Source organism: Elephas maximus, chromosome 7 (genome assembly GCF_024166365.1).
Source record: "Elephas maximus indicus isolate mEleMax1 chromosome 7, mEleMax1 primary haplotype, whole genome shotgun sequence".
NCBI classification, from domain to species: Eukaryota; Metazoa; Chordata; class Mammalia; order Proboscidea; family Elephantidae; genus Elephas; species Elephas maximus.
In genome coordinates, this window is record NC_064825.1 from 25200589 (window position 1) to 25272677 (window position 72089).

Consider the following 72089-nt stretch of genomic DNA (forward strand, 5'->3'; position numbering starts at 1 on the left):
TTTAGCTGAACAACACATTGCAATAGTAAGAAAGCAGAATTCTTACTAAATCAGTCCAGAGTTCGAAGCTTCCTTTGCTCATTGAAGAACTTGAAAAATTACTTCTCTGGGCTTCAGTTTCCCCAAACTTGCAGGGTTGTTGTGAGGATTAAACAAGATATAATGCTCACAGAGCACTTAATACCATGTCTGGCCTATAGTAAAAAAAAAAACAAAAACTCACTGCTGTTGAGTGCATTCTGACTCGTAGAGATCCTATAGGGCACAGTAGAGCTGCCCCATGGGGTTTCCAGGGAGCGCCTGGTGGATTAGAACTGCTGACCTTTTGGTTAGCAGTCGTAGCACTTAACCACTACGCCACCGGGGTTTCTAGCATATAGGTATTATTATTATTGTTGTTAACATTATCAATGTATACATTTCAAACATTCAAGAACATGATACTCATACAAATACATATTGAGTTCTTTTCAAAGATTTATTTAACTCATCAGTGAGGGAAGCAGCAGGATGGTAAAGCTGGTTCATAGGAGACTCTGAGACAAAGAAGTATACGTAATTGGTGAAAGACAGAATGATGAAACAAGGTTATTAAGTTACATAGAAAACTGTTAATGTTCTTAAAAAATAAAGTTACCTTCAAGTCAGTTCCAGCTCATGCCAACCCAGTGTGTGTCAGAGTAAAACTGAACCCCGTAGGGTTTTCAGTGACTAATTTTTCAAAGTGAATCACCAGACTTTTCTTCCGAGGCACTTCTGTGTGGACCCAAGTCTTTCAGTCAGCAGCTGAGCATTCATCTCTTGCATTATCCAGGAGGTCCATTTAATGTCCTAGGAAGCCAATAAAACAGATTATCTTTTCTACTGGGCATTTATTTATTTTTTTTTATCTCCACTGGACAAAGATAGCTCATAACTTTTCTATCTTCTACAAGTTAACATTTGACTGAGTCTGAGCCCTAATTAATGTTAAATATTAAGTCAGACTAACTGCAGCCTTAGAGAATCAGAGGACCTGAAGCAGGCTTGTTAGAAAATAATATGATAATGAGAGAGCTGGCAGTAATCTACTTGCCTTATTTCCAGGTTTTGGATGATTGTTTTTACGTTGGGTTTGGTCAAGGAGTTATTGGTCGGCCTGAGTCCTTGGCCTTCTGGGACCTGGGCTTTGGTGGTCAAACTCGAATTTCTTACTCTTTGAGCCTTTGTAACCAAATCGAATCACCGTAAATATCACTGGATTTTGAAACATGTGAGGGCGTTGGGAAATGAGAAAAGGAAAAGAAATAGAAGCCTAGAAATGGAATGGATTTAAATTTCATTTTCACATGGGGTGTGACCTCTTTTTCTTGGGCACTTAGAAATGGGGAATGGTTGACATTTGCAGAAAACGGCTTCATGTAGGCATAAAACAATTATATTTATATCTGACCAACACACACCTTAATCCTCAGCTATTGTTATCCTTTCCTCCCTGTCCTCTTGAGATGAAATTTCCTGGGCTTTTTGTTTGTTTTTGTTTTTTTAATGGTTTCTTTTCACTTTAGTCTTTATCTCTCTAGCTCAATCTTTCCCTCCTCCTTTCTTACTCTTCCTGGGTCTTTATACTTACCTCGAATAGTTTTTCTTACCTCTTTTTATGATCCTCCCCTCTTGGGGAGGATAGTACTGTTTGTTTTCTCTCCACTCTCTTTCTGATTCTTTAATTTGCTTTTATAACATCCATCTCCCATTTGTCTCTTTGATTGTCACTACCCAGACCCTTTGCTTCCCAATTCTTTGTTTTGGCCATTTCACACATTCTTAAGCCTTACTGAGAGGCAAAGGAGCCCTGGTGGCACAAAAGATTCAGCGCTTGGCTGCTGATCCAGGGAGAAAGATCTGGTGATCTGCTTCTGTAAGAATTACAGCTAAGAAAACCCTATGGAGCGTTTCTACCCTGTCACATGTGGTCACCATGAGTTGGAATTGACTCGACTGCATCCAACAAGTAACAGGGAAAAGGACAGAGGGAGAATTGAAACTTTTAAGATAAATCACTATACATTTTGGAGGAGAACCTTTAATTAATTTTTAATCTGGGCTGCTATTTTGATCACGTTTAGTAGATTAAATAATTTAAAATTATTTAATTACTTAAAAAAATGTAAATACAATGATACTAAAGCAGTTTTTAAAAGAAATATTTTTCCGTAAGATTTCCTCATGAATATATAATTATTTTCATTTCTATACTTTCCTCCTGTCTGTGTCTCCAGGTATACATGCTTTTTTGAGTGATTGTACTCTTCAGGAACACAAATTTTAAAATCTCTTTATTTAAGCTTGTGGCATGGGTATGTGAGCATATCTTGTAGGTGTAATAAGGAGTGGAAACCCTGGTGGCGTACAGGTTAAGTGCTATGGCTGTTAACCAAAGGGCCAGCAGTTCAAATCCACCTAGGCGCTCCTAGAAAACACTATGGGGGAGTTCTACTTTGTCCTATAGGGTCGCTATGAGTCGGAATCTACTCGATGGCACTGGGTTTGGTTTTTTTTTAATAAGGAGTAGAAAAAGTAAGCAATCTAAAGCCTGTGGAGGCGTTGCATCTTTTTGATATAAGAAACAAAGATCAACTATAGAGTTATGGATTGACTTGTGTCCCCCCAAAATTTGTGACAACATGATTTCCACTATTGAATGATTGTCCCCCATTTTGTGTAATTTTCATATATGTTATAAATCCTAACCTCTATGATGTTAATGAGGCAGGATTAGAGGCAGTTATGTTAATGGACTGGACACAATCTATAGGATTAAGGTGAATCTTGAGTCAATCTCTTTTGAGATATAAAAGAGAGAAAGAAGCAGAGAGGAGAGGGACCTCATATCACCAAGAAAGAAGAGCCAGGAGCAGAGCATGTCCTTTGGACCTGGGGTCCCTGCACTGAGAAACTCCTACAACCGAGGGGAGATTGATGACAAGGACCTCATTTCAGAGCCGACAGAGGGAGGAAGGCTTCTCCTGAAGCTAGCACCCTGAATTTGGACTTCTAGCCTCTTACTGTGAGAGAAAAAATTTCTGTTTGTTAAAGCCCTGTACTCATGGTACTTCTGTTATAGCAGTACCGGATGACTAAGATATATAAGAAGCTGAGTCCATCCCCGTTAATGGTGTCAGAGTGCTTGAATTACCTTGCACTGCACACATGGTCTGGCAGACATCGTTTTACCTTCTACAAGTGGATAATCAGCAACACATTTGTTTTCTAATTCATTTGGAGATGAAGCACAAGCTAGGTAACAAAGGGCATTCTAATAATTAAACAAAGAGCCTCTACTATGTGTCCACACCGTGTAACAGTGAGATCCGGCCTGAGAAGATCTGACTTCAAGTCCTGCCTCTTACTGGCTGGATAACCTTGAGTAAGGCACTAAGTTCTCCAAGCTTTAATTTCTCCTTCTGTAAAGCGGAGATATTAATCACCATTTTGGAAGACCAACTAAGATAATTCTATGTTATATATACTTTGTGACAATACAGAGTTTATTTATCATAAGTGATGAGGAAATGTTATAAATCTTATGTAACCACTGTTTTTCGGCTTAATAAGCAGGTTTGCATGGAGGAAGTGGAATTTCAAGGTTTTTTAGAGGTCTGTATTATTACAGACCTAGCGGTCTATATTATTGTTCTAGAGGTCTGTATTATTTTTCTCACACAGTAATTAAACACAATGTGCTACTGTCAGAGGAGAGATTCATAGATCAATGAGGCATCAGGAAGTTCAGAAATAAACCTACATTTACAGAGAAATTTATTATATGGTGAAGCTGACATTTCAGATCAGTGGGCATTTGGATGAAATTGTATCTTACATGAAATATGAAATCTCATACTTCTTCTGCCAACATTATTTAAAGATGAGACTTCAATTTTTTTTTAATTAGTAAATTATACAGGAAGGTGAACTGAATCTTCTTCCCAAATTCTCAAGGAAATAACAGAAAAAATGCTTTAAAAACAAAACATTCATAACAATGCTGAAAAATGAGAAAGGGCGCCATTGGGACTAGCAATGGAAAAGAATTTCTGGAGGATGGAGAGAAAATGGAATCAGACTAGTGGAGCCAACCAGTGATAACCAGATATTTAAGCAAAACAACCTAGAAGTGAGGGAAAACCAAAACCACTAACCCAGAAAACAAAGGAGAAATTTAAGACCATTCTAATCTATTATCCTTAGGATGGGTGAACATTGTAGCCTCAAAATAAGAACAAGCTGTTTATGAAGGAGGAAGAATAAAAAAACAGTTCTTATAAATAAAAATCATGATTGTAAATTTTTTTTTCAACAGAAGGCTTGAAGATCAAATTATAGATCTGGGAGATGGTGAAATCTTCAAAAACAGAGAGAAAAGGCAAAAGAAAAAATATAACAATGTTATGAAAGAAAAATTAGAAGGCAAGGGGGTAAAATCCAGTAGCTCATATTTGTTGACAGTATTTAAAATGGTTTGATACTCCTGGGAATAGACTGATAGGTCAAGTGGCAGCATGGAATTCAGCAATTCACATGGAAATTTATTATGATAAAGTTGGTATTTCAAATTGGTGGGCATTTGGGAGGCAAAAGTTCATTGGTCTATGGGGACAGGGTTGGGACCCCTACGCTAACCCAAATTATTTGATTAGATGCAGAACTGATGCAGCTATGTCAGAAGCTCTGGCAACCAATGTTTCAAATCAGTAAAATTTCAATGTTTATTTTTCTTTCATCCTAAAAGTACACTTCACATCCCCAGGGAAGGGAAAAATGGAGTAGAAGGCAAAGGCAGGTGTAAATTCTGCTCTAGCAGGGGTTAGCAGGGAAATATAAAGTTAGGGGAGTCTGGTCCACTGTTCTGCTCCTTTAAAGATAGGCTATTGGTCTTTGAAGGAGCCCTGGTGGTGCAGTGGTTAAGTAACTGAAAGATTGGAAATTCAAACTTCCCCAGTGGCTCTGCAGGAGAAAGAGCAATCTGCTCCCATAAAGATTACAGTGTGGAAAACCCTAGGGGGCAGCTCTGCTCTGTCACATGGGGACACTATGAGTTAAAAATGGACTCAATGGTGCCTAAAAAGAACACTACTCTTTGACAAAACTAAAAATGATTGGGCACCAAGACTCCAACCACATTCTTTTCCAGTTCAGTGATTAAGAGCTCGGCCACTAACCAAAATGTGGGCAGTTCGAATCCCAGCTGCTCATTGGAAACCCTGCGGGACAGTTGTACTCTATCCTATAGGGTTGCTATGAGTCAGAATCAACTTGACAGCAATGGGTTTTTGAGGAGAAGGTAAGTCTCGCTGTGTGAATATTCCCCCAGTTTACATACCCTTGCTTAAGGAGAAGTGCAAAGTTGTAGAGAGCAAAAGTGAAGAAAATGGCATAAAGTTGCCTCAACAGTTTTGTGAGCTGACAGCAGAAAGGAGCCATAATAGATTTCATGTCTTACATTTTCACACAGACAGAGGAAAAGATAACACGGTGGTCACAGGACTAGACTCCACTAGCTTCTCAGCCTAGAGTGTAGAAGCCCTTCACAGTAATTTTTTAAAATGTTGTGTTTAATTTTTTTTTCTTTTTATTGTGCTTTAAGTGAAAGTTTACAGCTCGAGTTAGTTTTTCATGCAAAAATTTATACACGCATGGTCATGTGACCTTAGTTGCTCTCCCTATAATGTGACAGCACACTTCTCCATTCCACCTCGGATTTCGCGTGTTCATTCAACCAGCTCTTGTCCCTTTCTGCCGAAAAATGTTGTGTTTAATTTGAAGATAATCCAGACACATCAATATAAACACATTCTGGGTCATCCAATGACTACCTGAGCATAGTCAGGCAATTTTGGGTTGGCATTGGCATCGACTTTCGGGTTATAGTTTTATTGGCCTCAAGTGCAAAGGAAAAGAACAGAGGAAAATGTAATACATAAGTGAAAGCCAATGACATCAAGATGCACGCTGTGAACAAAAATTTCATAGTAGCTGAAATGAAGAACTGTGTTGGGAACATTGAGTTCTCGCAAGCGCATAGTAGCACAGGCTGCCAAACCAAAAAGATCCGTGCTCTGGCATTCAACGGTGTAGTCAGAGAGGAAAGGGTGATTTTATTTCAGCAAAGTAACATCATGTCTCACATTAAATGAATAATTGGAATTATATTGGTTCTGCAGGTTTATGGTTGTGTGAGCATAAGGAGTTTATACACAGGTTTATGTTTGTACATATTTAAATAACATTATAATACAAATCATTTAATCGAAAGTAAAAGCGAGAGTTATGGGTACTAGTGGTTTTATTAGCCAGGACACACACATCAAATTTGATATGAGCAGATCCTAGTGGCTCCCTCGGGCCAGAGAGGTTGTTGCACGTGGCTGAGTTGGAAGACAGACAAGGGCTCATGTGACTTGGCCTGTCTGTTTTTTTAACTAGACAAACCCCTCCAGGCTGTCCTCTTCAACTCCTGGTCAGTTCTTTTTCGTGTTTTAATTTTCTATTCATGAAAAAGTCTCTCTTTCCTTGTTTATTTAGTCGTGCATGTTTCTCAGCAGACAGGAGAATGAGATGTTCTGGAAGGGCAGGGTTTGGGGTTTCCTCTGAGTAAAGGTCTTTAGTGGCAGCTAGCTTGTAGCGCAAAACCAGGTAGCCCTGGTGGAGCACGGACGCTATCCCAGACAGTTCAAGAAGCCACTGAAATAATCCCAACCACCCTGTAGCAAGAAGATTGTTCCAGTGGGAATTTTGACAACTCCCACCCAACAGACATTGAGCAGAATCCTTCCCTTTCAGACAAAGAGCCCACGGCTCCTTGCACTTTTCTGGGGTAGGTGTTAATCAGGTGGGAAGATGACGCATGCTTCAAATTAAAGCAAAACAAAAACAAAAAAGAATTCATGATTTAAACATCACCATTTTAAGCAGATAAAGTGCTCCTGGTTATTGATCAGTGTGTTATCTACCTAGAGTCACATTGTGATCAAAAGATGAGTTGGTGAACTTACACTCAGAACCAGGAGAGTTAGCTGGATAGTCTAGTGTGATAAAAACCATGATGGATCGATGCAGACATCTCTGTTCCTGGCACACGCTTAATACTCTTGTTCATGAGCCGAGGGGCCCACTCTCCTGGACATCGGGTATGTGGGCACGGCCAGTATTTCCTTCTCTGTCTGCCTTTCTTTCTTTCTTTTTTTTTTAACATGCTTTCCTTCCTGAATAGTCCCCTCTGATTAATGCATTATCTCCTTAAAAATGCTAATATCCTGAATCTGGTTTTAACCAAGGCTTGCTTTCTGTGTCTTTGTGTTTAAAGCAACCTTAGATAAGTTAGCTTTGAGTCCAGTGTGTGTTGATTTTATTTTTACTCTCAAAAGGTAATCTTCATAGGTTTATTTCAAAGTTCTGGGGATCTCACTGTTGCTTCAGTATACCACTTGTTTATTTTACTTTGTGTAAAAAATAAAGAAAGAAAATAAAACTATCTCCAGAATTTCCATATAGGAAGAACTTGGGGGCTGTGATTTAGTGGAAATGGGGGGTAGAGGACTTCTGACGCTGCTTTTACATAGAAAGTGCGTATATTTAGCAGTGGTCTAAAGCTGTTACATAGTAACCTTGTTTTTACTTGGGTTAGATGTATAAGATTAAAACAAACCCGATGCCTTAGAGTTGGTTCTGACTCATGGTGACCCCATGTGCTGCAGAGTAGAACTGCTCCATATGATTTTCTTTGTGTAAACTTTAGAGAAACAGATTGCCAGGGCTTTCTTCTGCAGCAACACCAGGTGGGTTCGAACTGCCTACCTTTAGGTTAGTAGTCAAGTGTAAACCATCTGTGCCACCTAGGGACCTAGATGTGTAAGATTATAGCCCTTGAAGACCCTATGGAGCACAATTCTACTCTGAAACTCATGAGTCAGAGTTGTCTCCATGGCAACAGGCTTGGTTGTCTTGTTTCTTTTTTATTTTTGTAATGTTTATTTAGAGTGATTTGAGTGATGGGGCTGATAGGATTATGGTTGATTTTGCCTCCCTAACTCTACCGTTGGTTGCCGCTCAGTGCATGGTTTAGCTCTGCAGTTTGGATCATAGACTGGCTTTGAAATATTCTTGGAAAAAAAGAGTTAATTAATTACCTATCTCCCAAAACCAAAACAAACAAACAAACCTGTTGCTGTCGAGTAGATTCCAACTCATAGCTATCTCCCAGCAACCTCAAATTACTTGTTTTACTTTTTTTTATTTGCAGATATCTATTTGCACCTGTGTGTATTTTATGACCTAGTTTTGCCAATCTGAAAATCACCAACTTTATCAGCAAAAGGAGCACTTTATTCTGCAGATACACTCTGTCAGAGAGTAAACAAGCTTTTCTCTCCCCTTTCGCACAATTCGATTTTAATCCCAGGCCATGCAGACAATGCCTATGCAGGCATTCAGTTATCTCTCAATTAACTCGTAGTAACTGCAACCAGTCCCTTGCTGCCCAGGTCTCTCCTTGAATTCTTAATATTGAGATCAAATTAGAAGGTGAATGTCATGGGCAGAAATGTAAATTGCTAAAAATGCAAGTAGGTGTGTGTGTGTGTGTGTGTGAGTGGTTGCTTGGATATATGTGTGCTCCCTTTGACTATATTCCAACCTATTGCCATCAAGTCGATTCCTACTCATAGTGACCCTATAGGACAGAGTAGAATTAACTGCCCCATAGGGTTTCAAGGCTGTACTCTTCACAGAAGCATACTGCCACATCTTTCTCCAGTGGAGTGGCTGATGAGTTGAACCACCCACCTTTCAGTTAGCAGCCAAGTGCTTAGCCACTTCACCACCAGGGCTCCATATATTCCAAAACCAAATATAATTAGTTTATATTATCAGTTTTTGGGTGGTCTGTGGCTTTTCCTCAACCAGTTTACATCGTGTATTATTAATACACATAATAATCTAATTATTATGTATATTGCTGTTGTAACAAATTGCACATTATTTTAGTGGTTTAAAACAACATAAATTTATCATCTTACAGTTCTGAAGGCCAGAAGTCCAAAATGGGTCTCACTGGGCTAAAATCAAGAAGTCAGCAGGGCTACATTCCTTCTGGAGGCTCCAGGATAGAACCCTGGTAGTGTGGTGGTTAAAAGGTAAGCTGCTAACCAAAAGGTCAGCAGTTTGAATCCACCAGGTGCTCCTTGGAAGCTCTATGGAACAGTTCTACTCTGGCCTGTAGGGTCGCTGTGAGTTGGAATCGACTGGATGGCAATGGGTTTTTTTTTTTTTTTTTTGGCAGAGGCTGCCCACATTCCTTGGCTCAGGGCCTTCTGCCCCCATCTTCAAAGCCAGCAAATTTGGGCTGAGTCCTTCTCATGGTGCCATGTCTCTGGTTCTCTTCTGCCTCCTTCTTCCCCTTTCAAAGACCTTCGTGTCTACACTGGACCTACCTGGGTAACCCCGGACTCACTACCACCAGCAGTTGCTGAGTTGATTTTGGACTCATGGCAACCCCATGTGTGTCCGAGTAGAACCACAGGGTTTTCAATGGCTGATTTTTCAGAAGTAGATCACCAGGGCGTTCCTCTGAGGTACCTTTGGGTACACTTGAATTTCCAACCTTTTGGTTAGCAGCCAAGCGAGTTAACTCTTTGCACTACCCAGGAATCAAATTCAGGATAATCTCCCTATTTTAAGGTCAACTGATTAGTAGCCTTAATTCCATCCACAGCATTAATTCTTCTTTGTCACATAACATATTCACAGGCTCCAGGAATTAGGATATGGACACCTTCGATGGGGGTCCATTGTTCTTCCTAGCACATATGGAAAGCTTACACAGTCTCTAAAAATATCAGTATGAGCACTCCTGCTATTACACTCTCTACCCTATTTATGAAGACTTCATAAATGTGATAAACACACATGAATCTTCTTACCGAGGTTCCTTCCAACCATAATAAGCAACAGCCCTTTTCAGTGTTTGATCGGAGAGTCACTGAAAAGTCTTCTTGCCCTTCTTTATTTTTGTCTCTCACAGGCCTGTCCTAAGTGTGTGGAATTCCTAGCCTTAGCCACTGCTTTGGGCTAGGGAACTGTCTTCAACCCTTTTAAGATGAAAATATGAAAGTAGGTAGCATACCAATCCTCTGGCATAATTAAAACCTTGGCATGTATTAGTGTATCATAGAAATCAGCAGGTTACCTGGTAGAAGTGCAGGGCAGGTAAACCAGGTAAGTTTTGAGCTGAGAAAAAAGGAAGGGAAAATTAATTTGGAGCCGGAGACATTGGGGAGACAAAGGTGGGCAGAGTAAGAGGTGTTATTGCATTAGGGGATGATACGTATGGTTAGGAGGAGAGACATCAGGGAGACCTATTTATTCAATCAACAAATAGTGGTTATTATATGTAATAACTGTAACGCACTGGAGTTGCAAAAGTTAACAAACTACCCCTGGTAGCTTTCACCTCACACGTTAGTTTAGGGGGAGCTTAAAGGGAAACCATGGAGAATGTTAAAGATGAATGCATTAATTTTTCCACATTTCCTGCGTTAGGCCCTCGTTCCTTCACTCAGCATGTGGCTTCTCCACACTTGTGCAGAACTTTGAACCTTGGCTATAGGCCTGCCACACATTGACACGGACTGGCTTACACAGCTCAAGTGGACACAGTGTAAAAGCATCTTAGCTCACGTCAAGGAACACATTATGCTGGTGATGTGTAAACCATTCAAATTAGCATTATTATTATTATATTGTTGGTATTTTATTTTGAACACTTGGTTTTATTGATGTGTAGATAGTTCTCTGCTGTAGGAGGCTGTCCTGTGCTTCGTAGGATGTTTAGTTTCATCCCTGGTCTCTACCCTCTAGATGTCAATCCACTTTCTCAGTTGTGACAAAGAAAAATGTCTCCAGAAATTGTCAAATGCCCCCTGGGAGACAAAATCATTCCTAGTTGAGAACCACTATGTGCAGCATAAAAGCAGAAAAACGCACAAATCGCCAGGGTACAGCCTGACTAATTCAGTAATTCCCTAAAGTAAATACACCCGTGTGACCACCACTCAGGTCAAGAAATAGAACATCACTAGCAACCAAGAACCCCTCACTTTTAATGCCTCCCTGTCGTTACCCAACCAAAACATAACACTATTCAGGTTTCTAGTATCAGAAATTAGTTTTTCCTGATTTCAGACTTTAAATAAATATAATCATATAGAATATACTCTTTTGGATTTGTGAGGTTCATCCATTCTGCTGCATATTATAATAGTTTATTTTCAGTGCTTTATGTCATTCCATTGTAGTCATACCACAGTGTATTTATCACTTGTGGGTATATTGCTGATATTTTAATTGTTTCTAATTAAATAATGCTGCGATGAATATTCACGAACATGTATTTTGGTACAATGTGTATGCATTTCTATTGCATAAATATCCTCAGTGTGAAGTTTCTGGGATTTGAGTGCATATACTTAAAGTTTTCCAAAGTGGTGCTACCAATTTGTATTCCTACCAGCAGTGTGTGAGTGATCCACAATCCATATCAATGATAACACTGGTATTTCCAGTGTTTTTTTCATTCCAATATATTAGCCATTCTGATGGGTATGCAATCATTACATTGTTTTAATTTGCATTTCTCAGATGACTAACGAGGTTAAGCATGTTTTCATACTATTATTGGACATTTTAATATCACCTTTTGTGAAGAGTCTGTTCTTTTGCCCTTTTCTGTAATTGACTTGCCTGTCTTTTCTATTTTAATAATTAGGAATTCTTTCTATACTCCGAATACGAGTCCTTTGTTGGATGTACGTATAACAAATATCTTCTCTCACATGTGACTTCCCTTTCTGCTCTCTTAATGTGTCTTTTGATAAACAGAAGCTCTTAATATTAATCAACTCTTATTTATTATTTATTTTTCTTTATGACTAGTGCCATGGTATATTATTTCAGAAATCTATGCAATGTCATAAAGATGTTCTATGTTAACTTTTAGAAGCATTCATTTTTTCCTTTTGACATTTAAGTCTTCCATATACCTGGAACTGAATTTTTTGTGTGTATGATGTGAGATAGACTCAGAATTCATTTTTTTTCCCATATGGACAACCAGCTGAACCAGCACTATGCATTGAAAAGGTTGTGATAAATCAAGTGACACTATATGAGTAAACTTGATTTTGAACTTTTATTGTGTTTCATTGATCTATTTATCTACCCTTTTGCCAATATCACACAGTCTTAATTACTGTAACTTTATAGTAAGATTTAATGCCTAGTCGTATGAGTTTTTCAACTTTTTACTTCTTTGAGATTATACTGGCAATTTTGGGCTTTTCATATTTCCCTATACATTTTAGAATCAGCTTGTCAATTTCAAAAGATCTGCTGGGATTTTGATTGGGATATCTTGAAACTTTAGGTCAATTTGAAGGAAATGAAATCTTTACACTATTGAGTCACTTAATCCATAAACATGTTTCAGTCCTCTGTGTTTAAATCTTCCTTATTATTCTCTGTGCAGAGGTCATGTACACATTTCATTAGATTTATTCCTAGATGTTTGATATCTTTTAAAAACTATTGCAAATGGTATTTTTTTAAATGACACTTTCTATTGTTACTGTACACTGAAATACAATCGATATTTATATTGACCTTGTATTAGCATTCTTGGAAATCATGTAATAGTTTGTAGGTTCTTTTGGATATTCTACAGCTATTATCTGCAACCAGTGAACTTTTTATTTCTACTTTTCCCATCCTTATATTTTTATTTATTTTTCCTCCCACATATCACTTGCTATGAACTCCATTTCATGTTGACCAGAGGTTGTATTATTCCTGATAGCAGGAGAAATTTTTATTTCATCACTAAGCATAGGTTTACTGTTTCCCCCCCCTCCCACCCCCTTTCTGGCACGCAGTTAAACTAGGAACAGATCTAAACAGAGACTGAGATCATTCAAGTCTGTGTTTCATTCTTTGTGAGGCCTGGTTTATTTCTTCTTTGCTATTACTTCGGTTAAACAGATAGCATTGGTGTTTCAGTGGTAGAATTCTTGCCTTTATGCAGGAGTCCTGGGTTCAATTTCTGACCAATGCTTTTCATCCCAGCCAACGTACCTCATGCGCAGTCACCACGCATCAGTTAGTGGATGCTTGCAGGTTGCTATGCTACTGAACAGGTTTCAAGGGAGCTTCTAGAATAGAAGGGCTAGGAAGAAAGTCCTGTTGATTTACTTCAGAAAAATCAGTCAGTAAAAACCCTTTGGAGCACCCCGGTCCAATCTATAACCGATTATAGAGATGGCACAGGATCTGAAAAAAAAAAAAAAAAGGCAGGATCTAGCAGCATTTTATTCTGTTGTACATGGGGTCACCATTAGTCAGGGCCGACTCAATGGCAGCTAACAACAAGAACAGGTTTAGTAGCACCCCTCTGTCTTGGAAGGACCCGAACTCTAATTTTTATCTCCTAGGCTTTTTTTTTTTTTTTTTTTTTGGTCCCTTAGTTGTGATTTTCTGTTTGGCTTCTTGGGCTCTTGCTCCCGGTAACTTACCATTTGACAAATGCCTTAAGGAAGAGAATCAGCACAAAATATTGGCCTCACATCTATGTGGGTCTCTTCACTCGCAAGCCCTGGCTCCCTTGATTGCCCTGAACTACATTTTTTTCTCCTCAGCCACTGTCACTTATAATTGGCAAATGCTTAGATGGGAAAAGCATGGGATTCCCTTTCCTTTGGGATCTTGGTCCCCAATGTCCTGACTGCCTTGATTAACAACCAATGCTTTCAAACTCAGCTATTGTTTTATTTTTTAAATTATTCTCCACCTTTGATAATTATTCTTGGCAGGAAGATGGTCTGATACAAGCTATTCCATCATAGCCGGAAGTCTAATGGCTGTTAAATTGTATCTCAAAATACCTCTAACTTAAATCGGTGCAAACAATCTATACTTATAAATGCTCCGTATTCTAAAAATTTGTCCCAATATAAGTTGAGCCTGCAGCTGGTGAACAAACAGAACTGTAGCAGGACTAGGGGTTGTATGTGTGAGATACAGGCATATTGTTAGAACAAACTTCAGCCTCACCTCTCTAAAGCTTTGTCCTTTCAACCTATTGCTTGTTATTAAAATGCCACTTTCTTTTAATTTTTGCTATATGACTGAATTAGTTCCACAGAAAACTGGGTTTGAAGGTGGAAGAATATGAGCCCGCTGATATATACATGCGGGGATAAGTCAAAAGTATTGTTACTAGACTCCAGTTCATACACGTCTGGGTTTATTTCAAACAAAACGTGTTTAAACATGTCTCTGCTGTCAGTGGATGGCTGCAGGCAAGTTCTCTCAGTAATGCACTTGTCTTAGTCTCATTAGGGTGCCTTAAAAAAAAAAAAGAATACTTTTTGTACCATGAAAAAAACGATTTTGAGGTCAGGGCTAATATCAATTTTTAACAAAACTCAAGCGGACATCTTCCTAAATCATTGAAGCTTTGCAACAAGTTTATGGAAATGCTACACAAAACAACAGTTTTTAGATGGATCAAGCATTTTAAGGAAGGTCAGGAAGACATCAAAGGTGAGCCAAGTGAGGGGAGACCGCTCAGAAGGTTATGGAGACTGTTTTTTTGGATTCTAAAGGGATAATCTTGGTAGATTTTCTTGAAGAACACAGGACAATCACGGGGGCAGATTATGAAGAAGTTTTCAGAAAACTTAAAACTGCATTTGTCTTAGTCTTCTAGTGCTGATATAACAGAAATACCACAAGTGCATGGCTTTAACAAAGAGAAATTTATTCTTCCGCTTTCTAGTAGGCTATGAGTCCAAATTCAGGTCGTCAGCTCCGGTGGAAGACCTTCTCTCTCTGTTGGCTCTGGATGAAGGTCCTTGTCATCATTCATCCCTTGGTCTGGGAACATCTCAGCGCAGGAATCTCAGATCCAAAGGACACTCTGCTCCTGGCACTGCTTTCTTGGTGGTGTGAGGTTCCCATGTCTCTCTTCTTCCTTCTTTCTTTTATACCTCCAAAGAGATTAACTTAAGACACTACCTAATCTTGCAGACCTCATCAATATAATTGCCGCTAATCCATCTTATTACATCATAGTGATAGCATTTACAACATATAGGAAAATCACATAAAATGGTGGACAACCACACAGTACTGAGAATCATGGCCCAGCTAAGTTCACAGATATTTGGGGGGGAACATAGTTCAATCCATGACGGTATTGGTGAGAAAAAGGCCAGGAAATTTGCGTTGAGGAATTTTTTTCCATTACGACAACATACCTGCTCATTCTTCAAGGGTAGTAAGGGCTGTCCTAAGAGAGTTGTGTTGAGAAGTCTTACCATATCCACCCTACAGCCGTGATCTTGACCCTTCAGATTTCTTTTTTGTTCCCAAAACTCAAAGAACATTGAAAAGGAAAACAATTTCATTCTCTCAGGGTTGCCAAAACTGCCTTTTTGACGTGGTGTAAATTGAAGAGTTCAGAATTCTTCTGGGAAGGGTTAGAGAGATGGAAACACCGTCCTCAGAAGCGTATAGACCTAGATGGAAGGTGAGTAGAAAAGCAATAGATTCACATTTTGATATTTTTGTTTAATAAAGGTTTCTATGATTTTGTAGCAATACTTTTTGACCTACCTTTGTATATATAATATACATATAGTATCAATCATGTATATCATGTATATATTATATGTATGGTACATATTTAATTTGCATATCTATACCAAATTAAATTTTATTGCAGTATGCTTAAGGATGCATTTCAGCAAAGGATGCTAGAAGAAAGAGAGCTAAGGAATGTTCAAGAAAAGGACATGCTTGGGGTAATGACAGTCATTTACTTGTCCAGGATAAGATACATCCAGGTCATGGGCTCACCAGCCTTTTATTCCACCAAATATGTCACCTTGAATCTTCAGCACACTTTATGTGGCTGCCAGTACTGCCTTCAACAAGTCTCATAAACTAGATCTGGTTCCAGGTATAATTTCTTATAATGTCACCAGCGCCATCTTGCTGTATTGTTCTCTAGTTATGTCAGAATGACTAGAGATCACAGATGTGTGATCTTATTCACCTTTGTAATGACTGCTAGCCTCTGTGCATGTGCAAACATGCACTTCCTGAATCCTAAGGCCTAGCTGTGAAAAACTTTCTGAGGGCCTATCTGTATACCCACATTTTTGGAATCCCCATCCTCTACCTCAGGAGCTATTCCTCTCTCCCAGGGGTATATTGTTCCAAGTCTGAGTTGGTCAGTTCAGAACAATGTCCAGGGAGGGACTCCAGGACTAGCTGTAGAAAGACATTGTCTCTTCAAGTCCAACCAAGCAATCTGATTGGGAGTGTGCAATTTAAATTCAATCCTTCTAGGACTTCCCCACCAATAAGAATTACAGGTTCTTTATTCTTCCAAATGTTCAACAGAATCAACTGTGTGCACACTAAAGTATACACACACACACTCATCTTCTGAGATAAAATATTAATTCTCAAAACTAGTATGTTTTAAACCAATAAGAAGGAAGAGCAATATTTTCTTCCATGTACCATAATTTGTAAGACTACCTCTCCTACACTGGAGTTTTTTTTACTCTTTTATTCAGAGGAATGTTAGTTCCTTTCCTTCATCCTCTCCACTCCCTTTCTAATCAAGCAAAAACAACCTAAGACTCCTAGTAAAGGACCATCTTTGTTCCCAGTCATTGTGGGGGTGAAAGAGGAGGAGTAATTTCATTCTTTTAGTTACTTAACTTTTCCCGTCAGGAGTTCTTTCTCCTCCAGGAATTAAATGTCCCTGCCTTCTCTTTTTTCTGAACTTTTGGAAAACAACTTTCCTAATGTTTTGGAAATGTTGTCAATATTCTAGGATCCAACTGTGTCCAATATTCCTTTCCTTGGATACTTTGAACCATAAGATGTTTCAACTGGTCAAAATTATGCTCAGAAGTACAAATCTCCTTTCTTCCTCAATCTTTGGGAAGATAAAATTCTTTTTAGTTAAGCTAGTCATATATCAGATTCCCTAGTTTTAGGAGAAAGAGATTCCCTTCTCATCAAATGTTCAAATAGTTTGATACTATCTCAGCTGGGTTTTTATCTAATTTTAAGCATGGTCCCTGGTTCTCTGGCCAGTCTCTCATTGTGCTGGATGGTTCTTTGGTCACCTTGGTTAAGCTGGGAACCATGGTTCTTAAAATTCCCTTCCCTGTGTGATTCCAGGTTAGAACTGACCAAACAAGGAATATGCACAAGATTTAAGATGTGGAAGTGGGACAGAGGCCATGAAGGTTTTCGTGGAAACCTCAGAGGTGCATGGTGAGTTCTAAATTGTCCTTACTCTCTTCTTCTCCACATCCAGCTCTTCTTTTTTCCCAGTAATGTCTCTACTCACTAACAGTGTTCCAGGCTCACTAACGTGTTTGGGGCAGACCCAGACAGACCTTTCCATCCAAAGGCAACAGCTTCCTATAGCCCTCTTCACAAGCACCCCCTTTGACATACTACTTTGCGGGCTGATAGCTTGATTTCTCAGATGCCCCTGCAAGCTCCAACTTGTCTGCTGTGCTAATGTTTAGGAGGACTGGTTAGTGACTTTCCCTCTAATCCTCTAACTCCCTAGTCCAGACCTTCACTTTCTCTCTACTCCCATATTGTTAAGGCCTAATTCCTATAATAAATTCCTTGTCTTATAACACTTGTAGTGGCTCTACTTTCCTGACAGAACCCTCGATGATGCACTCAAAATATGCCAGAAATATTGTTTCTCTTTTTTTGTTTATTTTATCCTCACTAAATGTCCCCCTAAAGTTATCTTTCAGAAGATTGAGAAAGATTTGCATTCCTGAGCATAATTTTGACCAAGAAATAAAAACAGAAGTTGAAACATCTTATAGTTCAAAATATTTAAAAAAGGCAATAATGAACATGGCTGTTGTTATTGGCAAATAACATTTTTCTTCAGGTTTATGGAATTCTGTTACCCTCATGTACTTATTTCTTGCTTCATCAGTTAGATATTCTTCTTTTGAACATTTTATATTTAGTATGCTTAGTGAGCATTCTAATGCTTGTAAATAATTGTCGTTCCTTGGATTTCAGTGATACCCATATGTTCATATTAAGTTAAATCTCAAGTTGACCTCATTCTCTTTGCATTAGTATATAGATATCAGATATGAAAGTTTCTTATACTTCATTTTAAAGCTGCCAACCTAGTATATAATCAGTGAGAAGTTATATGTAAACCTACATGTTACAATAAGTTTGAAAATTAGATTAAAATGAAGAAGGAAGATGTAATGGTAATGGCACGTAGAACAGAGTAGAGTAGAACTTAGAACCAGAATTACAAATTGGTGCAGTAGTTTTGCCTGTAGCACTAGTTTAGAAAGAGGTTTAAGGACTCTCTGGTCTTATTAAGGGAGTCCCTGGGTGATGTAAATGGTTAAGCGCTCAACTACTAACCAAAAAGTTAGCTGTTCAAATCCATCCAGAAGCACCTCGGAAGAAAGCCTTTCTACTTCCAAAATATCACATCCATTGAAAACCCAGTGGAGCACAGTTCTACTCTGCAGTTCATGGGGTTGCCAAGAGTTGGAATTGACTTCACGGGTAACTGGTTTGTTTTGGCTTGGGCTCATCAAGACAGTACTGTGGTTAGAGTTGTGTGCCATATGCATTGGAGGGGAGTTGTGACATATTAACTTGTATTTGTTGAGCCTGATAAACAAAAAGATGAGCCTGTGTAAGGATATTCCAAGGAGTTCCTAGTCCTATTGCAGAAAAAGGGATCTCTGACAGACTGATAGGAAGATTCATATTAATGTATATATTAAGAATGGAGAAAAGTAATCCCTCTAACAGAGCCTGATTTAAAAAAAAAAAAAAGGAAAATGTTTCTTGAAGCCACTCAACTCTCTTTCCTTTAACTTACCAGTGTTTTTATCTTAATCTTTTCAAATAGAGTCCCCTTTAGGGTAAAAAATGATGCTATAAGCTTATATGATTATCAGTTTGTTTGGAGTTTCTATCAGTTTAAACTAACACAGAAATAGTCTGGTTTTAATCATCTGCCTTTTGCGAACTTCATTGGCACGAGTCTATTCCCCAATCAGAGTTCTCCTGGTTAAACTGATCAATTGCAAGCAAGAAACTAGCCAATCTGAGGATGAGTCTGTGGTCCAGAAAGCCCTGCCAAGGTAAGCCTTTACTGAGATGACATTTGCAATCTTCCCTTCTCCTTCTTTTTCTCCTTTTCCTTCTCCTCCTCCTTCTCCACTTCCTCCTTTTTCTTTTAACTACAAAATCAACAGAGCAGAGAACCACAGCTAGAATTGTCTCCTTCGATACCATATTCTAATACATGTTGAGTGTTACCAAAAATGTTTTCCGTGATGTTTGTTTATTGAAATCTTTTATGAACTAATTTGCTTCCCGAGATAGCTACTTGGTGAAGAGTTTAATTTTAGGAAGTCTTAAAAAAAAAAAAAACTTTTAGTTTTTTTTAAAGATAAATGGTCAAAGACACAGATCTTCTGTTCTTTCCCTTCACACCAGTAATAAGAACAATATGACTAGTACTATCCTTCCATCAGGATTTCTGGTCACCTTTGCTGACATGGTATCACAAGGTGAATAGAACCTAAACCACCTTCTTAGGCTTCATCACAAATGCAGAGCCTACCCCTGGGATGCTCTCTTTCCACATCCATGTACCACCTTCTCCTCTTGCCTTCATTATATAATCATTCAGAACCCTGTGTATTCCTTCTACCTCAGAATGAAATGTCATCACCTCCAGCTCTGGATGCACTCCATATTTGGTTGGGCAGGCTCCAAGGTGCATTTCATCACCCCATGCTGTGCTTAGCCCATGCAGTGAATAGTGCTGCCAGAGGCAGGGCTCCTGCCAGTGATGCATACTTAGGCTAATAGCCTGTGGGCTTCTGGGAAACAAAAGAGCAGGTGATGGAGGGCAGCCATCATAAATTGGCAGGAACAGTTTCTTTTTGAGCAAAACCATTAAGGAGAACATGAATCAAATAGAAAGATTCTCAAAGGCCCTGGAAATATGATTGTGTCCTCATTTATATCTCTAAAATAGGAGGAAATGAAAGAGATGGCTGGGATCCCAAATTCCCAAGTCCTTGACCTCCACTGTCACCAGTAAAGGAGAAAGAGACGCAGCTGGGACATCAGACCAAAAGCACTCCCTTTCTCACCCTAAAACTTTGGTTCCAAACCCTATAAACAATGAAGGATAAGAAAATTCTTTCTTCTCCATGACAGTACTTTATAAATTTAAAGTTGATGATCATGGCTCCCCTGAGTCTTCTAATGAACATTTGAGAATCGAATTAAGAATATCATTGATCAATCAATTGATCAATGTAATGTATGAGGCATGAGGTAAATTCTTCACATTATGCCAGACCGGGGATCCTACAGAATAATAATAGCTAATACTCACATAGCACTTACTTTGTGCCAAGCTCTAAGTGCTTAATCCTCACAACAACTCTTTTGAGGTATGTACTATGACTAGCCCCATTTTATAGTTGAGGAAATTGAAACCCTCAGAAAGGCTAGGTAACTCGACCCAAGGATACACACTATGAAGTTACAAGCTAAGATTCATACTGTGCAAGAGAATTAAAGAAAAATTGGGTAACTGATAAGATCTGAAATGGCCAGTTTGAGGTTTGGGTATGATTCTTTGTTCGGTGATTCTGTTTTCCCTCCAGTGGCAGCCATCTTCTGTATTGTTTCTAAGCTAGGAAAGTCCGGTCATGATGATATAACTACACTGTGAACCCTCCCTGTCACACGCCCACATAATTGCCACACGGTAACCAATCTAAGAAAGAGATATATACCCTTTTAAGCCAATGGCCTTACAGAGCTTGCCACAGGAAGTGCTACCTTACAAGTTCCTCTAAAGAAATTTCTGCTTCACGAGGTCCTGCCACAGAAATCCTTGTCTTATGAGTTCCCACAGCAGGAAGCCCTGCCGTAAAATGATCTACTACCAATTGAGTATGATCTAAGCCTGTAATGACCAATCAAGTAATGTCTTTCAATGATCTAAGTTCGTAAATACCAATCAAATAAGTGTTTCATAGCCATTGTTTCCTTCCTATAAAATGTCACTGTTGAGGTGGCATTTTGAATTACTGGGTTCTACCACACGGAGTTCACTCTATTCACAGCTTGAGCCATCTCTTTTTTCAATAAGTATCTCAATTTTGAGTTAATTTACAGATGGTTAGTATACGACAATACCCAGGGATTTTGGCTCTACAGTCCAGGCTGTTAGCTGCTAAATTAATGTTGCCTGTTTACCGAAGAATGAAGAGATATGAATTTTCCTTCAGGGATATAACAAATAAGAAAATACTGTATTATATATGTAATATATATAGTCAAGTCCTAATTGATTACTATTACTGCAAGTGTAATACCCATTGCTGTCAAGTGGATTCTGTCACATAGCGACCCTACAGGACAAAGTAGAACTGCCGCATAGAGTTTCCAAGGAGTGGCTGATAGATTTGAACTGCTGACCTTTTGGTTAGCAGCTGAACGCTTAACCACTGTGCCACTGGGGCTCCACTGCAAGTATAATACTTCCTAAAAGTGAGAGATTGTCTGTGCTGAAATGGACAAAGAAGATTATGTATGAAGAAGCCTTGGAAAATGTATGGTATTACAATAGGTGCAGGGGAGGAGAGGGTTTAAGAAGTAATTCTGGGCATTTAGCATTTCTGTCCCTGTTAATTACCAGTAGGGACCATCAAGCATTGAGACAACCAAAAGCTTCTCCATGTGTTTGTAAAAGCCTACTTGTTGAGAACAGCTGAGCGGCATGACAATGGCTTAAAAAAACAAACCCTTTTCTACGAAGTAAATTCCAACTGAGAGTGACCCTAGAGGATAGAGTAGAACTGCCCCATAGAGTTTCCAAGGAGCGCCTGGTGGATTTGAACTGCCGACCTCTTGGTTAGCAGCTGTAGCACTTAACCACTATACCACCAGGGTTTCCAACAATGGCTTAGAGCCTGTTAAACCACATATACCTGGGCCCCACCTCCAGAGTTCCTGATTCTGTAGGTCTGGGGTAAGGCCTGAGGATTTGCAGTTCTGACAAGTTCCTAAATGATGCTGATGCTGCAAGGACTTCACCTGGAGAACAACTGGTCTTGAAGCAGGAGTCAGCAGGACATAAGAGGAAGTTCTTGGAGGGTGTGGCTTAAGGGTAGTAGAAGACAAAAATGGAGAAATAGACGATTATGTAATTGTAACAGCTAACCTCAGTAATAGCTTATTCTTAACTAAGCACTGTGAAAAGCATTTGACACGTATTCTCTCTTTTCATCCTCACAACAAATAGCAGATATTATTACTGTTCCTATTTTACAACTGAGGAAATTAAGATTTTAAATACATTAGGAACTTTCCCAGGTCACATATACAGAAAGCAATGGATCTCGGATTTAAACCCACATCCAGCCAATTCTAGGGTGCAAGCACTCAGCAGTATTTCTGTTGCACAGCACTGAGAGGGGTTTTGATGTGACGTGTTCAGAAGTACATAACATTTCAAAGTTTCTAATCAGTGATGTAGCAGGACAAAGGTGAAAATAGGGTATATTTGTCTGGTAGCATTGTGCAGAGTTTAAAAACTGAGAGGGAAGCTATGGCTCTGTTAGAGCAATACAGCATGATCCAAATTTCCAGAACATAGCTTTGCATCCTATCTAATTTTCAAAGTGAATGACATCCCAAATGCTGTCTTCAAGAGTTTTGTTAGCATATCTGAGGTTTAAAAACACAGATTTTGGAATCAGCAGGCTTTCACCTTGGATCTGCTGCTTACAATTAATTCATTTATCAAACAAATAAACCGTTGTTGCCGACTTGATTCCCACTCATAGTGACTCTATAGGACAGAGTAGAACTGCCCCATAGAGTTTCCAAGGAGCAGCTGGTAGATTTGAAGTGCTGACCTTTTGTCTAGCAGCCAGGCTCCAAATACTGCTTCATCAAGGCTCTAAATCCGCTAAAAATGGCAATAATTTTTCTTTTGGAAACTTTGATTGGCTATCATTTTGATTTGAACTGATGAACTAAACACAGATTAAGCTATTTGCACTGGCTGTTTTTAAACCTTCTTTTTTCTTTTTGTTTTGATGTCCTAGACATATGTCTATATATAGATTTAATTTTATTAATCATGCTTGGATCTGAGTTAGTGTCGTTCTGGAAAATTTTCTACTATTATCTCAAAATATTGTTGTGCTCTTATTCTGTTTCCTTCTGAAATTCTGCTTTGCGTATGTTGGACCTTCTCCTTCTGTCCTCCAGTTCTGTTAATCTCTCTTTCATATTTTTAATGTGTCTCTCTCAGAAACATTCTGAATGTTTTCTTTGGACCTATCTTCCTTTCACTAAATCTCTCTAATCTGCTGTTTTAACTCATTCATTGTTCGATTTCATTTACTTTATTGTCACAAAGTTTCAAATGAGTTTTCTTTAGATTTTTTTATAGTCTCTTGTTTCTTGTTTATATTTAAAGCTTTATTCCTTAAAATATATCATTCTTATTTTATATTCAGCATCTGATAATTCCATATCTGAAGTTTTTGTCCGTATGATTCTGCACTCTGTTATTTCTTCTGGCTGTCACTCATGGTTCTTAATTTACTTGTGTGTTTGTAGTTTTTGACTTTTGGTTCAAATTCCTTGGATCATTATCTGAGAGAATTCTCTTAGGTCATGTTGAAATTGCATTCCTTTAGACAGGATTTTAATTTGCTTCTTCTCATCATCTGGGGGCACGAAAATCCAGGACAGCTTTATATTAAGATCTCTACTTGAGTTTGTTTGGACCACCCAGAAAATTTGAAATTGGGCCAAAACCCAGTGTGAGGGCTGCCTTATACTTCCAAATTCTTAAGAGAGAATTTTCCCCTCTATACCCAGTGCCAAGGTGAAAAGAGGCAAGTTTCCTTGCTGTCCACTTCTAAGAGAAAACTGTATGCCAATGTGATCTCAGTTTTATATGGGGGGCTGTGATTAGACCTTCTACTTGGAGTGTACCCTAGATTTTGTCTACTTTCTTTTGTGCTCTATGCAGTCTTCTATATAAGTTCAATTTCACTAGGGTTCAGCAGATTCTCTCAGGGTCAAAGCTGGATTCTGTACTTACTTGCCTCCCACCTTCCCGTATCACTCTGTTTTTGCTTCAGCTAGCTTAGCAATACATTTAGAATATTGTAGATACACAAACACATACCTATATCTATCTAACATTTTAGCAATTTACATTAGGAAGGTTATTCAGGGTATCTAATCACCTAGTCTGAAACATTGCAGAAAATGGAAATCCCAGGTTAAACTAGAAATGTGTTTCAGATGATATTAAAAAGGAAAGATATTATTAAGTAAAAATGATAAGAGAGCTTTCTGAGGGCAGGAACAACCTATTTTTGTTTATATCTTTACACACAGCTTAATATGCCTAAGACATAATGAAAGCCCAATAAATAACAGATGAATAAAATAATATAAACATTTATATCATACTGGAGACTTCAAATGATTTGATCAGTGTAGCTCATTATTAAATGTATTTTAATGAATGTTTGGCTGGTTCCTAAATACTCATATTCATGCATAATAATCTATTATATGTACATGTATAACATATGCACATATTATGGTGTGTTATGGTCGGCAGTTCAGAACCACCAGCAGCTCCGTGGGAGAGAGATGTGGCAGTCTGCTTCCATAGAGATATACAGCCTTGGAAACCCTTTGGGGTTGCTATGAGTCAGAATTGACTCCACGGCCGTGGGATTTTATCATGTATATGCATTATACTTAGTAGTTCTAACATCGTAACATTATCAGTTATTGCTAAGCCCGGCACATCTCTGATCAATTGTCAGGCAAAATGGTGCGCACCCCAGAAAAGAGTACAGCTCGACAACCTTAATTAGCGCTAACCTATTTCATATTCTGTATCAAAAGCTGTTTTTCTAACATTAGATAGTGATTCATTTAAGTTATAAGCTTTATCCACGGAACTTCCCCTTAGCTCTACTTCTGTGACCTGAGAGGAGGGCATGTTGTTGAACATGAAATTCCCAAATGAAGTAGAACTGAGGAAAGGAGGTTTCCTGCCAGTGGCTTTTCCCTTACAACCAGGGATCTCTTTAAAACTTGGTAGAAAAGGGAGTACAGAAACAGCAAGAATCCACAGTCTTTCAGATCCGGCTCTGAGGTGTACAGCTAGTTTTGATTTACTGGCTAGCAATCTGTGGTATAGGTAACTAGACTAAAAAATACAGTGCTTTGAGATCAGGAACTGTTTTGTCCCATTTAAAAGGAGCTTAGCATGATGTTTAGAGACAGGCATTGTAATTTTTAAAAAAGTAGTTTCAAATTCTGGCTTTGCCACTATTTTTTCTTTTTTGTCAGTCAGCAAGCTACTAACCTTTCCTTTCTAAGTCTATTTCATCATCTGGGAAAGGCAAATAATATCTAGCTCATAAAAAATAAGATTTCATTGATATTAAACAGAGATAATATATATAAAATCATTAGCACAGTGCCTTACTCAGTGTAGGCACACAATAAAACAAACAAACAAAGAACCAGATGCTGTCGAGTTGATTCCAACTCATGGTGACCCCACGTATATCAAAGTAGAACTGTGCTCCTTAGGGTTTTCAATGGCTGATTTTTTCAGAAGTGGCTTACCAGGCTTTTCTTTTGAAGCACCTCTGAGTGAACTTGAACTGCCAACCTTTTGGTTAGCAGCAGAGCTCATTAGCTATTTGCATGAAACACACAATAAAATTTAGCTATTCTTCTCCAAAGCCTAGTGCAGTGCTTGTTATGTAGTAGGACCCTTAATAAATGTCCGAAAGTTCACTAATAAAGCCAGTCATCTTTACTAGTTTAAGCAACTGTTCAGAATTTATTCACTGCCTTTGGGCTCCACTATTGGCAGAAATAAGAAGGAGGATGACTCATCAAGGAAAAAAAAAAAGCCATATAGAGATCTATTTACTTCAATTGCTGAAGGGCTTGTGAAGCAGTTGTGCAAAGAAGGAAGCGAGAGCTGGTTTCTTGCCCCATCAAGGGATGGGAAAGGTCCTCAACACCTGACACCAGCTTCACCCTAGAACCAGCAGCTTCCGTTCTTTCTGCTTTGCCTTGGCAAAGCTTGTGTGCTTCCATTGAATCAACTTGCTGACGTGCAGCTCTGCTGCCACTGCGGCCACCACCCACGTAATCTCCCTCAAGAAGCATTATGTATTCTTGCCAACCTCCAAAAAGGGGTTAGAGATGAAGATCTGCTCTCCAGAGGGCCTGCTTTGTGTCCTCAGTGAGGGTCTTTCCAACCATTTCCTTTGTTAGCTTGAAGAACTCCCACCTTGCTCTAACATTTCAGCTTGTTCTCAGAAAGAAATGTGGACTCCTAAAAGGAAACATCAGTAGACCTTCTGATTCCAGACGGATGTATAAAACTGTCACAATAAGCATAGGAATATTTCTATGGCTAGGGTTAGAGAGGGATAGAAGTTTTGTGGTCAGAACACAAAGCCATTAATGGAATTACAGGATTTCTTTCAAAACCAGCCACCTCCTCCTCCTTCCCATTTCTTATTTAGTTTGTGACTTTAAGCTAATTCCTTAGACACTCTGGGCTTCAAGGCTGTCCCTTACAGGTTGGAAGCAAGATATATTTGCAGAGGAATTTTTGTTTTTCTGTGAGATATTTCCTACACCATGTACATTGCTATTGCGTTGTATGGGTTTTTGCTGCACTCATAGAATCGCCTGCAAAACCCAGGATAAATTGCATAATTCTAGAGGGATCTTTAATAGTGTCATGCAGAGAGAGAGTAACATGGCTTCTATGATTCTGCCCAGTGGTGGAAGCTGTTTTTATCTTGAACCCACCCATGAAATAACTCTCCTAATAAGAAGAGTAGGATGAAATATCTTCCACATTACTGGGGCAGAAGTTGCCATTCAGATGCAGAGCTGGGCGTTGTCAGAGCAGAAGAGAGGCAGGCAGGCACACTTGACTCTTCTACCTCCTAGCTATGTGAAGCTGGATAAGTTCTTAATTGTTTGAATCCCATTTCTTTATCTTTACATGCCTGACTGCATTGGCTAGAACCTCCAGGGGAATGCCGAGTAGAAGTTGTGAGAAGTTTTTGGAAGAAAAGGTTTTTATTCATGTTTTTTATCAGGTTGTGGCAGATCCCTTCTATCTCGTTTCCTGAGAATGGGTGATAAATTTTGTCAATACTTTTTCTGCAACTATTGATATAATCACCTACTTTGTCTTTTTTTTTTTTTTAATATGATGAATTACACTGATTGATTTTTAATTTAAGCCAACCTTGCATTCCTGGGATACACTCCACTTGATCACAATGTATTATCTTTTCATATTGGTGATATTACCTGCTTTGTGCAGCAGGCTCCATAGTGGAATTTTAAGTGTTTCTGGGACTCTTAATACATGGACGGAAACTCCGATGGCATGGTGGTTAAGAGTTCGGCTGCTAACCAAAAGGTCAGCAGTTCAAATCTACCAGGTGCTCCATGGAAACTCAAGGGTGTAATTCTACTCTGTCCTGTAGGGTTGTGGTGAGTCGGAATTGACTTGACAGCAATGGGTGAGTTTTTGTTTTCAAATATAAAACATTCCAAGCTATAAATTTCCCTCTAAGCAACCTACAAATCTTGTTATACTGTGTTGTCATCTTAACTGAATTCACGTTATTTTCAAATTTCTCTTTAATTTTTTGTTTGATCCATGGATTATTTAGATGTGCTATTTAATTTCATGGATAACATTGTGAAGAATGGGAATTCCAGAACACTTAAGTGTGCTCATGGGGAACCTTTACATAGATCAAGAGGCAGTTGTTTGGACAGAACAAGGGGATGCTGATTGGTTTAAAGTCAGGAAAGGTGTGTGTCAGGGTTGTATTCTTTCACCATACCTATTCAATCTGTATGCTGAGCAAATAATCCGAGAAGCTGGAGTATATGAAGAAGAACGGGGCATCAGGATTGGAGGAAGACTCGTTAACAACCTGCATTATGCAGATGAGACAACCTTGCTTGCTGAAAGTGGAGAGGGCTTGAAGCACTTACTAATGAAGATCAAAGACCATAGTCTTCATTATGGATTGCACCTCAACATAAAGAAAACAAAAATCCTCACAACTGGACCAACAAGCAACATCATGATAAAAGATTGAAGTTGTCAAGGATTTCATTTTACTTGGATTCATAATCAACAGCCATGGAAGCAGCAATCAAGAAATCAAAAGACACACTGCATTGGGTAGGTCTGCTGCAAAGGACCTCTTCAAAGTGTTGAAGAGCAAAGATGTCACCTTGAAGACTTAAGGTGCGCCTGACCCAAGCCATGGTATTTTCAATCACATCATATGCATGTGAAAGCTGGACAATGAATAAGGAAGACTGAAGAAGAACTGATACCTTTGAATTGTGGTGTTGGCGAAGAATATTGAATAACCATGGATTGCCAAAAGGACAAACAAATCCATCTTGGAAGAAGTACAACCAGAATGCTCTTTAGAAGCAAGGATGGTGAGACTGCGTCTTACATACTTTGAACATGTTGTCAGGAGGGATCAGTCCCTGGAGAAGGACATCATGCTTGGCAGAGTATAGGGTCAGCAGAAGAGAGGAAGACCCTCAATGAAGTGGATTGACACAGTGGCTGCAACAAAGGGCTCAAGCATGGCAACAATTGTGAGGATGGCACAGGACCAGGCGGTGTTTCATTCTGTTGTGCACAGGGTCGCTATGAGTTGGAACCGACTCAACAGCACCTAACAACAACAACATTTAATTTTCTAATATTTGAAAATATTTCCCAATAACACTTTGTTTTAGATATCTAATTTAATTCCAATGAGGGGGTCAAAGAAAATAATTTTCAGTCAATAAGATTTTAATTCTTTTATAGATTTATATAACTACAAACACTTGTTTTATATCCCAAATTATAGTCTATTTTGGTAAATGTTCCATATGCACTTAAAAATATGTTCATTCTGCTGTTGCTTGATGGAGTGTTTCATAAATGTTAATTAGGTGAAATTAGTTGATAACGTTATTACAGTCTTTTTATATCCTTCCTGATTTTCTTTTTGTTCTATCAGTTATTGAGAAAGGAGTGCTAACGTCTCCAACTCTGATTGTGAATTTGCCTCTCCTTTGGCTCCGTCAGTTTTTGCTTCATATGTTTTGAAGCTCTTCTTTCTCATACATACACATTTAGGGTTGCTATGACTCAACCCATCTTTGATGGCCTAGTGGTTAAGAAGAGTTCATCTGCTAATCAAAAGGTTGGCAGTTTGAATCCACCAACTGCTCCTTGGAAACCTCAGGTGACAGTTCTACTCTGCCCGATAGGGTCGCTATGAGTCACAATCAACTGGACCACAATAGGTTTGGTTTGAAGCCCTGGTGACCCAGTGGTTAACCAAAATTTCAGCAGTTCAAATCCACCAGCTGCTCTTTGAAAACACTATGGGGCAGTTCTACTCTGTCCTCTGTGGTCGATATGAGTAGAAATTGACCAATGGCAACAGGTTTGTTGGTTTATTATGACTCAATAATGTATTGACACCTTTATCATTACAACATCATCCTCTAAAGCACTCTACATTCCTTTTTTTTTTAAAAAAAAAAAACTCTATTTTGACCAAGGGTAAGCAATACATTTACACAAGCTTTCTTATGTTTAGTGTTTTCATGGTCCATGTTCTCTATCCTTTTACTTTAAAATTGTCTTTATATTTGAAATGGATTTCTTTTAACAGCTTTTCTTGTTTTTTTAACTGAATTTAACAATTTCTGCTTTATAATTAGATTGCTTAGACATTTCCTATTTAATATAGTTATCAATATGTTTAGATTTAAACCTACTATCTTGCTGTTTGTTTTCTATTTGTTCTGTTGTTTCTTGTCTTTTTGAATTGTTTGAGTAGTTTGTATGATTCCATTCTATCTCTACTTGTGACTTCTCAGCCAAATCTCTGTTTCATTCGTTCATTTTAGTTGTTGCCATAGGGTTTACAAAATTCATCCTTATATTTTCAGAGTCTGCTTTTAGATAATATTTTAACACTTCACACATGGCCTGAGAACCTTACAACAGTGCACTTACATTTCCCCCTCCCATTCCTTTATGCTGTTTTTGTCATACATTTTATTCTACTTATGTCATAAATCCTACAATGTATTGTATTCATTTTTCTTTAAACAGTCAATTTTTTAAAAGAGATTAAACAATGGTAACAACTCATGTATATTTACCCACATATTTACCACTTTGGAAACCCTGGTAGTATAGTGGTTAAGAGCACAAAAGGTCAGCAGTTCGAATCCACCAGTTCGAATCTTTGGGACAGTTCTACCCTGTCTTATAGGGTCTCCACGAGTTGGAATCAACTCGATAACAATGGTTTCTTTTTATTTATTTATTTTTAATTTACCGTTTCCAGTGCCCATCATTCTTTCATAAAGATCAAAATTAGCATCTGGTATAATTTTCTTTCTGCCTGAGGAACTTCTTTTAATGTTTCTCATAGTGCATGTTGGTTGGTGACGAATTCTCTCAGCTTTCGTTTGTCCAAAAAGCTCTTTGCTTTGTCTTCATTTTTGGAAGATATTTTCCCTTGGAATAGAATTCTAGGTTGATAGTTTATTTAGTTTATTTCAATGCTTTTTAAATGTTGCTCATTTGTTTTCTACCTTTTATAGTGGCTGATGTGAATTTTCCTTTCATTGTCCTCTTTGTTATTCACTATATAATGTGTGTTTTTTGGTGATGAGGGCGTTCTGGCTGCTTGTAAGATTCTGGTTTTCAGTAATTTGATTATGATATGCTTTGATTTGTTTTTTTAATTCTGCTGGGGTTTGCTGAACTTCTTGAATGTATGCATTTAGAGTTTTTATCAAATTTGGAATAGTTTTGAGCATTATTCCTTCAGTTATGTTTTCTAATTACATGTATGTTAATTCCTTGATATTATTCCACAAGCTGCTGATGCTGGTTTTTTTTTTTTTTCTGTGCTTCATTTCAGATAGCTTTGTGCTATGTCTTCAGTGTCACTGATCATTTCTTCTTCAGTGTCTAATCTTCTATTTATTCTTCTCAATGTATTTTTCATTTTAAATATTTCTGAGTTTTACTTAGATCATTTTTTTGTGTTTTCCATTTCTCCCTTCATTATGTTCATGTTTTCCTTTATCTTCTTGAGTATATAGAATTTATTTATAACACTTGTTTTTATGCCCTTGTCTGCTAATTCTATCACTTCTATCTTTTTTTGTGCCTGTTTCTATTGCACGATTCTTCTCCTGGTTATGGATCATATATTCCTGCATCTTTGCATTCCTGATAAATTTGATGGGATGCCAGACACTGTGGCTTTTACGTTGCTTATTTCTGGATTTTTATATTTTTATTTATTTATTTATTTATTTTTGTATTTATTTGAATAGTATAGGACTTTCTTCTGGGGCCCAGTTAAGTTACTTGAAATTATTTTCTTGAGATTTTATTTTAAGTGCCACTCAGAGCAGCCTTTAGTCTGGGACTGATTTAGCCCTAACCCTTTCACATGCGTGAAGACACTGGGCAGAAGACTCAAGGATAGCCCTCTGCAAATCTCCGGAACTCTTTCTCTCTATGTGCAGCTCTCTCTCTAATACTATACCCCTAAAATTCAGGCCACCTTGACCTATCCAAATTTTGATTTCTCTCATCTCAACTCAGTGAGACCACTGGGTTCTGAGTTCTTCCTCCCTCTTGAACTGTATTCTAGAAAGTGCCTACACTGGTAAACTGAGCATCAATAGGGCTAATCGTATGCCTTGAGGATTACAGTCATCCACTGCTAAGCATTATTCCTTCAGTTAGTTTTCTAATTTTATGTATGTTAATCCCTTGATCCTGTTCCACAAGTTGCTGATGCATTGTTTCATATATCAGAAAGCCATTGTTTCATATAATTTGTTCATGTTTTTAAAAGTTTAATCAGGTCCTAATCTCTTTACCTTAGCATGACCCACTGCCTATGGTCATTAAACTTATTTTATACTTCCATTAGGCCATTTTTAAAAGTTGGTTTTTCTAAAAGTCCTATGTGGATCCTTGACATTCACTCATTCATTCACTCGTTCAAAGTGGGTTTTGTGCTCTGTGCTGGGAACTATGTGACGTACTATGGATACAGAGATAAATGAGACCTGGTCACTACCCTGTAAGAACTACCTGAGCTTGCAGGAGACAATCCTTGGTCTATGTGGTTATAGTACGTACATGCCTGCTATTATGGGAGGATAAATAAAGTGTCAGGAAACCAGAGGAGGAAGGAATTAATCATAACTGGGATGAGTTAGGGTCAGGGTAGAGGGAAGATTTCACAAAGGAGATGACTCAGCTGTCGCACAACTCAGTAGTCTATGCCCCATAAAACTAATAAGCAATTTTGCAAGATTTGGACTATAGCTTTGTTGAAATTGTTAGTGAACTTAATAAAATTAAACACTTAGAATTCATAGGGTAATGATATAAGAATATAGCTTCACTACATATTTTAATGGAAACCCTGGTGGCTCAGTGGTTAAGTGCTGTGGCTGCTAACCAAAAGGTTAGCAGTTCGAATCCACCAGTGGCTCCTTGAAAACCCTGTGGAGCAATTCTACTCTGTCCTATAGGGTTGCTACATATTTTAATATATGAGAATAAAATTGTCAGCAGGTGAATTGTACGTGAGAATCAAAGAATTCAAATAAGATGAATATGTTGTTGCTACTGAGTCAGTACTGACTCATGGTCACCCTATCTAAAGGTCACAAAAAGCTATCTGGTCCTACAACATCTTCATGATTGTTGGTATGTCTGAATCCATTTTTACAGTTATTGTGTCAATCTCCCTATCTCATTGAGGGTTCCCCTCATTTCATTGGCCCTCTACTTTATCAAACATGATGTTCTTTTCTAGCAATTGCTTTTTCCTGGACAAATAGGATAAATATGATCACTATTTTGCCATCTGTCAGATAATTAAAGATCAAAACAATAATGATAACTAATGTTGAAAGGGTGGAAAGTGTTAGGAAAAATACTTTTTATATGCTTATGGTAACATTGCAAATTGATAATTTTTGGAGGGCAATTTGGAAATAATTTTTTTTTTTTAGAAACATCCTAGAAGATTTATTCCTTTTGACCCAGTAATTTATCTCCTAGGAATATATCACAAAGAAATGATCATAAATGCATACAAGGAGTCATTAACTTTAACTAGAAAGTTCATAATAGTGTTATTTAAAACATTCAGCATTTATAAATAACAAAATAATAAAATTAGATGATTGGTTAAATTATTATACAGTACTTCTACTTAATGAGTACTATGTAATGAAAAAAATTTACATAATAGTACAGTAAATAACGCATAATTTCAATTACGCGCACACATCAATATACAGTGGCTTGATTAATGGGCTGTACAGTTTTATGTCACATGTTTTATTTGTTCTATTTTATATTTTCTAAAACTACAACTATGAATGTGAATTCTTTTTATAATCCCATAAAAGCAAAAATATAAAAATAAGTAAGTCCAGTATCTATAAATCCAGCTTGAATAAAAATGTTAAATGTAGAAAGTTATGAAATTCAAGAGAAGGTAAGGCAATTAACACAAAAAAAATTTACACAATAGTCTGCATAATTTTATCAATTCTCAGTATCACATGGATAATTCTGATAGTATATTTCTTTTTTTTTCATATCAGAATCATTAGATATCTGAATTTTCTTGACAAGATGCCATTTTCTCCATATCTTTGTGAAAATATTAAGCATCTGGATTTAAAAATAATTCAATCAACCACATGGGAGCTTCATCCACACAATTCCAAACATTCAGATATTTGGACATAGGAAACCCTGGTGGCATAGCGGTTAAGTGCTAAGGCTCTCAACCAAAGGGTGGGCAATTCGAATACGCCAGGTGCTCCTTGGAAACTCTATGGGGCAGTTCTACTCTGTCCTATAGGGTCGCTATGAGTCGGAATCGACTACACAGCACTGGGTTTGGTTTTTTTTTTTTTTTTTTTTTTGGTTATTGATTTAAATGACAAACTTTTCTAATTCTGTTGCCGGCCCTACCCCTCCCAGCTGGGAAGTCCCCATTTCAGCCCTCTGACTGGGATGACTGCCAGGTGAAAAGAGGGCTTGTGGCAGAACAACAGAGAACAAAAGAGGCAATTCTAAGCTTTTGAATTTCAAAATAGAGTTTTTCAGAGTAGATTGAAAGAAAGGGCTTTTGAGTGTGCTGTAAACAATAGTTTTGGGAAGAATGCTGTATGATCTAAGAGCCAATTTTTCCTGCCTTAGACTTGTAATAATTCCTCAGGCTGGGAGAGGAGACATTAGAAAGGAAGTAACAGAGTTAGGTATTAAGAAAGAGTTCTGTATCTTGTTCCTTTTTGCCCCAGGAATATCTCCAAGTGTACGTACATGTGTGCATGTGTGTATAAATATCTGTATATGTATGTGTGTGCACTTGTAAATCTCAGAACAGAATGGTTACTGGAAAGCAGAAGAGACTTGAGATTCCCAAGTCGTATGTAGCAGCCTCTCAGAGACTGTAGCAAAAAGAATAGACCTGTATAAATGGGCCAGGAGGAACTGGGACATGTACCCAGGGTCGCTATAACCCCAGAAGTGTGGGAGAAAATATCTAAAATGGGTAGGGATGGATCCAGGTCTTGTGGGGCCTGAAGCGTATAAAATTTGGGGTACCTTTTAGAGAAAAAGAGTAAAAATTATTAATATAAATTTAGGAATGAATGTCAATATCTAATTAGGATTAGGAAATTAAATCATAACAAATTAAAAAAATTTTAAAACTGACAAATACCACAACCGCCACAAAATCAGAAAAGTAATATAACATTTTTGATGATAAACTATCTGATATGCTATCATAATTTATGTCTACAGTTCTTGGCTTCATACACTTTGATTTCCTCTTCATATGACAACACATTTGTGAGGTCATTTCTATACAGAGAATGCAAAGATAACTCAGAACTTCTTCTAGATGTTGATCAAAATTTGTTTTTTATTATTCCTAGTTACCCACCACCAAAACAACCCACTGCCATCAAGTCGAGTTGGGAGGCTTAAAACGTGGTATCACACTCAGATGTACTTGCTGTTTGCAGTCTTGCTATAAATCTGTGCCCTACAAGGAATTCTGGTAAGCACAAGAATTCTGATAGACATTATTTTTTCAAGTCCTACCCAAAAAGAAAAAAAAAAAAGGTAAATTGCATTTGCAGTGTTATATTTTTATACTACATTACTGAGTATATTGCTGACAGGGGACAGTTTCTATTTTGATTAGGCATTAATGAGAATCAGACCTTCTGCTTATAATTTTTCATGTCTGATCCCTGGAAGAATTTTCCACAGACTAGCTTCTGTTCCATACATTTCAAATCTTGCTTCTCCTCCACTTAACATATATTTCTGATACCAGACACTATAGGACTTATTTTATATTGCAGTACATCTTACATCTTTGTGTCATGATAATACTCTGTTTTATAAGAATGAGGATAAAAGAGCATATTCATGTTTCTGAATCTCTTACCAACGAGTCAATTTCGACTCAGAGTGACCCTATAGAACAGAGTAGAACTGCCCCACAGGGTTTCCAAAGCTGTAAATCTTTTTTTTTAATTGAACTTTAGATGAAGGTTTACAGAACAAACTAGTTTCTCATCAAACAGTACACACATTGTTGTATGACATTGGTTAACAACCCCATGACATGTCAACACTCTCCCTTCTCAACCCTGGGTTCCCTATTACCGGCTGTCCTTGTTCCCTCCTACCTTCCAGCCCCTGCCCCAGGGCTGGTACGCCCCTTTAGTCTTGTTTTGTTTCATGGGCCTATTCAATCTGTGGCTGAAGGGTGAACCTCAGGAGTGGCCACATTACTGAGCTGAAAGGGTGTCCGGGAGCCATATTCTCAGGGTCAAGGCTGTAAATCTTTGGCGAAGCAGACTGCTACGTCTTTCTCCAGTGGAGTAGCTGGTGGGTTCGCACTGCCGACCTTTTGGTTAGCAGCCAAACTCTTAACCACTGTGTCACCGGGGCTCCTACTCATGTTTCTGGTGGGACTATAACTGATATAACCTCAGTGGAAGGCAGTTTGACAGTACTGAACAAATATAAAATGTACATAATATTTGGCATACAAATTCTACTTTTAAAAGTGTATTCTACTGATGTACTTGAATATATGCACAACAATGCATGTATATGTATGAGTATGTATATATATCATCTGTGTGTATAGATAGATAGATAGATAGATAGATAGATAGATAGATAGATAGATAGATAGATAGATAGATAGATAGATAGATAGATAGATAGATAAAGATTGCAACATTGTTTTTAAGAACAAAAGATTGGAAATAACCTAAATGTTCCTCAATAAATTGTGGTTTATCCAATACAATATGTACAACCTATAAGAGCTCTTTATGTTGATATGAAAAGATATCAAGGTTTTTACATTTGCATGCACTGTATATTAGAAATAAATTTATTTTAAAAAAGTAATGAAAACAAAAACTCAGCCATATAAACATATTGTTTAGACATGTGTAGATCAATACCAAGTTAAAAAAAAAAAATTAGTTAAAAAAATTGAAAGTGATTGCGTCTGGGGAAGAGGCTTGCTGTTTTGTTTTTTTTTTATGTCTTTTAGCATTTTTTGATTTTGCCATTATGTGCAGATATTAAAAACCAAAACCAGTTGCCATTGAGTCATTGATTCTGACTCACGGTGGCCCCGTGTGTGTCAGAGCAGAACTGTGCTCCACAGATCTTCAGTGGCTGATTTTTCAGGAGTACATTGTCAGGCCTTTCTTCTGAGATGCTCCTGGATAGATGCAAAACTCTAACCTTTCAGTTAGCAGCCACATATGTTAACTGTTTGCAGCACCCAGGGACTCCGTGCAGATATTAGTTTGATAAAAATACTAACTTAAGAGAACCCATAAAGTCACAATGTTTGACCACCTCTACTTCATTCCTCCTTTTCTGTCCCCGCATCACATCTCTCTCTAGTGTGTATGTCCACCCAAAAGGGACAAAAAAAGACAACTGTTTTCTCGCCTTTGGATTTTACCAGTCCGTCTTTATTCTGTGTACAAAGAGTGATTTATTTGTCTACAATCTGAATGGTTCCATCAGTGTTTGTAAAATCAGTGTGGAACAGCTCCAAACTTAAGACTCACATCTTAGAAGTTGCATTGTTGTCAGTATAGTGTTATTCCTAGCAAAGACTCATCTTTGTTCCTAACCAAGACCACAGACATTATCTGATTATCTGAACATAACTTGTAGCCTATTATAGGAGCTACTTTTTCAGACATAAAATTTTTGTCCTTTATAAAATATTTCCAAACCTAGGTTTTCTTGTAAAAAAGATCTCCCTTGCTCCACTTAACAGCCTTGGAGAGCGTAGTACCAGGAACTCATCCTCTAAATCTCCCTAAAGAATATTTCTTCTGAAGTTAATGTTGAGTGAAGACTGTAGGGGAATTTGCATTCTTCAGAAGCTATTTTAAGTCTCAAAATTGCAGTGGATAGGCATGATAATGATACAATGAAAATAATAATGCTCATTATTTGTTTAGACTCCAGAAACATTTAATGAATTATTTGTTGGGTGCCTTCTCTGTGCCAAGTAAACTGAGATACAATTAGAATATGCTTAATTATATGATTCCTTAAGCAATCAGTATTTATTAAATTATTCTGCTAAAAGATATAAGAAGGAAGGGAGAGAGGGAAGGAGGAGGGGAAAGAGGGAGGAGGGGAGGGAGGAAGGGAAGGAGGGAGGAAGGAGGGAAAATGTATATGAATCCATTGCCTACTATGTGTTGGGGACTTGTGTGGTTTTCTACATTATCTCTGGTAATCTCTCACATAACCCGAAAAGGATAAAAAATTAAATGTGTGTGTGTGTGTTAAAAAGTGGTATTTATTGCCTAATGAATAGGACAGATAGGAATTCAGGAGAAAGCTCATTAGAGCATGGGAAGAGGGAACATACTAATGTTTATTAAGCAGTGGAAACTTTATATGTTATTAGATTCTACCCTTTCAATACCTCTGTGAGGCAGGTATTATTATCCTCATTCAGAAACATTAAAACACACGTAGTTAACGAACACCTAGGAATTTAAGTTCAGATCTATATGATTCCAAAACACTTTCTCATTCTACTTTAGCGAAAGACAAGTCTTGCCTTTAAGGATGGAAGAACTGATATGATTAGATGTGAGTGCCATTTAAATATCTGGATATTTAGCGAAATTTAGGGAGTTAATATATAAAAGAAAAATTCTAATTTTTTCAACGATTTATTGGACAAATATATATTGAATTCCTACTTTACGCCAGACATTGTGATAGTTGATAGGATTCAACTCTGCACAAGACACTGCCCTTTCTCTTATTACAGTGTTGAGGGGTGGGGAGAGAGGAGGAAACAGGTTGTCGTAGTGCAATGTAGTAAGTACTGAGATGGGGGCATATGAGTGTGCAGAGATGCACACAAGAGGATAAGTAACTCAGATGTTGAAATCCATGTAGGCTTCCAGGACAACTTGCTGAGACAGGAAGAATGACTAGTATAAGCCAGATGAGTGGGAGTGAGGAGCAGGGGTAAAGATGGAGGGTGTGGTGGTGGCAGAAATGTTCTGATGTCACAGAAGCCTCAGATGTCCTGACACATTGTCTAATACTTGTCGGAACATGGGTGGGTAGGCAGAGAGGTACTTTTAGGCTGGAAGAATAATTGGGGAACATAATCCAGTAATTACTGTAGGAGCATGAGATGAGGGTTATTGACCCAGAAATACCCTGTAAAAGGGCTTTCTCTGTCCTTTCCATTCCCAGAGACAGATTGTGCTGATGTCGGAGGGAAAATGTGTGCTTTTATCCCCCTTATCTAAGTAGGTCAGTATTTGCTAACACTCAAGGAGTCTGCATTATTTCCCAGTTTGCTAGAACATTGTGCTAATGAGGAGCAGGTCATAGGTTTAATCCCCTCGTGGGCCTCTTAGCTTTGCGCTCTGTTCTGCAGCCACAGACAGCACCCCTAACCCCAGGTTGTGCTTTCTCAAATGCCAGTTTCTAGCAGGAGAAGCCTAGTGAGACTTTGTGGACAGAGAGAGTTCATCATCCCTTAGCGCCCCAGAGGGGCAGAGCTTCCAGCGAATGTTCCACTGGCAGCGTGCAATCAGCGTAATTGTGGGTTTCTAAGAATGCTTAAACATTTAGTGCTACTCCACTAGAGCCCTAACCTCAGCTCCTGTGGAAAATTTATAGCCAAGAGGCTGAAATCAGCTAATATTCTCTTCTTCCTCCTCTTTAGAGGAAACTAAGAGAATTTATTAAGCATCTAGTGACAATGGCGGGGGTGGGGGATGGTTTTCCGTAGTAGATGCTGTAGCAAAAGGGTCAGGGACACCATCATGCATGGTAGGTTGAGCCTAAATACCCACGCATTTATTCAGCAATGACTTTACAGTACAGTTTATAGACTTAGTTCTGTGCTAAGCATTTGGAAGAAAAGATGCCCTAATTAACATTTATTGAGTATGTTCTGTGTGCCAAGAGCATGGCTAAGCATTTTACAAGGATTATTTCATTTAATGCTCAAAATAGCATGTTTAAAGGTCTAGCTGGCCAGACTACCAACCCCGACCCCACTCCTATGTCCATCTATTTCCTGGGAGAAGAGGTTAGAAAGTATGTGTGGCCATAGAAAAAGCGCAACTGTCAGAAATTCCCCAGAAGAAATTTTCTAGACAGTTTATTATTATCTTTTCAAGTATCTCCGCTTTTCTGGGACTCCAACTATATGTATGTTTTGGCTGCTTGATAATATCTTCCAGCTCCCTGAGGGTCTGTTAATTTGTTTCAGTCTTTTTTCTTTCTGTGTTTCAAGTTATACAGTTTTTATTGTTATTTTCTCAAGTTCATTGATCTTTTCTTTTGCAGTATCTAATCTGCTGCTGATCCTTTTTATCCATTGTATATTTCATTTCAACACAAATACAGATACTGTAGTTTTCATCATTAGAATTTCCATTTACATCTTCCTACATCTCCCGTTTCTCTACCCATTATGTCTATGTTTTGCTTTAAATCCTTGAGTTTATTTAAGTTTTGTAATTGCTGTTTTCAGGACCTTCTTCAATAATTCTGTTAGGTGCTCTACATAAGCAACTAATTAATTTTCACTTAAGTGGAAATGTAATGTTCCATTTTATAGTTAAACTAAATCTCAGAGAGGCAAGGTAAGTTTTCCAAGGTCATGTAGCAAGTAAGTTGAAATTTGATTCCAAAGTCTGTTCTCAAAATCACTATTCTAAACAACAGTTTGTCTCCGTGGTCACTATTCTGTTAACTGTTTGTTTAAACTTGGGCAAGAATTTTACTTCCGTGAAACTGTTTGATGTTTATAAAACTAACGGTAATAAAAATGCCTACTTCCCAGCATTGTATATGAAAAGTACTTTTCCTCTGAGTTTATTTTTTTGTGTGTATGTTGTGATTGAAGAGGAGCCCTAGTGGCGCAGTGGTTAAAAACTCAGGCTGCTAACCAAAAGGTTGGCAGTTCAAGTCCACCAGCCGCTCCTTGGAAAACCTCTAGTCTAGGGAAGTTCTACTTTGACCTATAGGGGCACTATAGTCAGAGTCAACTGGACAGCAACAACTTTGGTTGGTTTTGGTGAATGAAGAGGGCAGCCCAGCAAAAGCGTGATTAAATGTGCATAGTTAGGGGCTAGACACCTCAGTGGGAGGCTCTGGTGAGCCAGGAGGCATGAGGGCATAGGGGTTTGTTTCATAGAGGTCCTTGGGTAGATCATTAAAAACACTGGAGCCCCACTCCTTCATAAATATGCCTGATTCTGCCTGGGTATGTCTGAGCAGCTAGAGTTTCTATCATTTTATTAATATGAATGTACCATTTTAACATGAGTATAGAATGAAAAAGGTATATTGTTGTATATTCGCCATTTTAACAACCTCTTTCATTAATCCAGGTGGTAATAATCATCAGGGAAGGATCTGCTGGAGGGTGTTTTCCTTGTTTAAGGTAAGACTTTCTTCTTATCTTTGTATCTCTTCATAGAGCTTGCAGTATGTCTGGGGGGCTGTTTGTATGCCCTGTGTATCAAGGACACATTAATGAATTCCATCCTGATGGATATCCGTTTCCTTTTTTGTTGGTGTTCTTTGGGCTACAAGTCAACAGAGCTATCCTAGGCAACCATCTTAAAAACTCATTTGAGAACTTTCTGCTGCACACCAAATTTGTATGAACATGTTGCTATAGAAATATCTGCTCCCTAAGGAACTCACAGTGTGGTGGGAAGATACTATGCATAATAGACAAAAGGTAGAAACAGTCTAAATGTCCATCAACAGATGAATGGATAAATAAAACATAATATATACAATGGAATATTACTCAGCCATAAAGAGCCATTAAGTTCTGATACATGCTATAACATGGATGAACCTTGAAAAGATTATGCTGAGTAAAATAAGTTAGCCACAAAAGGACAGATATTGTATGATTTCATTGGTATGAAATAGGTAAATAGATAGAAATAAAAACTTATTAATGGTTGCCAGGCATGGGCAGGAGGGAGGGGAAAAGACAGGCTCATTGCTTAGGGAACACTGAGATTCTGTTAAGGATGATGGAAAAATTTAGAAACAGACAATGGTGATGGTTGAACAACATGATAAACATAACGTCACCTAATTAATTGTACATGTGAAAAACGTTGAAATGACAAGAATTTTGTTCCGTATATATTTACCACAATGAAAAATTAATTAATTAATTAAAATTATGATGTAGTAATTGGTGCAAGCCATTAATATGTGGGAGAATTGAGGAAAGGTGCTTTATCCAACTGGGAAAGGGATGAGTAGGGAAGGCTGTAGAAGGGCCTCAGGAAAAGTGATGCTGGACTCGAATTCTGAAAGATGAATGCAAGTTTGTCACAGGTGGAAGTAATGGCAGGGAGGGAGAAAGGCATTTGGGAAGGCCTGGAGGTGTGATGACCACAGTATCTCTGGTGTCTGTAATTTGTTTTGACTGGGGCTCAGGGGAGATAAGACAGAACAGGTAGACAGGGCTCAGACCATGAAGAGGCTATTATACCTCTTGGTCACAAGAGAGTCTACGTGCAAGAACGTGGGTGAGGAGGTATTAATTCGTATCCATGCTGGAAAAACAACTCAAAGTACAAGGCTGGCTGCTGATGAATCAGTTGCCTCAGATCTGTGTCTGATCCCAAACCAGGGTAGATGCAGAAATACCGATGACTGACTGGGCCTAAGCTCTCAGACAGCAAGAAAATCTGCTGAGTGGAAGCCTTTGGAGCCTGACTAAGTGAAAAACAGCTTTGCTCAGAGCTCTACCCTCTGGCCTGTTTTTGATGGGAGGTAACTCAGCTGGGGGTGGATGATGTTGGCTCTTAAGGCAGAAATAGCACTGCCTGGGCTTGTGCAGGCTCCTGAGTTCACAGACAGACCACAGGAAGCTGACAAGTCCAAAGAGGCACAACATGGTGGAAAGAGCAGGGACAGAGGCCAAGAAAGTGTTTAAAACCAAGGGATGGAATAAGGAGAGAAATGCTCTATGTCGATACCAACCTCAGTGCAGACATCTACTTGCTATTCCTTCCTCAGTTCTGTAACTATAGCTATCAGGTACCAGGCTTTGAATTAAGTTCTTTCCTTGCAAAATAATTATAATAACTGACATTTATTTTGAGTTCTTGTATTGTCTCATGCATTGTTCTAGATACATTCCATATTTTACTCTTTTAATCCTTATACCTACCCTATGAGGGAGTTCCCTGGGTGGTGCAAATGGTTAATGGGCTTGGCTATTAACCAAAATGTTGGTGGCTCTTCCACCCAGATGTACTTCAGAAAAAAGTTCTGGCAATCTACTTTCAAAAAGTCAGCCATTGAAAACCCTATCAAGCACAGTTTTACTGTGACACACACAGGTCACCATGAGTTGGAACTGATTCGATGAAAATTGGTTTGTTTTGGTTTTTGGTTACCCTATAAGGTAGCTATGGAGCCCTGGTAGTGCAGTGGTTAAAAGCTCAGCTGCCAACCTAAGGGTCGACTGTTCCAGCTGCTCCTTGGAAACCCTATGGGGCAGTTCTACTCTGTCTTATAGGATCGCTATGAATTGGAATTGACTCAATGGCAATGGATTTAGCATTTTGGTTATGAGGTAGCTATAAATATTATTCTCATAGAGAAGAAATCTGAGTCTCAGAAGTAAGACTTGCCTAATGTCACTCAGATAGGAACTAAGTAGTGGATCTGGGATTTGAACTAAGGTATTGGAATTTCACAGATCCATTCTGGCAGTGGTTATTGTCCTTCTCACTATAACTTCATGAGAGAAGCATCATTATCCCAAATTTATAGATGGGGAAACTGAGCCTCAGAGTTGTTAAGTAAGTTCTGGAGCCAGAATGGATCTCAGTCTCTAACACTAGCACTGCTTGCCTTAACCACTACACCCACAGCTCCCAACACCGTACTCCGTGTCCAGATCTAGTTTCAGTCTCAATCAGACTCTTCTTACAGCAATGTCTGGACCAGATCATTCCATATCAGGAAACTGGGCTGTGGGGAGGCCCTGCCAAACCTCCCAAGGAGCTGTTACATGTGTCCCCCTGAGAGCAACTAGATGCTAGCCATATGTAGGACAACAGTAAAGCACTTTAACCAAATGTTAGTTGGTTTGAACCCACTCACTGGCTTCACTGGAGGAAGACCTGGAGATTTTCTTCTGTAAAGATTACACCCAAGAAAACCGTATGGGGCAGTTCTACTCTGTCACATGGGATTGCCATGAGTCAAAAATTGACTTGACGGCAGCTAACGACAATGACATGGCCAGTTAGTGTTAGCCAAAGAAGCAGCTACATCCATCAGGCAGTGGACTACAATCGTGGGTATATTTCCCCCCACCTTTCCTGTCTCATAACCAACCTCAAATGCCAGAGGAGTTAGGCCTTGTAAAGAGAAGTAGGGGAGGTACCCCTGTACCAGACATAGACTACACTCTCCTTTGCTCTCCAGGGATCCAGAGCAGGAGGAGACAAGACAGAGTGGACCAGGTTTACTCCCCACTCCACATCCCTCAAGGCTGGCCTGTGCAGGAGGTGTGGAGGAGAGATAATGAATAAACTGGTTGTGAGATATAAATTTTAAACTGGACTAAATGAGACTTTTTAAAATTAAAAAAAAAAAAAGAAGAAACTGGGCCATTATGAAAGTTATGGAATCTGTCCAAGACATCATGAAGAGATTCATGATGTCTTGGACAGACTCCATAGATCACATTTAAAGGCAGTGGTTGAAAAATATAAAAAACTGTTTCATGTTGATATCCTACTGAGTTGAGACTGTTCAATAGGCTAGACACATCAGTCATCTACCAACTCAAACGTTCAGCTTAACCAACTCTTCCTATCATCAGCTGTTCCTTGTTTTGCCTCTTTTCATTCTCAGAAGAACTGCTACTTTCATTCTCAATGCTTGTTCCCTTAGCAGTGCCCTTTCAGCGCATGGTTGAAAGCAGAGCTTTGAACGGGTACCAAATGGTTCAGAACAGTTCAGTAATTGACAACTCGAAGGTGGCATACTCATTGCACAGCAACCAAATCTGTTTCTGCTAGATCTTGACCCAGGTAGGAAACAAATGGTGGTGCCTCTCTCAAAGATGGCAGCAGATTGCGCCGCTTTCAACGTGTGTCACTCTCCACAGTCCTGTCAATAATCCAGTCTGCCACATCAGCTCCTGAAACTTTCAGAATCCATGCAGGAGACTGGATTATTGGCAGCAATGTGGAGAGCAACACACACATTCAAAGCAGTGGCACAGTGGGCTGCCATCTTTGAGCGGGGCACCACTTTTTATTTCCTACCCAGGTCAAAATCGAGGGGTAACAGATTTGGTTGCTATGCAATGGGTACGCTACCCTTATTTGTGTCAGCATTTACAGAACATTTTTTGAGCCGTTCCAAATCAGTTCGAAGCCCTGATTGAAAGCTGACAGTTGATAGTTTTATAGGATTCATACTCCGTATTTTTCCCCCTACTTTGATTTTATACTGTTTAAGGTAAAGGAAACCCTGATGGCATAGTGGTTAAGAGCTATGGGTGCTAACCAAAAGGTCGGCACTTCGAATCCCACCAGGTGCTCCTTGGAAAACCTATGGGGCAGTTTTACTCTGTTCTATAGGGTTGGTATGAGCCTAAATCGACTCAACAGCAATGAGTTTTTTTTTTTTTAAGGTCCAGGCACTATAGTTGTGCAAAGGCCAAAGCAAATTTTAGTTGCGCAACAATGGCATCATGAGCTAGGCTGTAAGCAGCTCCAGGGGATAGATTCTCAAACCCTGTTAAATGGCTTCCTAAGACCTTTCTCATGGACAGTGCAGGAACTGAACCGTGAGCTCCATTCCTGTCAAACTGGAGGGGATGGTTTGCATGTTCCTCTACAGAAAGACTAGATGGCCTGGGGATGTGAATCAGGATCTTAGAGAGCTGGTGGGGGGAGCGGGCAGAGGTGGGTAGCTGCTGAAACATACAGCCCTGAGGCAGAGTCAGTCCACCTGAGATTGTTCTGTCTCAGTGGTTGGAGAGAAAACAGAGAGAGACTCAGGAAGACCATGGAACTATGAAAAGGAAGAAAGGCCTGGATACCTACTTCTGAAAATCATGCATTGAAAACCCTATGGAGCACAGTTGTACTATGACATACATAGGGTCACCATGAGCTGGAATCAACTCAACAGCCTGGGATGTGCCAGGTACCTGAGCTTAAAAATTCTCAAGTTCTCAACCTTTTCAGACCCCTCAGGAGGAAACAGAAAAGGAAGTGTTTCAGAAAAACAAAGGCCTTTATTCAAGCTGCAGAAAGACGGATGTGAGAAGCATGAGGAGGGCGAGGACGCAAATTTTAGGGCGACCGGTACCTCCTGGAGAAAAGAATATCCAGACCTCCTGGAGAAAAGAATATCCAGAAAGATGTGACTTTTACTTTGTATTCCTATTGGTCCGCATACTAAAATGCAAAAGCCAAATCCATTTCCACTAAGTAGCTTCCAACTCAATAGCAACCCTATAGGACAGAGTAGAACTGACCCGTAGGGTTTCCAAGGGGTGCCTGGTGGATTCGAACTGCCAGCCTTTTTGTTAGCAGTTGAACTCTTAACCATTATGCCACCAAGGTTTCTGTCTGTGTACTAGGAGTCTCAGAAACATGCAAAATTCCACTATGGAGCCTGCTGTATGAAGCAGGTAATATCTACTTATTTCAGCCCATGTTGGGAATTGGTACATCGGAAAGGGACGTTTCACATGTTTAGTGGGACTGATACCTTGGGGGCTCACAGATTACTCAGATGTCATAGCAGTCATGGTTTTTATTTTCTATCTTGATGAAAAGTTTGTGATTTTTATGTTGTTTCAGAACAAAATAGAACTGAGATCTTACAATTTACATACCTATTTTCTTGTTTTTTGGACAATTCTGTCACATTTCCAACATTTAAAATATTCTTTGGTCTGAAAATGTGCTGGGGGTGGGATGAGGATTCCTGTCCTATGCCTATGGAAGTCAGAGGGAGTTTGAGAAGGAGTAACAGCTTCAGAGAAGGAATTGTTCACCCTTACACTCTCTCAGCCTATTTAGGTGAAGCGACTTGGATTGCATTTTGCTTTAGTTCCACTCTTGTGTAGGTAAAGAAATTACTGCATGAGCTCACCCTTGGCCCTCAGCCCTGGGCTATCATGCTGGCAAATCTATGATCATAGAGTCAGCACATCAAATGTCTGTACCTTTATTCTAATCTCAAAATGAAATAGACTCAAAAAACAGTTTTTTCCATACTATTTTTATTCTTAAACTCTGGAACCTATGATTTTCCTCTGAGGCATTTTTGTGTGTCTGGTATGGGAGGGCAAGAAAGGAGAGAAAAAGGGGAAAGAGGGTAGGGAATTAAAATCTACCCTAACATACTTAGGTGAAATTGCTTTTGTCACATGGTTTAGGACATGGGCTTTGTGGACAGTATTGTATAGATGTGTGTGGGCCTTTCCAGCCATGTTTTCATCATCATTATTATTGCCATAGGGAGCACAGCAAATATTTGCTATGGCTTTGAGCAGAACATAAACCAGAGCCCTTTTGTGCTTCAGGACCCTCTGCAGAGCCTCTGGCCTGTTGTTTCCCTTCCTGAGCCAGCAGTTTACCCTGAAAAACAGCCCTACAACCCTCGCCCTTGTTCTCCGTCAAGTGAATGTGCCAGGCAGCATGTTTGCTTTGCCCACGGCCTCCCCACGGGACAGCAGCCCCAGTTCTGTGCTCAGTTCAAGCATCTTACATGAAACTTGAATACTCAGCAGAGCCCCATAGAGCCACACAAGAGGAATCCTGATGGGATCCTAGCCCTGGCCCCTCCCTCACCTCCCCAGTCACTCCAGTGCCACCTTGCATTCTCTAACCTATCCCCCACCATCCCAACACTCTCCTAAGGGTGGCAGCTGCAAGAAGAAAGCCCCAGTTTGGAACCATGAACTCTCCTTGATCCATAGTTCTGGCTTGGGATCAATTTGTTGCTACCAGTGACCCCTCTCCTGAGGGAAGCACTTGACATTGGGCTGCTGAAGGAGGCATTATGTGTCCTCTAAAAAATCAGAACAGGGAAAATCAGTTCTGGTTGGGGTAGTCAAGGGATGTGGGATCTGGGAAGGGCATTAAAAACTGGTTGATGCTGAGTCGCCTATAACTTGTGGTGACCCCATGCGTGTCAGAGTAGAAGTGTGAGCCACGGAGTTTTCAATGACCGATTTTTCAGAAGTAGATTACCAGGCCTTTCTTCTGAAGTACCTGTGGGTGGACTCAAACCCCCAAACTTTCAGTTAGCAGCGGTGAGTGTTAACCGTTTGTGCCACCCAGGGACTCCAAGGCATTAAAAGAGAGGGAGAACAAAGATTGCTGGAGAAGAGAGGAAGAGAAAAGCTAGAAGGAGGTTGAAGACAGATTAGGAATAATCTTTTACGATTCTCCAAACAGCTAAGGTGCAGCCCTCCCTATAACCTACTGTCTTCAGACATCTCAACATGAGGGCAAGCCCCTCAGGGCAGCAACTGCACTACCTACACAGGTATGGCACAGAGTAAGCACTTAAGAAATGCTTGTTGACTTGAACTGAAATGTTGACAACATGAGCAAAGCTCAGCAGGTATAAGAAAGAATAAGACAGGGGAGGGGTAGGGAAACAAGCTAGAGGGGAAGTGGGTATTTTCTCTTCCTGTATGTCATGTAGCTGAAACTCATTCAGTTAGTCAACAAAGATTTCTGAGAACTTTTGCGTGGGCTTTGCTTTCAATGCAAGAAATAAAATGGCAACTCCTCTAGCCTCCTTCTCCCTCTTAGCAGATGGCTGCTCTTCTTCTTTCCTGAGAAAATGGAAGCCATCAGACCTCTCTCATCTAACCACCAACAAACTGACCACCCTGCCTGCATCTGGACACACATAGTCTGCCTACCTTCCTGTTAGGTGGAACAATGGTCCTTACTGCTACCAGGGGCTGGACCGTCCCCAGGTGTACTGGCTGCTCTCCCCTTTGATCCACTCAGGGCTTCGCTTCTGCAATTATCCCCTCTCTGTCTGCATCAACAGTTTCTCCCTCTGCACAATCGTTACCGTCTGTGTACAACTTGCTTCAGTATCTCCTATCTTAGCTGTAACTCATTTCTTGGTTCTGTTTATAGCAAAGCTCTTCAAAAGAGTATATTATATTATATTATCTGTTTCTAACTCCCAGCCTCCTGTATTCTCTTTAATCCACTCCAGTTGCATTTTTATGTGTAAACACTGTTGAAGATGCCCTGGTCAAGTTCACTAGTCATTTGTCTCTTGCCAGAACCAACAGTCTGATTGTATCTCTTACCTTGCCCAATTTGTTCCAACCACAGTGCTCATTCTTGCTGTTCTTCAAAACACCAAGCTCTTTCCCCATGTGAACTACTGCTTCCTTTTCCTGGAACATGCTCCCTTCAGATCTTCTCCAGACCTTCTCCCTTCACTCAGTTCTCTGCTCAGAGAGGCCATCCTGGCATCTTACCTGACAATTACACCCCCTTACCGTTCCCTGAGCCATCTCTACCCCTTACCCTGCTTTGTCTTCCTTCTTAGCATTTATTATTGCCAAAATTATACACTTATTTGCAAGCTAGTTTATTGTATGAGTTTCTAGTAGAATATAAACTTTAAGAGCTTAGGGGACTGACAAATTCCTTTCCATATCCCCAGTACCCAGAACAGGGGCTGGGTGATGAATGTGTAAAGGCACAGTCCCTGCCCCTAAGGAACTCAAAGCCTAATTGAGGATGATAATAATAATAGTGATGATGACAATACATAGCACTTTGTGCCGTGTATGTATATATATGTGAAAACCCTGGTGGCATAGTGGTTAAGAGGTATGGCTGCTAACCAAAAGGCCAGCAGTTCAAATCCACCAGGTGCTCCTTGGAAACTCTATGGGGGCAGATCTACTCTGTCCTATAGGGTCGCTATGAGTCAGAATCAACTCAACGACAATGACGAGAATACGTATACACATATACACACATGTCTGTGTAAGGAGCCCTGGTGGACAATGGTTAAGCACTTAGCTGCTAACTGAAAGGTGGGCAGTTTGAACCCACTGGCTGCTCTGTGGGAGAAAGCTGTGGCAGTCTGCCTGCATAAAGATTACAGCCTGGGAAACCCTATGGACCAGTTCTACTCTGGCCTGTAGGGTCGCTATGAGTAGGAACTGATTTGACGGAAGTGCATTTGGACAGATGGATACCTATGTAAACCCAGTGCCGTCAAGTTGATTCCGACTCATAGCAACCCTATAGGACAGAGTAGAACTGCCCGACAGGGTTTCGAACTGCCAACCTTTTGGTTAGCAGCAGTAGCACTTAACCACTACGCCACCAGGGTTTCTGTATGTCTGTATAGATATAAAGATAGAACTATGTCCCTCTCGCTCTCTCTCTCTATATATATCTATACACACACATAAGGAGCCCGGGGGGTGCAATAGTTAAGCATTCAGCTGTTAACCGAAAGGTCAGTGGTTCAAACCCCACCAATGCCTCTGGTAAACTGCTCCCGTAAAGATTATAGCCTAGGAAACCCTATGGGGCAGTTCTGCTCTGTCATGTGGAATCACTGGGAGTTAGAAGCAACTTCATAGCACACAAGAGAACATATATATACATACATGTATATAAATATTCATGGTGTTGTGTCCATTTTATAAATGACACTGAGGCTTTAGAAATACCACACAACTTGGTTAGATAACTTGGTTATACAGCTGGTCAGCAGGAAGAGCCGTGACTCCAGCACAGGTCGTTCTGAGTCCAGAGCCATACTCTTCAACCTTGAACTCTTTGACCTTGCAATCTGGCAGCATGTTGAAAGGTCACTCATCTGCTTAGGTTGTCTTAATGTGGCTATAGCAGTTCCGCCTACTCGTGAACAGTGAACACCCGCTTATGCTTGCTTGAGTAGAAAAGAGTGCTGACTTTTCGCATTTTGCTTTAAAAGCAGTCTCTATGCCAGAAGCCAAAATGCACAGGGTTGGTAAATATTTTGTACTTGGTTATAAGCAAGGACCCAAAACCAATTAATGTTTGCTCAGTGGGATATGGCTGTTCACTAGTTTTAGGAAATAGGTAGGTAGGTTCCATTCCAATTTGAATATATTCCTTGGTCATGTTTTGGTTGATTGTTTCAGGAAATTAAAACCTTTTGATCATTTGGACTTGTTTCTGAGCTCAGCACAATTTGTTCCCCATCATGGTTTACAGTTAGGTTTGGTGCAAGTCCCTGTCTACTGGGTTCTGTGGTTCTGGTTTCCTGTGGGCCCATTACCTGCACTAGCTAGTGCAGAGGAGACTAAGGAAATTTCTGTCCCAAGATTATGTGTATGAAGACTGATCTTAACAGAGTCAAGCCTGGAATGATGGGCTCCTGCCTGTCCAGCCACATTTGTAATTTAAAAATTTTTAGCAACCACATTAAAAAGAAACAAGTGAAACTAATTTTAAGAATTGATTTTATTTAACCCAATATATCCAAAATATTATCATTTCAACATGTCATCTGTATAAAAGGAATTATTAAATCCAGTCTCTATTTTACACTTACACTACATCTCAGTTTGAACTAGCCACATTTCAAGTACTCAATAGCCACATGTGACTGGTGACTACAGTTTTGGACAGAGATCTCCAGGCCTTAGAACATATTTTTCACTCTTCTGGCACTGTCTTTTCTCCATCTTTGCCTGGAAAATTTCTAATCATTCTTTATGTTTCATTTTAGATATCACCACTTCTTTCAGGTTAGGTACCATTCTTCTGAGCTCCTATGGTGCTACATAAACCTAACCAAAAACCAAACCCATTGCCGTTGAGTTGATCCCAGCACATGACAAGCCCATGTGTGTCAGAGTAAAACTGTGCTCCATAGGTTTTTCAGTGGTAGGCCTGGCAATCTGCTTCTAAAAGGTCACAGCCTTAAAACCCTACAGAGCGGTTCTACTCGGCAAACATGGGGTCACCATGAGTCAGAACTGACTCAAAAGTAACTAGCGAACAAACAATCTTGCAGAAGTATATCGTCAGGACGTTCTTCCTTGAACCACTGAGTAGATTTGAACCACCAACTTTTGGGTTAGCAGCCGAGCTCAAACTGCTCATGCCACCTAGGAACTCAGAGTTCTACATACTGCCCCTCAAAATAGCCATTGTCATATTCTTTTGTAATTTTCTGTGTACCTGCCTATATGTCCTACTAGATTATAGGCTCTTTGAGCACAGGTATTGACACCGTCATATCCTATATGCCTAGCAAAGTAGATGCTCAGTAACTATTTTTGATTAAATAAATCTTCATGACCATATCCTCATTTTATAGATGAAGCAACTGAAGCTCAGAGAATTTAAGTAAACTTGTTAGGGTACAGAGTAAGAGGCAAAGCTGTGTTCAAGTCCAGAATTCAGAGTTTGGATCTAATGCTCCCATCATGAAATCAGTTACATATACCTTTCATGTATACAATCTGAGGTCAAGTTCCTTCACAAACTGTCTTCACAGTCTTAGTGGAGATGACTGAAAATCTAATACCAGTAAAAGCAAAGCACAATGGGACTGACTTCCAGTTATACTAGAGTGTTAAATTCTGATGTCAGAAGATCTTCTAGAAATATGTTCTCACTTGAAGGGGGGAGTGAGTTCCCTGTTCTCATCATGCAAACATACACAAAACATTTTTTGTCGGTCTCTCATTTTCCCGTAGTAAATGCTTATTAATTAATTAAAGTACTTGGCTTCCAAACTGTTAAATGAAAATGAGCATGCTTTTTTCTTTTTCTGGATGAGCCACCAAATCAAATATATTTATTTTAAATAGTATTATTTTTCTGCTTAAAAAATTATGCATGTTTCTTGTTGAAAATTTGAAAAAAAATTTTTTAAATCTTGTAAAAGAAAATGAAAATTACCCTCGATCACTATATGCCTTTTTATCTTTTATGTTTATGCATTTTCCTTAATTTAGAATGAATGCTCTTTTCTGCTCAACTTATTGAGAAATTTCTCTATCATTCAATATTCCCAACTACAAGGTTTTAAATGATTGTTTCACTCTATGGATATACCGTAAACATATCAATTGCTTACTGCGGAGTTTAAGATTCTATAAATAATATGGCAATACTCGTCCTTGGGCATTAATCTTTACACACATGACTGATAAATGAGATTTATTCCACATCTAAAGGTCATTTGCTGTGCTGAGCCTTAAACTCCCTAGAGCTACCTTAAAGTGCTTATGGGATTTTGGCCCTGAGGGGCAGTCGGATTTACTCAAAGATTAGAATTCCTGCCTCCTTAGTACCCTGATTAGGTTTGGCTCTTTATGGTTCCTTTACTGCTCTCCCCATTCTTCCGTGGCATTGTGGGAGCTGATCTCCAGGCTGAGGCTACAGGCCTCTCTGTTTTGGAGCTGAACCTCTGCCAGCAGCACACCTCTGGGTCCCAACATCAAGCTCAGGGAGAAGAGTCATATTGAGGACAAGCAGATGTCATCTCTGCCCCAAGGGCAATGGCAAGACGCGTGCGCACACACACACACACACGCGTGCGTGCACACATATGCACACAGAGCAAGCTCAAGCTAGCAAAAATGCATCTGTCCCCTCTTTTGAAGTGTTTTCTTTTTTTAAACCCAAGCAAGGAAAGAAAAGTAATTGCCTAAGTTAATACTGCCCTGAAGGCAGTATGAATGGGCATGACTTGAACTAAGTGGCTTGTCACCCTGCTGACATTATGACCCCAGCAGAGTCCAAGAAAATGCATGGATGAACACACTGGGTTGAACAACTTGCTTAGTGTCTTGAGAACAAATAGACTTTTCTTTGGTGTTAGTTACAAACATCTTTTCTTTCTGCTTATTCAGTGCAGTTCTCCAAGAAGCAAGAGCTAATCTCTTGTGAAAGTTCAGGGGACAGGCATGTGATGCAGCTCCGAGCTGCCTTAGCCACAAGACTGCTGATAGGCCTTGGAGGGGTGCCGCCTCTGTCCTGGCCCCCCCATGCCCTGTGTCTGGGAGAACAGTCACTGTTCAGAGGCTAAGTTCTTTATCTGCATGATAAAAATAGGAGTAGTCCATCCAATTGACTACATTAATTGAGCATTCTTTCATTTCAGATGGATTCATTCATATATATATACATAAAATCTCATCGGCTTGTGCCACGCACTATGGCAGGTGCTGAGGGCACAATGTCACAATTACTGCCTCGGAAAAACTAGTGTGAATCCCAGACGATAAATGGGCAGTTTTGTTGTTGTTAGTTGCAGTTGAGTCAATTCCAACTCATGGTGACCACATGTGTGCAGAGTAGAACAGCTCCGTTGGGTTTCCAAGGCTGTGACCCTTCTGAAGCAGTTTGCTAGGCTTGTCTTCCAAGGCTCTTTAAGAGAGGAATGTGTTTTGTTTGTTTCTCTATGTAAGGGGTGTGTTTCGTATGTTTCTATGCGTAATGAATTAAATATGAATTAACATGACCGTCTTAAAGAATGGTCATGTTAATTCATATTTAATTCATCGAACAAATGTTAATTAAGCACCTATTCTGTGCAGGCACTTATCTAGAGCTGAGGATGCAGTGGTGAACAAGACAAACACAATCCTGTGGTTATGGAATTTCATGGGGTTGCACGGAGGGGCATGGCAAAACGGACTCTGCAGTCAGACACTGCTGTGTTCAAATCTTGGCTCTACATCTTATGAGTTTGTCAAGTTCATCTATTCATTCATTTAATACATACTTACTATCTGCTGTATGTCAGATGGTGTTCCAGTTGCTGGAGATACAGACAAAGCCCCCGCTGTCAAGGAGCTCATGTTCTTGTGGAGAAGAAATAACGTTAATATTACATACATGCATGTATCATAAGCAAGATAATTTCAGATAGTATAATAACTATGAAGAAAGTAAAATAAAGTGAGGTGTTGGAGAGAGATCTACTCTAACTCTTGTTTAGAGGGTTTTTTCTAATGCTGATTCAGAATCCTCTCATTCTGTCTCAGTTATCTAGTTCTGCTATAACAGAAATACCACAAGTGGATTGTTTTAACAAACAAATTTACTTTCTCACAGTTTAGGAGGCTAGAAGTCTGAATTCAAGATGCCAGTTCCAGGGGGAGGCTTTCTGTATCTGTCAGCTCTAGGGGAAGGTTCTTATCTCCTTTTAACATCTATGGGCCCAGCATTCCTTGGAGACCTCTACGTGCCTTGACATCAGTCTTCCCCTGGGTCTAAGAGGTTCCCAGCACATGGCCCCCGGGTCCAAAGGATGTGCTCCTTTCCCAGCTCTTCTTTCTTGATGGTAATGAGGTCTCTCTCTCTCTGCTTGTTTCTCTCTCCTTTTATCTCTTGTAAGATAAAAGGTGATGCAGGACACACCCCATGGGAACTCCCCTTACATTCAGTCAGGGCTATGACCTGAGTAAGGGTGTTTTATCCCACCCTAATCCTGCCTCATTAACATAACAAACATAACCTAATCCTCTTTAACATAACCTAATCCTGCCTCATTAACACATACCAAACACCCAAAACCAAACCCACTGCTGTCGAGTCGATTCCGACTCATAGTGACCCTATAGGACAGAGTAGAACTGCCCGATAGAGTTTCCAAGGAGTACCTGGCAGATTTGAACTGCCGATCTCTTGGTTAGCAGCCATAGCACTTAACCACTATGCCACCAGGGTTTCCCATTAACACATAAAGGTCAGGATTTATAATACATCACTAAATGGAGGATAATTATATCAGATCACAAAATGGAGGACAACCACACAATGCTGGGAATCATGGCTCAGCCAAATTGACAAATATTTTGGAGGGACACAATTCAACTCCATGTAGGAGACCCAGTTCGATTCCTGGCCAATCACCTCACGCATAGTCACCACTTCTCTGTTAGTGGAGACTTGCATGTTGCCATGATGCTGAACAGGTTTCAGCAGAGGTTGCAGACTAAGATGGACTAGGAAGAAAGGCCTGGTGATATACTTCTGAAAATCAGCTCAATACCTAGGCTAGGCATTGAGAATAAAGGCACAACTTGTTCTCAGGGATATCATAGTTGGTAAGGGAGATAGATCCATAAGAGAGAAATTGTAATATAGTATGATAAATACAACAACAACAAAAAAAACAATAGATGTGTGCTTTTTTTTTTCCCCCAATTTTCTCCATCCTTAGATCCATGGCTAAGTTAAGATCACCAGCATCTTTTATCTGAATTCCTTCTAGAGCCTTCTAACTAGTCTCCCTACTTCCAGTCCTGCTCTCCTCCAAAACATTTAGCATACAGCACCAGTGTTCTTCCTGGAATTGAAATATGTTAATTAATTCATTCAAAAATATTTATTGTGTGCCTACAATGTGCCAGTCTCCTTTCTAGACACTGGTGAAATATTGGTAAATAAATATCACTTGCCTGCCTAAAATCCCTCAATGGTTCCATACTGCCTTCATAATATACTATAAACTTTTTAGCTTGTGATATACAGCCTTCAGGTCATTTGAAGAACCAAGCATAATAGTATAAATGGAAATCAAATACCATTCAAAAGGTTTTAAATCAAGCTATCAAACTGCTTAAAATACATGCTAACTGAACGCCTCGACATGTACTACTTCATAAAAGGACCTGGAAATCCAGGTTCACATTTGGAATTCTTGGACTCCTCAGAGTTCCAGACAGGAACATTGTGGTACTGAGAGAGCTGAAGCTCTCAGCCTGCCATTCCTCTCTCCTCACTCCCATCTCCATCCCACACAGAGAGAACCTTGTGTGCTAGCATGTGGACACTTCCGCTCTTATGTCCAAGCTCCATCCAAAACAGCCTCCTCTTGGTTACCTTTCAGGCTTGCACAGTACCTGGGTGCTCAGGAGTATTTCAGCAGGGAATTTCAGGACCCAGAAATCCAGCGCTGGCCTAGAAGGAGACATGGATTGGCTCTGCAGATTCCTCTTGGCTCTGCAGATTGCTTACAACATGGGGAAGATCATGGATGAATGATGGTCCAAGAAAGGCCTTTAAAGTGTGTGGCCCAGGATAAAGTCCCCTCTTGCCCAGTTTTGATAGCCCTTGTTCCTATGGCTGCTGCTTACCCCTCCACTACTCTCCCACATGCTACAGCTCCCTAAGGTTTTTCAAGTCCCTTCATGGTCTAGGCTTTACCTCTTGCATCTCCACCTTGACCATCCTTCCCCATCCACCCCTCGCTCTTCACATAATTCCTGTTCTTATCAAGTTTCAGCTTTGGTATCCAATTCTGTGGAAGGTCCTCCCTGTGGCCACTGTGGTGATTTTAAAATGTTGTCTGCAACTTCTTTGACACTTTTCCACTTGAAAGGTGGAGTCTAAATCTCCTCTCCCTAAATCAGAGTGAGTTTGTGACTGCTTTGACCAATGGAAATGACAGTATATGACTTTTGAGTTTAGATCATAAAAGATTATGCATCTGCTACCTTGTTTCCGGGAACTTTTTTTTTTTTTTTCCAGAAATCCAGGTACTCTGAAGCCATCCTGATAGTCCCAGCTAAGCCCAATCTTCCAGCAAACTCCACCAAGGCAACAAGTGATAGAAGCCCTCTTGACTCCTACATACCACTTCAGCCCCCAGATGAATACCACCATGTGACTGCCATCGCATGCCTCATATATTCCCTTAGTTAAACAAGAAGATCTCTAAGAATCTTAAGGGTGTGTTTTCCTAATTAAACCACAGTGTTTTTAAGACTCTTAAGGTCATTGTCCCATAGTAGTCCCCTACGGTAGAGATTTGTGACTATGGCTTTTGGTCTGCTGAATTAATTTATAAATTGATACATGAGAAACCTGTAAAGTTTTCTAAAGAGTTATATCAGAAAAGACTAAAAAAGGATACAGACAGTTTAAAAAAAGAGAGAGAGACAAAATACTTGGACTCCTGAATTTCTGTGAATAAGAAGCAGGTTGAGAAAATAACATAGCTACATACAAGGGCAAGAATTACTTAGAGATGGAATGGTGAGCCCAGGAAATGGAGCCGAGAGCCATGGAGACATCTCAGAAAGTGTGATTATGTCCTAATGAAAAAATAGGCAAAATGTTCCTGATCGAATTTTAGAATTGCTGTGAACCAGAGACAGCTATGTGCCTTCTCTTGCCACCCCCCTTTTGGAACAGGACTCTCTGCTGCAGTTTTCCTATCACTGTATATTGGGTATGTGTGATGTTGGTGGTGGGTGGGGCAGAAAAATTGTCCCTTTGTTTATAAGTCTTCAGATTGAAAGGAGCCATATCTGAGGAACTGGACCTGAGGAGACTTATCTGTATCTGGATCTAATTTGGATGATGAGATCCTGGATCTCAAGCCTAAGTCTGATGGCTTAATGAGTTGAAACTTTTAAAGAAGGAGGTAAATATATTTTGCCTACAGGAGAAATTTAAATAGATAACCATGATAGTTTTAAAACATAGCTGCAAAATAATTAACTCTCCTATTGTGAGGGGGAATTAAGTCTACCATATTTTTATGCAAATGACACTCTAGTTAAAAGTTTTTTTGCCAACTGTGCAATCCCCTCCCACATTCTTTTCCTAGGCACGCTATGCACATTATATATGTGGGCACATTATTGATGTGGATGCGTTATTTGAGTGATGGTTAAAGTTGTGTGTCAACTTGGCTGGCACATGATTGTCTGTAGTTTAGTAGTTATGATGTAGTTTGAAAGTTATGTAATGATGTAACCTGGTAGTTATGTAATGATGTAGTCAACTCCATGATGAGATCTGCTATAAGCAGGCAGTCAGTTGAAAGGGCGTTTCCTTGCGGGTATGGCCTGCCTCCAGTATTTAAGGCTAGCTTTAAATACCCGTCTCTGTGCTTCCACGCAACCCCTTTCCAACATACAGTATTATAATTATCTCTTCACTTGTCTTTATCACCCATCTGATGAACATTCCCTAAGGGCAAGAAATGGTGTACCCACCTTCAAGAATAATGGCTTACATAGTAGGCTCCCAATATGTTATTATTTTTTTCTTCTTCTACTTTTCCTACCCAAGGACTTGCTCTAATTAGCTATAGAACCAAGGCTATCCATTGATGGGGATTCTTAAACATGCCCCACCTGGCCTCATGAGGCTGAGTTTGCATCCTCTGACTTCCATTGCGCCCTGTAGGCCTAGTTTGCCCATGGATATGTATATGAAGGACACCCACTAAAATAATAAACAGGTACACGGTAGTTAGTTCCTCTAGAAATACACATGGATTTGAAACCAAAGTGGGTAATTACTCTGTAGAAACATATTTTGAGTTCTGCCTTTCCCAGAACCTTCAAAAAATAGAACATAATGTGTAGCCAAACCCCAAATACCCCTGGGTTTGCACATCTCTAATAATCCCATCCAGATACATTTACTTTCACATAATTGATTTCTGGTTCCAAGATTTTTCCAGTATGAAAAACAACTCCTAGAGAGACTTGATCTTCTGTGAGCAGCAGCCTGACTGCTACTCCCATAGCTTCATGGCCATCCCAGAAACTTCAAGACCAACCCTCAACGTTCCTGTTTCAAAATTACACACTTTATTTGAATGCATGATAAGTCTACCTACTGAGAAACACTGGGATCAACCAGGCCGGAATCTCAGCTCTGCCACTCACCAGTCCTGTCACTGTCAGCAAGTTTACTTAATCCATCTGAGCCTGTTTCTATAGAAGTAAAGGAAGAAATAACAGTGCCTGCCTTATAGGTTGTTGCAGCCGTTACATGAGATACCACATGCAGAACGCCCAGCCAGTTCTGACACAGATAAGCTCTCTATGAACGAAAGAATGCTGGTTGTTACTATTATTATTACATTCTCCCTCTGCTGTGCTCTCTCAAGACAAAATTATCAGACTGGATGGGGTTTAAATCTTCTGAAGAATGCCTGACTATGTTAGAAGACATTGGATTGGCCATAATTGCCCTGGAAACCTACTGCCTTGCTTCTTTAGAGGAGGTGATGGGCCGAGGTGGAATAAAGAAAAAGAGAGAAATATCCTGATTTATTTTTCTTTAGCTCACGACCTGCCCCATTTTCCAGTGACCTCTGCTCTCCACCCCATCAAATACAGACTTCTGTAGCTACAATGACCATACAAACACAAGTGTTCTTAAGGGGGCAACATGTCTCAATATTTTAAATTGGGATTGCTCTGGAGAAATGTAAGGCATATGGTCATCGTACCCACAGTTCTCAAAGCCAGAAGGAGGCTGGCTCCACAAGAAGAAAACCAAAACAATCAAATATCTCTTCTGTTTGCCAAAACAAATCTTGTGTCTCCTCCAATGTTATTCCTGCAGCTATCTTTGTTTGAATTGGGCCTGTTCAACAGTTCCATTTCTGCTACCATCTCTGGAGATGAGGGAAAGAAAACACCTTCATGTTCACTTATATTAGTAAGGAATTCTTTTTCGGGTGGATTTTAGGAGTAAAGGAAATTGGAATATCTTTTTTTTTTTTTACCTTTGTGGTTCCCTTTTTTTTTTTTTCCATTTAGATAGTCCTCAGCTGAGCTTTTCCTTCTGATCCTTCACTGATGAACAATAATAATAATATACTATTATTGTTATTAAACACAGTCTATGTAATAGGTACTATTCCTGCATTAACTCCTAAATACACTTAATCTTCACAATGAACTTGCAAGACAGATGTCCTTGTCCCCAGTTTACAGGTTAAGAATCTAAAGATTAGAGAGGTTAAGAAACTTGTCCAAGTTCACGGAAGTATTAATGATGCAACACGGATTTGAACCCAGAAATACCTGACTCACAAATTTTCTCCAGCCTGTGTTGTTGCCTTTCATAGACTGCCTTGCACAAATCATATTCAGATTCAGTTAGTGTATGCTGAGCATCTACCGGATGCTGGGTTAAAAATATTTGATAATCTATGTTTAATACTTACTCTGAACTTCATAGCAATCCCACAAAATGGGTAATGCTATCACCACTTTTGGAAGTGAAACGTAATCCCAAGGAAGATTAAGAAATTTCCTCATTGCCATCTAATTTGTAATTAGTGGAGCCAGGAATCAAGTTTTTTTTTTTTGGATTCCAGGTTCTAAACTCTTTCTAAATCACAGCAGGATATCTGGTAGCAGAAATGCAAAAAGGGGTATGTTTAGAATTTTGAGACTGGAAGGAAGCAGGCATTGAAAGTGGGACCAGGTACCTCCTCAGAGTCTTACCCCATGGTGTGAATGAGTTTATCTTTGATGAGTAGAGGGAAGAGGGCTGGGGGGTGTGGCAGAGAGTAGAAAAAAAAAAAAGGCACCGAAAATTGGAGAAAGAAATACCCAAGGTCAGCTCAGTATCACCTAATTCTTAGCACTGTGTAGGGCCAGCCTTTGCCATTTTAAACGATCTTCATTATAACCAAGAATATTTACTAGAAAAAGGGTTTAAGTAGGTACTTCAGTTTTTGGAGAAAGTAAAAATACAGAGTAGAACAAAGGACAAGAAAAAAATTTGGTATCAAAAGGTTAAATGTCAGAAGGTAAAATCATTTTGATTTTGGTCTGAGAAGCAAAATAGCTGTTTTTTAGTAATTTGGTTGTAAATGAGAAAAAAAGGACATAATCATATTGAATAATTTCCAGTTGAGATATAGAGCTATTCTACATTTCTAGTGTACCTCCTCCAACATTTTGGCTGCACAAGTCCATTCGACTTGGTGCAGGGAAAGTATAGAGGAGAGAGTAACACTCCCTTCTGCGTTTTGACCTCGTGGTCCTTAATTTTTATTTTCTAAATAAACTCCCACCAACTCCCAGTTATAGAAATAATACGTGTTCATCAGAGTAAATGTAGAGTATAAAGAAAAGTTCAAAGATTGAGATAACAATATGCTACAATCCCACTTACCCTGACATTGTTAACTATTTGACATATTTCTACTCCTATTTTTCTTTTTCCTATTCTGGAAAAATACAAAAAACCTTTGCCATAGAGTAGATTCCGACTCATTGCAACCCTAAAGAATTTTTATTCTGGAAACCCTGGTGGTATAGTGGTTAAGAGCTACGGCTGCTAACCAAAAGGTTGGCAGTTCAAATCCACCAGGCACTTCTTGGAAACCCTATGGGGCAGTTCTGCTCTGTACTATAGGGTTGCTATGAGTTGGAATCCATTCGACGGCAAAGGTTTTTTTTTTTTTTTTTTAATTATATGATTGAGATTATAAAAAATACATCCCTTTCACTCGAAGTATATCATAAACCTTCTCCCATGTTATTAGTGTTTGTGGGCATGGATTTTAACCACAGTCTAAATAGCATCTACGTACTGTAGTTTATCTAAACAATCCTCTATTGTTTAACATTTAGATTGATTTCCGATTTTCACCAGTGTAAGCGTGGTGTTTGCCTTTGTGTCTAATTATTCCATAATCCATCCCTCTTTCAGCACACTTTTTTCCTCTGTGTTTCTCAGCTTTTTTCCTCTGATAATGGACATGCTTGATGGTATTCACATATGAAAATATTCAAGTCACGTCCTAGACTGCCTAGCATTAAAAAAAAAAAAAAGATCCAATTTATTGTGTTTTAATTAGCTATAACAACTTTTTATTCCCTTAAGAAAAGATAGAAGAGTGAGGATGAATAAAAGTGATGTAAGGGGTTTCCATGCATCTACTATCTCTTATAAGATAAACGATTTGTAAATTTCAGCATTTTATTATTAACAATGATTTATCCCAGCATACCTCATAGCATACCTTATAGTTGCTTGTGCCCCCTGACTGGAGAACCACTGTTTAGCTGACCCTAGTACTCTGAGTGGCTTGGGCATGCATTTTCTTATTGGAGACCATATCTGCCTATGATTCCTGTCTTTAGGAAAAAATGAACTCATAACAGTATATTGTATGCTGTAGACAGAATTAGGTCCTCCTTTTGAGAAGGCAGTAGCTTAGGTATTGGGAAGGGTTGAATGTGAGTAAATGAACACTTCTTAAATGTGTAGCCCTCACCCCAGCCCTGTCCAGAGATTCTGATGCAAGTTTCCTGGGGACACCCCTTCTCTGTGCCTCTTGGTTCTAAATCATCTCTTTAAAGGGTGTAAATTAGCCTTTAATTCAGATGCCTATTTCTTCAGCACTGACCTAGTAAGGCTAAGGTGAATTTTTCTTAAGTTGGGAAATGTGTGATTATTTAAGAAAACTGAAGGGTAGATAAGTTGAGACACATAGATGGTAACTTGATATTGGCTCCTCCAGGGAAGGTGACCTCCTCGAAGCATTCACAGGACATGGCCTTTTCACAGTCAAGAAGGACACTGATGTGTTCGCTGTTGTTATTGGCAAATAAGCCCATCTCGAAGAGTCTGAATGTTACATCACAGAATCATCTAATCATAGGTGTTATAGGTTGAATTGTGCTCCCCCCATATATGTTGAAGTCCTAACTCTCGATACCTGTGAACGTGATCTTATTTGGAAATAGAGTCTTTGCAGATATAGCTAGTTAACATGAAGTCATATTGGAGTAGGGTGCACTCTACTCCAAATATGACTTGTGTCCTTATAAAAAGAGGAGGCGAGACCCAGACAGGCACGGAGGAAAGATGGTCATGTGAAGATGGAGTTAGAGTGAAGTTATACACAAGACCAGGAGTGCCTGGGGCTACCAAGAGCTTGAAAAGGCAGGAAAAGATCTTCACCTAGAGACTTTGGAGGGAGTGTGGCCCTGCTGGCACCTTGTTTTCAGACTCCTGGCCTTCTGAACTGTGAGAGAATAAGTTTCTGTTGTTTTAATGCACCCGTTGCTGTGTGCTGTCAAGTTGATTCCAATTCATAGTGACTCTCAAGGACAGAGTAGAATTGCCCCATACGGTGTCCAAGGCTGTAATCTTTAAGGAGAGCAGATCACCGGGTCTTTCTCCCATAAAGCCACTGGGTGGGTTCAAACTGCCAACCTTGCAGTTAGCAGCAGAGTGCTTAACCTTTGTGCCACCAGGGCTCCTCACATAGTTTGTGGTAATTTGTTATGGCAGCCCTAGGAAACAATACAGTAAGTAAAAGGACATTTACCTACTTGACTCTTTTGGCTGCAAAGGCAGCACTAAAACTTCAACTAATTTTTTCAAGAGAAGGGAATTAATTTTGTTCATTAAATCAAAGAAATTGTTTTACAGCCAAATTATGAGGATGGGGGATGCTTCTGGACAAGGGAACAACTAGAGCCAGAGACATATATGAAGTAAGCTCACTCTCACACTCTCTCTTCCTCTCTCCATCTTTTGCCTGGGCTCCTCTCCTCAGAGACTTCATTCGTTGTCTCTCAGCAACTGGAAATTGGTTTTGTCCGCACTGCTGAAAGCATGACAGTGATACAGTCTGCCTTCCATACCTGTGGGCTCTGACTACACGGATTCAGTCAAGCTCAGATTGAAAATACCGAGAAAAAAAAAAAATTCCAAAAAGCAAAACTTGAATTTGCCACACACCTAGCACTAAGCTGAATCCATGAGAATGAAGTGATGTATAGGCATACCCTGCTGTTGCCTCCTGCCATTTCACGGATCTTCAGTCTCTCTCCAGCACTGGTTTGAGCAGTTCATCTTGTGTCTTGTCATTATTCCCAAAACAATACAGTATAATGACTATTTACATAGCATTTACACTGTGTCTTAGTCATCCAGTGCTGCTTTAACAGAATTACCACAAGTGGATGGCTTTAACAAAGAGAAATTTATTTCTTCACAGTAAAGTATGCTCAAAGTCCAAATTCAGGGCATCAGCTCCAGGGAAAGTCTTTGTCTGTCAGCCTTCTCATCAATCTTCCCCTGGACTAGGAGCTTCTCTGCACAGGGACTCTGGATCCAAAGAACGCACTCTGCTCCCAGCACTGCTCTCTTGGTGGTATGAGGTCCCCAACTCTCTGCTTGCTTCCCTTTCCTTTCATCTCTTGTAAGATAAAAGGTGGTACAGGCCACACCCCAGGGACACTCCTTTTAAATTGGATCAGGGATGTGATCTGGGTGAGGGTATTACAATCCCACTCTAATCCTCTTTAACATAAAATTACAATCACAAAATGGAAGACAACCACACAATACTGGGAATCATGGCCTAACCAAGTTGACACATATTTTGGGGGGACATAATTCAATCCATGCTGCATTGTATTAGGTACTATAAGTCATCTAGAGATGATTTAAGGTATACAAGAGGATGTGTATAGTGTTATATGCAAATACTATGCCATTTTATATAAGGTATTTGATTTTTATATCTGTGGGGGTCCTGGAACAAATCCTGCATGGATACCGAGGGGTAACTATAGTTCCAAGTTTTATGTCTTACAGTTTCTACCTTTGGGAGAACTGCCAGACTTTTCTACCATCCCAAGTCTACAACTATAAGACCGACTCAAGCTGTCAGGTGTTCTCAACAGGGCCAATCAATTGTGGACAAGGAGATATCACGAGGAAAATGCTGGAAAAATGGAGAAGAGTTAATCCCAGAAGTGTTTACTCCATCAGGCTGCACAGAAACCTTATTATATTCCAGATGATTGGCTGAAGAAGGGAAAGAAAAATTGGTTGACATTAGAGAAAACAGCAAAGGAAAGAGAGTATTACATGATATATTACATGATACATATGCAAGTCACTAATTTTTACTGGTGGTCATGAATCTCTTCCTTCCCTCCTCCCCCAGCTCTCTGGCACTAAGATTTGCAAAGAGAGGACAGAAGGTCATCTTCTTGGGCTTGGGGACATAGGCTATAAGCTTTCCCTGGCAGGTTCCCACTGCAGAACAGTAAAACTGTTTACTCTTTCTAACACCCTGGCATTCTGCAGACTGCTGCCTTCCACTGCAGCAAATTGGAAGTTGAATGCTAATGGGAAACATGCATGTAAGTGTGCAAACCATGTTTTTTATTAAATGATCACAGTGCTAGTTGGTATTCACTTGAATAGTTTACCGAGGGTTGCCTATGGACTATGTGTGTGTGTGTGTGTGTGTTAAGAGTTTTCTATGCATGTCATGTTGTTATTGAATTCTTCTTCTTGCTATACAATTCAGTTCAGTTCATCACAGAACCCAGGCAAGTTTCTGCAGAACTTTTGGCTGGAGGGTAGATGGGATATTCAGGCTTTCCATCTCAACTCATCAGGGCATGTGACTGTGTAGGAAGAATGAATATTCTAACCTAAATTCATTTTTTTCTCACATATGGAGAGGGTTCAGAAACCACTTTATTGGAGAGAAAACCCTGATAGAATGGGAGATGCAGGACAGAACTCAGATTCTCAACTAGACTTGCTGGACTAGTTGAGACTGGAGGACTCCCTGAGGCTAGCATCCTGAGATACTCTTTAAACCTTGAACTGAAACTATCCCGAGGTCACATTTTAGTGAAATAACAGATTGGCACACAAACCAAAGGATGTTACCTGTGGGTACGGGCTTCCATTAAAAAAGCCATCTACGCTGGAGCCCTGGTGGCATAGTGGTTAACATCTCGGCTGCTAAACAAAACTTTGGCTGTTCGAATCCACCGGCTGCTCCTTGGAAACCCTATGGGGCAGTTCTAGTCTGTCTATAGGGTTGCTATGAGTTGGAATCAACTCGATGGCAATGGTATTTTTTTTTTTTTCTTTTTAATATGAGACCAAAATGTCAACAATTACGCTAAATCAAAGATGAGAAGACAAGAGGCACAGGGAAACTAGAGTACTGTAAATGGGACAACCAGAACACAATCAATGAGAATGTTGACACATCGTGAAAAAAGTAACCAATGTCATTGAACAACTTGTGTAGAAATTAGCAAATGGAAACTTAATTTTTTGTGTAAGCTTTCACTGAAAACATAATAGAGTATTATCAAAGAAAAAGAGAAAATAATCACCTTGGAAATCACTGCATGCACTGATGGTTGGGAGTTGTCCAGGTAAGCCCCACTGTGCAAGCAATAGGCACTGTAACAGACAGATATGGTACCAGCCTCTACTGGTCGGCACCATTTCTACCTGAGATTTCAACATGAGAAGTAGAGATTGACACGTGCCAGTTACCATGGAATTAACTCAGACCCAGGTGACCTCATGTGTATCAGAGTAGAATTGTGCTCCATAGGATTTTCAGTGACTGATTTTTTGGAACTAGATGGCCAGATCTTTCTTCCGAGGAGCCTCAGGGTAGACTCAAACTACCAACTCTTTCTTTAGCAGCTGAGCGTGTTAAAACTTTACAGCACCTGGGGCCTTTGGTTGGCATGCACAGTCTTTCATAAAGCAGCATGCCACCCAAGTCCATGCCTTGGGAAGCAGGTGTGATATAGGAACAGGGCCCTGGCACCTGACTTCTGGGTCTGTGCTTTGAATTCTAGATTAATGTTATTCATTGGCTTTCACTCTTACCCTTGGTGGAGTCAACAAACTCAAAAGGCTATGGATGTCAGATAAATTACACAAAAAAGTGATACTGACACTCCACCCAACAGCTGCAAAGTATATTTTTTTCCTAGCACACATGGAACATTCTCTAGAATAGACTACATATTAGGTCATAAAACAAACCTTTGCAGAACCCAAAACACTGAAATATTACAAAGCATCTTCTCAGACCACAAGACCATAAAAGTAGAAATCAATAACAGAAAAATCAGGGAAAAGAAATCAAATACTTGGAAACTGAACAATACCCTGCTCAAAAAAGACTGGGTTATAGAAGACATTAAAGAGGGAATAAAGACATTCATAGAATGCAATGAGAATGAAAACACTTCCTATCAAAACCTCTGGGACACAGCAAAAGCAGTGCTCAGAGGTCAATTTATATTGATAAATGCACACATACAAAAAGAAGAAAGAGCCAAAATCAGAGAACTGTCCCTACAACTTGAACAAATAGAAAGCGAGCAACAAAAGAATCCATCAGGCACCAGAAGAAAACACATAATGAAAATTAGAGCTGAACTAAATGAATTAGAGAACAGAAAAACAATTGAAAGAATTAACAAAGCCAAAAGCGGCTTCTTTGAAAAAATTAACAAAATTGATAAACCATTGGCCAGACTGACTAAAGAAATACAGGAAAGGAAACAAATAACCTGAATAAGAAACGAGATGGGCCATATCACAACAGACCCAACTGAAATTAAAAGAATCATATCAGATTATTATGAAAAAATTGTACTCTAACAAATTTGCAAACCTAGAAGAAATGGATGAATTCCTAGAAAAACACTACCTACCTAAACTAACACAATCAGAAGTAGAACAACTAAATAGACCCATAACAAAAGAAGAGATTGAAAAGGTAATCAAAAAACACCCAACAAAAAAAAAAGCCCTGGCCTGGACGGCTTCACTGCAGAGTTCTACCAAACTTTCAGAGAAGAGTTAGCACCACTACTAGTAAAGGTATTTCAAAGCATAGAAAATGATGGAATACTACCTAACTCATTCTATGAAGCCAGCATATCCCTGATACCAAAACCAGGTAAAGACACCACAAAAAGAGAAAATTACAGACCTATATCCCTCATGAACATAGATGCAAAAATCCTCAACAAAATTCTAGCCAATAGAATTCAACAACATATCAAAAAAAAAAATCCACCACAACGGAGTGCGATTTATACCAGGTATGCAAGGCTGGTTTAATATTAGAAAAACGATTAATGTAATCCACCATATAAATAAAACAAAAGACAAAAACCACATGATCTTGTCAATTGATGCAGAAAAGGCATTTAACAAAGTCCAACACTCATTCATGATAAAAACTCTCAGCCAAATAGGAATTGAAGGAAAATTCCTCAACATAATAAAGGGCATCTATAATATAAAAAAAAAAAAAAAAATTTTTTTTTTTTTTTATATATTACAAAGCCAACAGCCAACATCACCTTGAATGCAGAGAGCCTGAAAGCATTTCCCTTGAAAATGGGAACCAGACAAGGATGCCCTTTATCACCACTCTTTTTCAACATTGTGCTAGAAGTCCTAGCCAGAGCAATTAGGCTAGACAGAGAAATAAAGGGCATCCGGATTGGCAAGGAAGAAGTCAAATTATGTCTATTTGCAGATGACATGATCTTATACACAGAAAACCCTAAGGAATCCTCCAGAAAACTACTGAAACTAATAGAAGAGTTTGGCAGAGTCTCAGGTTATAAGATAAACATACAAAAATCACTTGGATTCCTCTATATCAACAGAAAGAACATCGAAGAGGAAATCACCAAATCAATACCATTCACAGTAGCCCCCAAGAAGATAAAATACTTAGGAATAAATCTTACCAAAGATGTAAAAGACCTATACAAAGAAAACTGCAAAGTACTAGTGCAAGAAACTAAAAAGGACCTACATAAGTGGAAAAACATACCTTGCTCATGGCTAGAAAGACTTAACATAGTAAAAATGTCTATTCTACCAAAAGCCATCTATACATACAATGCAATTCTGATCCAAATTCCAATGACATTTTTTAATGTGATGGAGAAACAAATCACCAACTTCATATGGAAGGGAAAGAAGCCCCGGATAAGTAAAGCATTACTGAAAAAGAAGAAGAAAGTGGAAGGCTTCACTCTACCTGATTTTAGAACATATTATACAGCCACAGTAGTCAAAACAGCCTGGTACTGGTACAACAACAGGCACATAGACCAATGGAACAGAATTGAGAACCCAGATATAAATCCATCCACATATGAGCAGCTGATACTTGACAAAGGCCCAGTGTCAGTTAATTGGGGAAAAGATAGCCTTTTTACCAAATGGTGCTGGCATAACTGGATATCCATTTGCAAAAAAATGAAACAGGACTCATACCTCACACCATGCACAAAAACTAACTCCAAGTGGATCAAAGACCTAAATATAAAGACTAAAACGATAAAGATCATGGAAGAAAAAATAGGGATAACATTAGGAGCCCTAATACAAGGCATAAACAGAATACAAAACATTACCAAAAATGACGAAGAGAAACCAGATAACTGGGAGCTCCTAAAAATCAAACACCTATGCTCATCTAAAGACTTCACCAAAAGAGTAAAAAGACCACCTACAGGCTGGGAAAGAATTTTCAGCTATGACATCTCCGGCCAGCGCCTGATCTCTAAAATCTATATGATTCTGTCAAAACCCAACCACAAAAAGACAAACAACCCAATCAAGAAGTGGGCAAAGGATATGAACACACACTTCACTAAAGAAGATATTCAGGCAGCTAACAGACACATGAGAAAATGCGCTCCATCATTAGCCATCAGAGAAATGCAAATTAAAACTACAATGAGATTCCATCTCACTCCAACAAGGCTGGCATTAATCCAAAAAACACAAAATAATAAATGTTGGAGAGGCTGCGGAGAGATTGGAACTCTCATACACTGCTGGTGGGAATGTAAAATGGTACAACCACTTTGGAAATCTATCTGGCGTTTTCTTAAAAAGTTAGAAATAGAACTACCATACAACCCAGAAATCCCACTCCTCGGAACATACCCTAGAGAAATAAGAGCCTTTACACGAACAGATATATGCGCACACATGTTTATTGCAGTACTGTTTACAATAGCAAAAAGCTGGAAGGAACCAAGGTGTCTATCAACGGATGAATGGTTAAATAAATTATGGTATATTCACACAATGGAATGCTACACATCGATAAAGAACAGTGACGAATCTGTGAAACATTTCATAACATGGAGGAACCTGGAAGGCATTATGCTGAGTGAAATTAGTCAGAGGCAAAAGGACAAATATTGTTTAAGACCACTATTATAAGATCTTGAGAAATAGTATAAAGTGAGAAGAATACATAATTTTGTGGTTACGAGAAGGGGGAGGGAGGGAGGGTGGGAGAGGGTTATTTACTGATTAGTTAGTAGGTAAGAACTACTTTAGGTGAAGGGAAGGACAATACTCAATACAGGGAAGGTCAGCTCAGCTGGACTGGACCAAAAGCAAAGAAGTTTCTGGGATAAACTGAATGCTTCGAAGGTCAGCGGAGCAAGGGCGGGGGTTTGGGGACTATGGCTTCAGGGGACTTCTAAGTCAATTGGCAAAATAATTCTATTAAAAACACTCTGTATCCCACTTTGAAGTGTGGCGTCTGGGGTCTTAAATGCTAACAAGCGGCCATCTAAGATGCATCAATTGGTCTCAACTCACCTGGATCAAAGGAGAATGAAGAACACCAAGGTTACACGATAACTATGAGCCCAAGAGACAGAAAAGGCCACATGAACCAAAGACCTACATCATCCTGAGACCAGAAGAACTAGATGGTGCCCAGCCACAACTGATGACTGCCCTGACAGGGAGGGAGCACAACGGAGAACTCCTGAGGGAGCAGGAGAACAGTGGGAAGCAGACCCCAAATTCTCCTAAAAAGACCAGACTTAATGTTCTGACTGAGACTAGAAGAATCCTGGCGGTCATGGTCCCCAAACCTTCTGTTGGCTCAGGACAGGAACCACTCCCGAAGACAACTCATCAGACATGGAAGGGACTGGACAATGGGTTGGAGAGAGATGCTGATGAGGAGTGAGCTACTTGTATCAGGTGGACACTTGAGACTGTGTTGGCATCTCCTGTCTGGAGGGGAGATGGGAGGGTAGAGAGGGTTAGAAACTGGCAAAACGGTCATGAAAGGAGAGACTAGAAGGAGGGAGCGGGCTGACTCATTGGGGGCGAGTAAATGGTAGTATGGAATAAGGTGTATATAAGCTTCTATGTTACAGACTGACGTGATTTGTAAACTTTCACTTAAAGCACAATAAAAATTATTTTTTTTAAAAAAGTGATATTGACTGACTGAATGAAAGCTCCCTCTAAAGCAGATTATTGCTATGGCTCATTATTGCCAGAGCTTTTCTCTTTTTTCTTTTAAGAGAATCTGTAAATCTTGTGCTTTCAAACACCGACCGAACATGGCTGCCCAAATCCATAAACAGACTGTTCTGTGGTCCTTTCACCTGTATATCTCAAACTTCCAGCTGTCTCTCCCTATCTTTGGAGCTCTGGGCTTTCGGCCTCATTTAGAACTGTGTATTTCTTTTCCATCTTTGGTGCACAGAGAGATCATCTTGTTTTTGAGCAAG

The 72089-nt window shown here is 39.4% G+C and overlaps 1 long non-coding RNA gene across 1 annotated transcript; it reads left to right on the top strand.

Annotated features, from left to right (window-relative positions):
- The first annotated feature begins 17117 nt into the window (after positions 1-17117).
- On the top strand, positions 17118-41355 carry LOC126078902 (uncharacterized). Its single transcript, XR_007518172.1, has 4 exons — positions 17118-17385; positions 19185-19268; positions 35296-35420; positions 41302-41355. It is a non-coding gene; the product is annotated as an uncharacterized LOC126078902 (long non-coding RNA).
- The last annotated feature ends 30734 nt before the right edge of the window (positions 41356-72089 follow it).